Source organism: Cervus elaphus, chromosome 29 (genome assembly GCF_910594005.1).
Source record: "Cervus elaphus chromosome 29, mCerEla1.1, whole genome shotgun sequence".
Lineage (NCBI taxonomy): Eukaryota > Metazoa > Chordata > Mammalia > Artiodactyla > Cervidae > Cervus > Cervus elaphus.
Window position 1 is genome coordinate 6,974,414 of NC_057843.1, and position 72,089 is coordinate 7,046,502.

Consider the following 72,089-nt stretch of genomic DNA (forward strand, 5'->3'; position numbering starts at 1 on the left):
TCTTTGCTTTGTAAGACACCCATTTTCAAATACTCTGCTTCCATAAGTATATTCAGATTTGCCCAAGCTTACTGTTTTTGTTCAGAAAAGGAAATAAATCAGTTACCAAAATACTAAAACATCTTCAAGCTAGGCTTAGTTGTTTCTTTGGCAAAAAATTGTCTAAGTAGCATTTTGGCAAACAGCTCACTTTACCCTTAACTTTATCCTGGTTTGGTGTCTGAGGAAAAGAATCAAATATTGTTCTGAATTCATGGTTTGGGGTCAAGTGATAAGTGAGCAGGAAATATCAAGATGCACCAAAATGGAAGACAGAAGGAATTCAATTCATCTTATATTTTAAATATCTTTGGTACACTAAAAACTGCACAAAGTACTATATGGGATACAAAAACTAGAAATATCCATTTTGTCCTCAGGAAACATACAAGCAATAGGGAGACAAGATATAGGAAAGTAATTACTACACTAGATAGTGTGAAAATGTTAGAAGAAAAGTGCTAAAAACAAACAAACAAACAAGATATAAGTTCTTGAAAATATCCCCTGTTCAGTGATCCCGAAGCTAGGCCATACTTGAGAAATATCTTGAAAGATCTTGATTAAAAAAAAAAAATCCATGTTATTAATAGTACTTTCCCCGACCCACTGAATAAGAGTTTCAGAGTGGGGTGGGGGAAGGTGTAGAAATTAGTAATGCATATTTTTAAAAAATTTCTCTTGATAATTTTGAAGCACAACCATTTGGAAACACTCTCCTGCTATTGGAGATCATGAAATTCTATATAACTATGTGTTTAGCTCTCCTAATGATTTTCACTGACTACGCTAAAGCCTTTGATTGTGTGGCTCACAACAAACTGTAGAAAATTATTAAAGAGATGGGAATATCAGATCACCTGACCTGCCTCCTGAGAAATCTGTATGCAGGTCAAGAAGCAACAGTTAGAACTGGACATGGAACAATGGACTGGTTCCAAATCGGGCAAGGAGTGTGCCAAGGCTGTATATTGTCACCCTGCTTATTTAACTTATATGCAGAGCACATCATGCAAAATGCTGGGCTGGATGAAGCACAAGCTGGAATTAAGATTGCAGGATAAATATCAATAACTTCAGATATGTATATGATAACACCCTTATGGCAGAAAGCAAAGAGGAACTAAAGAGCCTCTTGATGAAAGTGAAAGAGGAGAGTGAAAAAGCTGGCTTAAAACTCAACATTCAGAAATCAAAGATCATGGCATCCAGTCCCATCACTTCATAGCAAATAGATGGGGAAACAATGGAAACAGTGAGAAACTTTATTTTCTTGGGCTCCCAAATCACTGCAGATGGTAGCTGCAGCCATGAAATTAAAAGACACTTGCTCCTTGGAAGAAAAACTCTGACAAACCTAGACAGATTTAAAAAGCAGAGACATTACTGACAAAGGTCCATATACTCAAAGCTATGGTTTTTCCAGTAGTCATGTGTGGCTGTGAGAGTTGGACCATAAGGAAAGCGGAGAGCCGAAAAATTGATGCTTTTGAACTGTGGTGTTGGAGAAGACTCTTGAGAGTCCCTTGGACTGCAAGGAGATCCAACAAGTCTATCCTAAAAGAAATCAGTCCTGAATATTCATTGGAAGGACTGATGCTGAAGTTGAAGCTCCAATACTTTGGCCACCTGATGCGAAGAATGGACTCATTGGAAAAGATCCTGATGCTGGGAAAGATTGAAGGCAGGAGGAGAAGGGGACGGCAGAGGATGAGATGATTGGATGGCATCACCAACTCGATGGACCTGAGTGAGTAAGAACTAAGAATTGGTGATGGGCAATGAAGCCTGGCGTGCTGCAGTCCATGGGGTCTCAAAGAGTTGGACACAACTTAGCAACTAAATCACCACCATACTTGTTAAGCTTTAGGGCTATTTCAGTCAGATTCTTTGAAATGTTAATGCCCTGGGAGAACAATTCCTGACATTTAGCTTAGATTTCCAGGAGAGTGGGAGGTGGGAACACAATGATTAGAGAGAAGACAACTTCCAGATGAGGATGGGGGTGGGGGACCCAAGAATTTAGAAGATGGGGATTATGCATCCTTCTTTCCCATTTAACAGTTTGCAGACCTAACTTCTGAATTCTGATTTTCTAATCTTATTATGGTAGCTTTCAAATCTGTCATTTTACTCTGAGTTTATTTTCTTTCAACACAATATTTATTAAAGTGCAAAGTTCATTTTATTTTAATTTGCTCAGAATATACTATTTCTGCTAAATTGAATAAACTTGAATAAATAACAATAAAGCCAGGAAGCAAAGTTCCCAAGAAAGTGTTAAATGTAAGATATTTTTTCATTAATACATACATATGGCCAAAGCCCAGTGCCAGTTTATGGAAAATGGCAATATTTCATATCTTTGAGGTCATTAAACAAATGGATATAAAAGGATATAAAATGTTTCCGACAGTATTGCTGAGTTCAACCAGCTGGATTGCAGTGAGATAGAGAAACTTTAACCAAGAGCTCTCTGTGGGAAACAATAAATTTATCTCCTTCTTGGGTTAAAAACAATAACAGCAGCAGCAATAGTCCTATGAGCAGGGATGACTGGGGGAGGGAAGAACAGATTCCAACTTAGCTTTAGTGCTTCTTCTATTGAGAACCTTGTGCCGAGGCTGTTCATCCATCCTGGCAAAAAGGACTCCAGTTTTGAGCACTGAAGAATTGATGCTTTTGAACTGTTGTGCTGGAGAAGACTCTTGAGAGTCCCTTGGACTGCAAGGAGATCCAACCAGTCAAGCCTAAAGGAGATCAGTTCTGGGTGTTCATTGGAAGGACTGACGTTGAAGCTGAAAGTCCAATACTTTGGCCACCTGATGCGAAGAGCTGACTCATTGGAAAAGACCCTGATGCTGGGAAAGATTGAGGGCAGGAGGAGAAGGGGACGACAGAGGATGTGATGGTCATGGCCATGGGTTTGGGTAAACTCTGGGAGTTGGTAATGAACAGGGAGGCCTGGCGTGCTGAGGTTCATGCGGTCACAAAGAGTCGGACACAACTGAGCGACTGAACTGAACTGAACTGGGTTAAAAACAATAACAACACCGTGCTTTCAGACCATGCAGACTTCTGACCCAAAACCATTCTATTCCTGGCCCGTAACACAATTTAAAATACCTCTGGATCAAGGCACAGGAAGAAAGTACTTGATATGCAATGAGTATCACATTCTGTAAAAATTCCCCAGCAAAGGAAGGTGCCAATGAGAAGCTGAAACATTAAAATAGTTCAAAAGGTGTGTTGAATGTTGCTGGAATATGTAGTTCAGTCCTCAGTTTCTGTGGATCAACCCTGGAGTGATGACACTGACAACCAAGGAAATAATAATTCAGGCTCTACTGATTTTATTTTGCAGTTATTTTATGTTTTATCCTAAATACTACATGTACAGAAAAAAGTTACTTTATGTATTGACTGACTATAAACTTTTTGTTTGTTTGTTTTGCTTTAGCCCATGTTGAGAAATAACACAGAAAATGTAGACCAGACCAGGAAAAGTATTTAAAGACTTAATAATCATTCAGATTATTATTAAACATTCAACCAACAAGTATTTACTGGGCATTGGCTATATCCAACCCTTTCTGAAAGATTATGAAGTGATATAAATTTAGAAGACACAGTCCTTGTCTTCAAGGAGTTTTCAGTCCCACTGAAAAGATATAGGACATGAAATATATATATATATAACAACAACATATATGTATAACAACAATTGCCTGAGGAGGAAGGTGAGTTGGCTGTTACCTGCCTGCTGGGTTTTGGGGGCACCATAGACTAACAGTCCTTGACCAGCTGGTGTTGGTGACATGAGAAGAACTGGAACCCCATTTCGTTTGAACCTCCCCTCTCACAGCTTTTTTCCTGAAGCAAATCTCTTAGCAATCTCTTACTGCCTATTTGCTCAGCAGAAAATGGAGAAGGTAACTATCACATTCATAGAAATTGGGTGAGAGATTTTAAAAAATGAGATAATAAGTCTAAAAATAAGTTGTATTTTTAATCATGTAGCTTGACTTGGAATCTCATAGCTTATCAAATTGTATGTTGTCTATATCAGAAGAACAGGAAGCATGGTACGAGGGGATGAAGTGTGTGACTTAAGTAGACATGAAGAAGAGATAGATAGAAGAACTGGCTTCACAAGTCCCAGAGACAGGCTCCAAGCAGGGCCCAGTGGATGAGGGAGCAGACCTGGGTGGTAGTCTTGGATTTTGAAAGACCTCTGCTCAGAAATGGAATGAAATGTACCTGAAGAAGATCAATGGATGTGGAAAAGAAATGAGCCTAATATGGCCAAAAACATTTCCTAGCTGACCCTGTGTTGCTTGTTGACACCCAGTTTTGGCTTTGTTATCAATTGGGTAAGGTCAATTACAAAAAAGACAAAGATGAGAAACATAGCAAACAGTAATATCACTTCTTTGGAGTAGACAGAAGCTCTTTAAAATTATTTTTGATTAAAAAAAAAAAAACCCTTTATACCCAGCCAAACAAAAGTCAGATCATGCATCCATATAACATTGGCTTGTGCATAAAAAAGAGACATAGTATTCTATCTGTGTATGTTTGATAAATATTTGTATTTTGAGATCACTGCAATCATAATGGGATTCTAGCAGAGTGATTCATATGAAGTAGGTTAAGTAATAAAGTCACTACCATTAAAACTTGAATGAGTTTCTTTCTAAAAATTCCTAATGTGGGGCATAATTTTGATCTGACATGGACCATAAATGACCTAGATTAAACAGCAAACCCCTTGAGAGAAAAGAATCTCTTTTTAGTTTTATACAATACTTAGTGCATTCAGAGAGTTTAGTTTTTAAAAAAGCACTCACTAGGCTAATGAAAGGTTATTTTTAAAACGTATGTCTAAAAGACATCTCTAATGTACCATGCCCCAAATTACATTCTCAGTCTTCTTGCCAAACCTGTTCCTCCCACGCGTGCTGTGCTGTCTCTTCAGTCATATCGCTCTTTGTGACCCCATGGACTGTAGCCCACCAGGGGTTCTCCAGGCAAGAATACTGGAGTGGGTTGCCATGCCCTCCTCCTAGGGATCTTTCTGACCCAGGGATCGAAACCACATCTCTTGTGTCTCCTGCATTGGTGGGTGGATTCTTTACCACTAGGGCCACCTGGGAAATCCATTCCTCCCGTGCTTTGCTAAATCTCAGTAAAGGGCAACTGCTTTCTACCCAAGGTCAAGTTCAAAGTTTGGAATCATCCTTGCCTCTTCTCTCCTCTCAAATCCACATCTGATCCATCAGCATATCCTATGAGCCTCTATGAGGGTGTAGGCTAAGTTACCCTAATAAAGAGACTGAAAAATAGAGGCTTAAGGACTTTAGAAGTTAGTTCTCTGCCACGTGAAATTTCAAGACAGATAATCATTATTCAGGGCTCTGGGACAGCGGCAGACCTGCCTTGCTCAACACATCCCAAGGTGCTGTGTTTCCAGCACTGTTCCCAGAAAGATTGGAGAAAAGATGAGAGGCAAACGTGGGACTACCATCTTGATGAGGACAGCTAGGAGCTGGCACAGAGCACTTCAACTTCCCATCCACTGGTGAAAGCCTCATCAAGTGGATGCTCTTGTCTGCAAAGGAAGCTTGCAGACGCAGTTTCTAGCTGGGTAGACATATGCCCAGGAAGGAGAGAGGAGATGTGAAAGGATAGCCTGTGATGTCTGCCATGAGCTTTTATTTCCAAAATAAATTTATTACCAATTATCTGTCATCTCTGCTACTATACCACCTCTGCACTACTCCATGGACTCTCCGTCTATCACCCCACTGAACTGGCATTACTGCTTCTGTTTTTATCTCAGTAGGTCCATTCACAATGACTCAGTCCATGGTGGTATTATAGGACATAGGTATACTTATGGCTGATTTATGTTGATGTTTGGCAGAAACTACCACAATATTGTAGAGCAGTTATTCTTCAATTAAAAATAAATAAATCTAATTACAAAGTTTTTTTTTTTTTTTAAGTAAAATAACACATGAAATGTAAAAAGAAAAAAAGCAACACATTGAATTGTGGTATTTTTCTGCCCTTAATCCTGCAGTTGCTTCCCATCTCACACTGAGTAAAACACATGGGCTGGCCTTGCTACTTTCTGAGTTCAGCTCCTACCCACAGAGTGGGCTACCTGGCACCCAGCACAACTTGGGCTCCCATCCTGGGGAAATGGGTCCCTCAGTCCAAAGCTTTCTTCCTCTGGCTCCCCAAGGCTCCCCCTCATCTTCATCTTGATTCAAATGCAGTTCCTGGAGACACCTTGACAGGCCACCCTGTGTAAAGTTGCAGCTCTTCTATCACCTAATACTCCCTATCCTGCTTCCTGTCTTATTTTATCTTCAGCATCTTCTAACTTATTTTGTATTTTACTCATTTACCTTGTTTATTCTCTCTCACCCCCTCCCCAGAAGATAAGCTCAGGAAAATAGATATTTTGTCTGTTATGTTTCTTTACCATGTATGTGCCCTGACCCCATAGTAAATGCTCAATAAATTCCTTGGAGTGAATCACAGGGAAAAACATACAGCCTCAGGCATCTATCTGCCTTTCCATTGCAAGTACTGCCTTCTTATAAATCCTCAGCAGGATATCAATTCTTATAATAAGAATTGATGCTGTGAGGTTTCATGATTAGGAACTAAATATTGAATGAGCTGTGGAAGGAAACAGAAGCTTAAAATTAGGAAATTTTATGTTAATAGCCATTCTGAGACTAACTTACCTATGAAATGAAACAACTGATTTCCTCTCTAGTTGCCTCGTTTCTCAATTCAGTAAGACCTAAATATCTACTTCAGGTTTATAGGGATTTGGAAACAAATATGTGAAGAAGTCAAAGCACTATCTCAAAAGTATTGCATATAATTTGTCTTTAAATTTATGATCTTTATTAAAGTAAAAGAGTACCAAACAATTTGCTGATTTCAAGCAGTACATCTTGGAATTTGTACAGAACAGTCTTTTTCTCTGCTCAGGTAGCACAGTGGTAAAGAATCCACCTGCCAATGCAGGAGACACAGGAGATGCGGGTTCAGTCCCTAGGTCGAGAAGATCCCTTGGAGGAGAAAATGGCAACCCACTGCAGTATTCTTGCCTGGAAAGTCCCATGGACAAAGCAGCTTGTCAGATTATAGTCCATGTGGTCGCAAAGAGTTGGACATAACTGAGTATGCAAGAAAGCACACAAGTATTTTTCTATTTTGTGTTTCAGTCTCTATCCTGAAGTTGTACTAAATCTCAAAGATTCCTTGAATACGTGTAATAAAATATCCATAGTAAGTGACAACTTCTGTATATTACATATTTTTACATATTACATTAAATCCTGATAACAGACCTATGAAGTAGATACTTACAGAGACAGGGAGAATATGATTATCACTGGCTTTAACAATGAAAATAACAATAACATAAATATAATTTTATCATTTGAAACTACTTCAATTTTGGCACTAAAACCCAATTAGCAAAAAAATGTGTAAATATAAAATAAATCTGTTTTTCTAAGATGAGTACTTACTTACAAGCACACCCTTCACTTTTCTTCCACAATTGTTTATTTCCTCAAGTTCAACCAACAAAGAATGTCCAAATAGATTTAAAATGTAAAAAGCAATAGCCTTCAAAATAATTTCCTCTTTTATACTCTGGCAAAGGTCACTCTTCAAATTTCATAGCTCCAGTTTTCTTTTCTAAATTAGAAAAAAAAAAAGAACACAATATTTTCCTACAAATTAGCTACACATAATCACATAAAAACAAGTTTTTTATATTTGTTAAGAGTGACAAACTTAGAAAAAGAAGCAAATCATGAATATAAAGACCGAGTCTGGAATAATCAAGGAAACAACCCAGAGTCTTGCTAATTTAGTTTCAGAAGATGATAATAATGCTTTTTATCTCAAACTTGGCTCAAGCTTTTGGAAAAAATATTTCCCCAGGAAATTTGAGCTCAGTTGAACCAACTGATTTTTACTGACTGTATCCAGGATCCTCATTTTTGAATTTTGGCTACTCCCACGATCGCTCAGTCACATGCATCCAAATGGTTATTCAGAATTGAATCGACAGCTCTGACAGAGTTAATATCTCTGCTGGCCTTTCACATAATGCCCTTGTTACTCCAGAAGATGGACAAGAACCAGAAGAGACATCCCTAGTCTCTTAGCAACAGCAATTTACACAATCAAAAACAGTGCTGGACTAGCCACTGTTTAAGACACCATGGAGGGTGCACACATTTCAAAAAGAACATGGTACAAATCTTCAGGGAATAAAATTTATCATATTCTAAAAAACATCCTTAAAAATGACATCTCAGTAATTGGAAAGCAGAATCAACAGTGTTAAATGACAAATTGATATGAAAAAGAAATAGAAACTATAATTGAAAAAAAAATGGCATCTCAAACTTTTATTATTTTCTGGGCAAGTCTGGACATGCTCACAAAACTTGTTGATTCTATGAAATTCTCAACAGTGGTCACCATAATACAATTCTTGACAGTATTACTCTAAACACAAACAATGGATAAATTCAAATTCATTGAAATAAAACTGAAAAAGCCTTCTGGATATTAAATATACTAGTTTTTGCAAACCTTCTACTTAGATAATTTTATATCGATGATGGGAATTTTAGTATCACCATGACTTTCATTAAGTTTTACAATGATAGCTAAGAAGTCTAGCTAAAAAATTTCCAGAGTGTTCTTGGGTTGAAAGGGTCACTTCCTTAATAGATTGGGGCTGGGTCAAATCTACTTTAAAATGAGATAGCACATATAAAAATACTTTGAAAAGTTAAAAGCATCATATAAATGCAGGACCTTTCATAGATTGAGGCTGTGTTTTGGAAACACTTAACTATAATTACAAATGCTGATAAATGAAAAAAATAGGGCACGAAAAATGTTTTCATTGCCCTTTTCCTGCAGCGCAAATACACTCACCAGTGAAGAGAAATCTGTGTCATGCATTAACCTGGCAAGACCATTTAAATACCAAACATGTAACAAATATTCAAATCTGTGGTCTCCTTTGAGCTAAGCTCCATAATGAACGCTGTCTCTTTCTTATAGCTCTATATAAATGTAAGTTTGTTATAACAATATTTTAAATTATAGTAGTCTAATGAACATAATTATAAAAATTATTTGTCTTTTTAAAAATGCTTCACTCTTTAGAAGCTATAAAACAAATATATTACTTTCAGATCTCTTATTCTCCTCAAAGGGTAGGGATGGTTTTGATTACTTCTTCACTTTTATAGGAAAAGCAATGTACAAAAATTTACTCTCAGGGTAACATTAAGAATTAACCTCATTCAAAAAAAAAAAAATTATTGTGTCCTTGCTCTACCCTATAAAGCTGTGAGGTAGCCCTAGCTCCCTCTACTGGCTGAATCCTCATCCCAGTTTCTGAGTTCTGTTGACCCAAGACTGACATTCCATCACCCCACTCCACCCCCAAAACAAGGATGAAAACCAAGGAGAACGTTTCTGGCCATGTACTGGTCTTTCAGAAGCAGCCCTGGGCCAAACAAGCTTGGGAATTTTCTTTCCGTCTTTAGGAGGGAAAAAAGTGATTATCATGAATAAAGAGCCCTCAGTGGAAGAAAGGGAAGTATTTTCCTTGAAAAAAAAAAAAAAAAATAGTGCCAAGTTGATTTTTGAAGATTAAAGTAAAGATGGACAGCTCTCTGTGCACACAGAGTATGACTTTTCCCCAGGATAAATAAAGAGAGACAAAGCAATTTGGAAAATAAGTCATATGAAATCTCATGGCTGTGAATGTAAAATGTGAAAAATCCTATATTCACATGCTTATAACTGCAAAAAAAAAAAAAAAAAGACTCGCCATTTACACCTGGATTTAGAAAACCAAAATATGACCCAGGTAACAGTACAGACAGAAATGAAAACAACATGTCAGTTTGTTTCATGTTCTAACTTTCCATTTCAGTTAAAAAAAAAATAATACTCTTCTTTCAAAAAAAAATCCAATATTTACCTTCTTGATAAATGGCTCATTAGGACCCTCCTACTAGACAAGGCAGAGCTGGAGGTTAGGTATTTTAAGTGGCATCATACATTTTCTTTAAGTTCAGAGGGTTAAACAGGTAAGTGGTTTCACATGGAGGTCCTTCCTAAAACACGAGGACAAAGATGATGAGCTAGCTACTCTTTTAGAGGTGGAAAAAAAACGGGTTAGAAGCCACAATCTCTGGAGACACAGTCCCGCAGTAAGTGGAACCTCCTGACGGTGGAGGCTGGGCGAGGCAGCAGCTGGCTTCTGTCACCCTGACTGGGGCGGCCTTGTTAGTATAGCGTGACCCCTGGAGGGCTCGCACAGATAATACCGGCACCTCGCCCCTCTCTAATCTTCCACCCGTCTGAGCAATTCAACAGGAGATAGGGCAGTGAGGCCATATTATTCCAAACAACATTTAGCTGAATGGTAGCCGAAGACTGTGACAGCGAAAGACAAATTCTCCCGGTCAAATACTTTCCTTCCCAGAAAGTTTCCTGTTTTAGTACTTTTAAGGCACAAAAATGTCGTTAAAATGAAACTGAAATGGAAATCCCACAGCACCCTTAGTTGAACCCAGGAAGACTTTTAAATCTCAGAATTTGACGAGCTTCCTCTGCTGCCATGGGTTATGATAAACACCGAGATAGTCCAGATAAAGACTAAATCATTCGTTCATAGGTTGGCATATTTTGTTGACATTATGCCACAGCTCCAGATATGTGTGGATGGCCCCGTTTTTACAACATGCCTCAGAATTCTTGGTGGCCTGTAGTGGTTCTAACTGGAATGAGGCAGTGTTATGAGCACATAACCTGGGTCAAAATCCTGAAGACGAAACATTTATGTGATCTGGAGGTCCTTGAGGGAAGGGATATGTGTATACATATAGCTGAGCCACTCTGTGTACAGCAGAGGCTAACACAACGTTGTAAAGAAACTATACCCTAATTTAAAAAAAAAAAACAAAAACCTCTGAAGGCCAGTAACACAGTACTACTTCATTATACAACAGCCCCTATATTTTTGTTGTTCAGTTGCTAGCTCATGTCCAGCTCTTTGCGACCCCACAGACTGCAGCACACCAGACTTCCCTGTCCTTCACTAGCTCCTGGAATCTGCTCAAACTCATGTCCACTGAGTCAGTGATGATATCCAACCATCTTATCCTCTGTTGCCCACTTCTTTTTGCTTTCAGTCTTTCCCAGCGTCAGGTCTTTTAGACATAATCAAATGTGCTTTCCAAACGCCCACATGAGCAAAAGTAAAAACTTTCTTAAATCCTTAGAGTTAGTTTTCAGGACTACAGCTGTACCTTGACATTATTTCCTATTTCAAAGTAGGAATCTAAGCAAAGTAATATTTAACTTGTGTAAGGAGAATTAAGAGGCACCCCTCTGTTGTTTTTTTTCTATTTCTGTTGTTTTTCCTTTCAAAATATACAGCCCCAGGATTTTGCAGTGATGTTCTAATAATCCAATTTGGGTTTTAAATTCTGGCAATGGGACTTATGGGAAAAAAAATAAATTCTCTCTCCGGTAATCTGCAATGCCTGGTGCTCTCAAATAAGATCAGACAGTGATTGGAGATGATGCCTTCCTGTGACAGGGTGCTGTGTTTTGGGAAAGACTGATTATTCCTTTCATTTTGCCTGCACCAAACATGACCTGCCTTACATGCTAAAGTTTGACTGAATGCTATAGCCAGTGTCTCTCACACCTTTGAGATTCACAATAGTTACTAATTATGAGGGATGTTAATCATTTAAAAAAATCTCCTTTCAGAAAAAATATGCATTTTATACACTTCAGAGGAGGTTGTCGTTGTTTAGTTGCAAAGTCATGTATGACTCTTTGCAACCCGGTGGACTGTAACCCACCAGGCTACTCTGTCCAAAGGATTTCCTAGGCAAGAATACTGGAGTGGGTTACCATCTCCGTCTCCAAGGTCAGAGAAGGTTAATATATCAATAAAAAGGTTTTTTTCTACATCATTCTTTTAAACAGTATTGACAGACTTGTTGAATGATAAGGATTAGATTTTCTTTATTGAATAGCATATTATATAGCTTTGAAATTCACTGTTCATCTGAGAAAAGTCTATTTCCTGCTTGTCAACAGAGATTGTTTCATTTGATGTTGCTACATTGCTCAAAGAATGTAAGCTCATTCTCTGTGTATGTGCGTGTGCATGTGTGTGTGTAAAGAAGGGAAATGATGGTGAGCAGTGGAGGTGGTTATTCACTCTTATACACCAAAGTAATTCATTTGTTCAATCTGCCCATAAGTCTTAAGAGATTATGAAACAGGCATGAATTAACTCATTCGCATTAGAACAGTTTTGCCAGTTTGTTAAGAGCCATCTCTTTATGTTCTGGTCACAAAGACAAAAGGAGAATTTATTAAGATAAACACGCTCACAATTTCAACGTAAGAAGCATGTCACTCCACACTAGAACTTGGTAATATTCAAGTCAATTCCTTTATTTACAGCTTTGGAAACAGAAAAAAAAAGATAAAATAATTCTTTTACATTCACCTAACAGGATTTGCATCAGCAGTCCCATGGTTAAGTCTCCACCGTCCAATTCAGGAAGTGTAGGTTTGATCCCTGGTTGGAGAATTGAGATACTAAATGATGCTTCAGTTCAGTCGCTCAGTCATGTCCAACTCTTTGTGACCCCATGAACCGCAGCATGCCAGGCCTCCCTGTCCATCAGCGACTCCCGGAGTTTATCCAAGCTCATGTCCCTTGAGTCAGTGATGCCATCCAACCATCTCATCCTCTGTTGTCCCCTTCTCCTCCTGCCCTCAATCTTTCCCAGGATCAGGGTCTTTTCAAATGAGTCTGTTCTTCGCATCAGGTGGTCAAAGTATTGGAGCTTCAGCTTCAACATCAGTCCTTCCAATGAACACCCAGAACTGATCTCCTTTAGGATGGACTGGTTGGATCGCCTTGCTGTCCAAGGGACTCTCAAATGTCTTCTCCAACACCACAGTTCAAAAGCATCAATTCTTTGGCGCTTTCTTTATAGTCCAACTGTCACATCCATACATGACCACTGGAAAAACCATAGCCTTGACTAGAAGGACCTTTGTTGGCAAAGTAATGTCTCTGCTTTTTAATATACTGTTTATATTGGTCATAACTTTCCTTCTAAGGAGTAAGTGTCTTTTAATTTTATGGCTGCAATCACCATCTGCAGTGATTTTGGAACCCCCAAAAATACAATCAGCCACTATTTCCCCATCTATTTCCTATTAGGTGATGGGACCAGATGCCATGATGTTAGCTTTTTGAATGTTGAGCTTTAAGCCAACTTTTTCACTCTCCTCTTTCACTTTCATTGAGAGGCTCTTTAGTTATTCCTCATTTTCTGCCATAACGGTGGTGTCATCTGCATATCTGAGGTTATTGATCTTTCTCCCGGCAATCTTGATTCCAGCTTGTGCTTCTTCTAGCCCAGCATTTCTCATGATGTACTCTGCATATAAGTTAAATAAGCAGGGTGACAATATACAGCCTTGACGTACTCCTTTTCCTATTTGGAACGAGTCTGTTGTTCCATGTCCAGTTCTAACTGAGGCCCCAAAAAATAAATAAATAAATAGAACTTTTTATAGCAAAAAAAAATTGTTTAAAATAATTTAAATTCATGTAACTGGTTGTCAGAAGAATTTATAATGAAACCAAGACTGCTGAATGAGTCTGTTTGCAATCCCCTCCAACTTGCTGTACTGGACAATTTTTAAACTATTCATTATGTCAGCTAGTAGATAAATGGAGAAGTAGAAGCATGAGCATCATTATATAGTTAAAATATATCCAAGTAGGATCATAGAAAGAACCAGATTTTTAAAAATAGGCAAACCAGGCAATCTATATAAATCGCTGCAATAAATTAGAATGCTGATGCCCAGAAACAAGGGTTTCTGCAGAACACTTTGTACATAACTGATAAACGGTAACTTGGTCCTGCTGTTGGTGAAAATAAAAGCATTCCTCACCCACATGGGCCTATCTCTGAGTATTAATTTTGGCTGTGATGCACAAATTGGCAGGAAGTGCCACGGATAGTTAGCTAAAGTTCATAACAAGTAATATTATACAAGGCTTTACCAGAACAGTGAATTATTATCAAAAATGTCTATCCCAGAAAATTGAAAATTCAAACTGAAAAATGCAGATAAATGAGAAAATTTTTACAGACATGAAAGCCAGGAGAAAACAAACATTCACATTATTTGTAACTAGACTTTATAACTGCATCTATGCACAGTATAGATTCCTGTGGTTAGCATTGGAGAAACTTAGAAAAAAGAGAATTTCCAGACTCTTAAAATGTTATCTTTTTAATGGATAAGAAAATCCCATTTATGATAGCAACAGCAAAAAACATTTAGAAATAAATTTAACAAGAAATACTCCAATACTACATAAGCAAACCTATAAAATATAACTGAAAACAAGGTATTCTTGAAGATATGAGAGACATTCCATGTTCTAGGATTGGTTGTCTCAATATTAATATGTCTCTTCTCTGTTAGTTTTAAAATTTAGTGTGACTCTAATAAAAATACCAATAGCCTTTTTTCTAAACAAAGTTAGAAGAATTTGTACTTAAGTTCACGTGAAACAATACAAAAGACTAGCTAGCAAAACACTGAAAAGAAGGGGGAGGACTAATGATAATAGAACATACAGCAAAGCATCTATGATTAAAGCAGTATGATATTGGCATGTGAATAGATAGAAAACCAAAGGAGCAAAATTTAAAATCCAGAAATAATTGTGCTATGTACAGAAGTTCAGTGGCTGGTACAAGTGCTTCTGCATTTATTGGAACAAAGGTTTTGCTTTGTTTTTAATAAATGTATTGGGATAACTGGATGGCCATTTGAGAAAAGATAAAATTAAATCCACTGCTTGCATCATATATAAGAATAAACAAATTTATCATAGGTCTGGAAGCAAACATGACTACAGGGACCAAAAGAGAATGTGGTTAAATTCTTCTTTAATCTGAGTGAAAGGAAGGGCATTCTTACTATGAACAAAAGTCCAGATTCCACAAAACAGAATGATAAGTTTACATTAAGTTGCATAAAATTAAAAATTGTATGGCAAGACCCTCCCAAAACAAAAAGCAAAGTCCAAACATCATAAACAAACCTAAAAAACATAAGACAAACTAGGAAAAAATATTTGCAAAATTAGTACAGAGAGACATAATTTCCCTAACATACAAAACAGTTTTATAATTGAAGAAAAGAGGAAAAATGTCACAGAAAAAAAAATCAAATGACAGGAACAGACAAGTCACAAGAAGATATTAAAATAACCTTTGTGCATATGAAAAGATGTCTTAACAATTCAAGTTAGAGAAAGTCAAATAAAATCACACAAAAACATTATTTCTCACCCATTAGACTGGCAAAAAATATCAAACCTTGACAATGCACTCTGATGATGATGATGTTGAAAAACTAACATTCTCATACATTGCTGGTAGAAATGCAAAATGCCAAAATACTTATAAAGTGGAATTAGCCAATATCTAACATTTAACATTCTAAGAATTACTGTAAATACACCTCCAACTATAGGAATAGAAAATATATACATGCACAAGATTGTTCACTATAATTAACTACATACACAAATATAGTTATGTATATAGTTAAAGCTCAACATTCAGAAAACTAAGATCATGGTATCTGGTCGCATCACTTCATGGCAAATAGATGGGGAAACAGTAGAAACAATGGCTGACTTTATTTTTCTGGGCTCCAAAATCACTGCAGATGGTGATTGCAGCCATGAAATTAAAAGATGCTTACTCCTTGGAAGAAAGTTATGACCAACCTAGACAGCATATTAAAAAGCAGAGACATTACTTTGCCAACAAAGGTCCTTCTAGTCAAGGCTATGGTTTTTCCAGTGGTCATGTATGGATGTGACAGTTGGACTATAAAGAAAGCGCCAAAGAATTGATGCTTTTGAACTGTGGTGTTGGAGAAGACACTTGAGAGTCCCATGGACTGCAAGCAGATCCAACCAGTCAAGCCTAAAGGAGATCAGTCCTGAGTGTTCATTGGAAGGACTGATGTTGAAGCTGAAGCTCCAATACTTTGGCCACCTGATACAAAGAACGGACTCATTTGAAAAGACCCTGATCCTGGGAAAGATTGAGGGCAGGAGGAGAAGGGGACGACAGAGGATGAGATGGTTGGATGGCATCACCAACTCAATGGACATGGGTTTGGGTAGACTCTGGCAGTTGGTGATGGACAGGGAGGCCTGGCATGCTGCGCTTCATGGGATCACAAAGAGTTGGGCACAACTGAGCGAATGAACTGAACTGAATATAGTTAAACATAAAACTATATAAACACAAATTATATCCAATACTTTGCAATTATATTATTTTATTGGATATAATTTGTGTCTAAACATATGAGGTGGTTTAATTAACCATATCACAAATACTCAAAGGAGTACTATGCAGTTATTAACATACACACTCTGCTATATATAAAATAAATAAACAGTAAGAACCTAATGTATAGTACAAGGAATTATATTTAACATCTTTTAATACCCTATATTAAGAAGACGTGGCAAGAATACACAGAAGAACTGTACCAAAAATATCTTCATGACCCAGATAATCATGACGGTGTGATCACTCACCTACAGTCAGACATTTTGGAATGTGATGTCAAGTGAGGCTTAGAAAACATCATTACGAACAAAGCTAGTGGAGGTGATGGAATTCCAGCTGAGCTATTTCAAATCCTAAAAGATGATGCTGTGAAAGTACTGCACTCAATATGCCAGCAAATCTAGAAAACTCAGCAGTGGCCACAGGACTGGAAAAGGTCAGTTTTCATTCCAATCCCAAAGAAAAGCAATGCCAAAGAATGCTCAAACTACCACACAATTGCACTTCTCACAAGCTAGCAAAGTAATGCTCAAAATCCTCCAAGCCAGGCTTCAATAGTACATGAACCGTGAACTTATAGATGTTAACTTAAAGCTGGTTTTAGAAAAGGCAGAGGAACCAGAGATCAAATTGCTAACATCCATTGTATCATGGAAAAAGCAAGATAGTTCCAGAAAAACATCTACTTCTGCTTTATTGACTATGCCAAAGCCTTGACTATATCGATCACCACAAACTGTGGAAACTTATGAAAGAGATGGGAATACCAGACCCCCTGACCTGCCTCTTGAGAAACCTGTATGCAGGTCAGGAAGCAACAGTTAGAAATGGACATGGAACAACAGACTCGTTCCAAATAGGAAAAGGAGTATGTCAAGGCTGTATATTGTTACTCTGCTTTTTTTAACTTATATGCAGAGTACATCATGAGAACCGCTGGGCTGGAAGAAGCACAAGCTGGAATCAAGATTGCTGGGAGAAATATCAATAACCTCAGATATGCAGATGACACCACCCTTATGGCAGAAAGTGAAGTAGAACTAAAGAGCCTCTTGATGAATGTGAAAGAGAGAGTGAAGAAGTTGGCTTAAAGCTCAACATTCAGAAAACTAAGATCATGGCATCCGGTTCCATCACTACATGGCAAGTAGATGGGGAAACAGTGGAAACAGTGGTTGACTTTATTTTGGGGGGGCTCCAAAAATCACTTCAGATGGTGACTGAAGCCATGAAATTAAAAGATGCATACTCCTTGGAAGAAATATACGACCAACCAAAACAGCGTGTTAAAAAGCAGAGACATTACTTTTCCAACTAAGATCCATCTAGTCAAGGCTATGGTTTTTCCAGTGGTAATGTATGGATGTGAGAGTTGGAGTATAAAGAGCACCGAAGAATTGATACTTTTGAACTGTGGTGTTGGAGAAGACTCTTGTGAGTCCCTTGGACTGCAAGGAGATCCAACCAGTCAAGCCTAAAGGAAATCAGTCCTAGGTGTTCATTGGAAGGACTGGTGTTGAAGCTGAAACTCCAATACTTTGGCCACCATATGCGAGAGCTGACTCATTTGAAAAGACCCTATTGCTGTTAAAGATTGAACGCAGGAGAAGGGGGCAACAGAGGATGAAGTGGTTGGATGGCATCACTGACTCATTGGACATGAATTTGAGTAAACTCGAAGTTGGTGATGGACAGGGAGGCCTGGTGTGCTGCAGTCCATGGGGTTCACAGAGTCAGACACAGCTGAGCCACTGAACTGAGCTGAACACCCTATAATGGAAAAAAATTTGAAAGGATATATATGGATAACAATCACTTAGTTGTACACCTAAAACTAACATAGCATTTTAAATTAACTATACTTCACATTTTTATTTTTTTTCTCCCCAACAAGATTATTTTATTTAATTTTTTTCCATTTATTTTTATTAGTTGGAGGCTAATTATGAACTGAACTGAATACCCTATAATAGAAAAAAATTTAAAAAGGATATATATGGATGACAATCACTTAGCTGTATACCTAAAACTAACACAGCATTTTAAATTAACTATACTTCACATTTTTTAAAAAAATGAAAAGAAAATAAAGATTTTTGTGAATGCATAAGCAGTGATTTCTAGATGTTGTGAAGTGAAAAATGCAAATGCAAAGCAGCATAGATAGTACACTACTTTTGTTCAAGAAAAAAGAGAAAGTAAGAAAGCATGCATACTACTTATTTCTACATTTTAAAAAAGCTTACCCACTCAGGAAGGGTAAACTAGCAGAGAATGAGGTTGATTACCTACAAAGCGTGGAGGGAACTGAGGCAGAGGAGCTGCAAAAAGGAGTGACAGTTCTCTGAGTTTTTGTAAATTTTGGCTTTCTGGAAGCATATTCAGGTTGTTAGTAATTGAAATGTCAATTTAAATCAGTAATGGTAATAAAGTAGTTCCTAATATCAGAGAAAATAGAAATAAATGAACAAGGATCTTTTTCAAATAAATAACACAGTCCCACTGGAAAAGGGAAGAGAGCTAATCTAAGTTATTAATGAACATGGTATCTGATATATGTCCTGTCTTGGGAAGAGAAAGAGGTCAGGTGAAAAAGAAAGCTGTGAACAAATTCTGAACCCTCTCTAGTAGATTTGTTTATTGTAAGGATATAAGCGAAGCCATTCTATTAGGTATATTACAAGATTGAGCAAGTTATCAAACATGTTTATGTGACTGTGATCTCAAGTAAGAGAAGGGACACACAAACAAGTAATAGGGTGGCAACCCCATAGGAACTCATGATTTCTAACACACATGTGTGTGTCTGTGTGTGTATTGGAGTGTGTGTGTATACACATGTACACATACATTTGTGTGTATATATGTATGTATGTGTAATTATTGTTCTTGTTCAGTCACCAAGTCGTGTCTGACCATCTGCGACCACATGAACTGAAGCACACCAGGCTTCCCTGTCCTTCACTATCTCCCTGAGTTTGCTCAAACTCATGTCCATTGAATCAGCAATGCCATCCAACCATCTTGTCCTCTGTTGTCCCCTTCTCCTCTTGCCCTTGATATTTCCCAGTATACATATGTGTATGTATCAAGTCAAGTCAAATGAAGTTGCTCAGTTGTGTCCGACTCTTTGCGACCCCATGGACTGTAGGGTACCAGGCTCCTCCATCCATGGGATTCTCCAGGCAAGAATACTGGAGTGGGTTGCCATTTCCTTCTCCAGGGGATCTTCCCGACCCAGGGATTGAACCCGGGTCCTCCGCATTGCAGGCAGACGCTTTAACCTCTGAGCCACCAGGGAAGCCCATGTGTATATATATGTCTATATAAATACATATGCTTTTTAGTTTTCCTAGAAGCAAAGACACCCAGAAGCAATCAGTTGACCTAGTGCCCAGATATATTGGAGTCTAGTGCTTCCCTGAGAAATGTTTGATTCTAGAATGAGACAGAAGGGATAAGTGAGAAACAGGGAGAACCATATTCCAGAAAGTAAGAAAGCACTCCAAAATTGAGGAGGCATGTCATGAGAACACAGGACCCAACACGAAGTGGCTTCAACTAGAAAAACCTTTAAATATAGGAGCAACACAATAACAAAGGAAAAGTAGTTGGTTACAGACAGTTCAAAAGTAAAAAGCCATGAGTCCATAACAATAAGTAGGTAACAAAGTAAAGGAAGGAAGGACGCAGTGGAGGAGGGAGGGAGGAAGGATGGAAGAAGGAAGAAAGGAGGAGAGGAAAGAGGGAGGCAGGAAGGAAGGAAAGAAGGAGGGAGGGAGAAAGGGAGGAAAGAAAAGTCAAAGGAGAGCTCTCACTTATAGAATATTGGGAGTCAATTGGTAAATGTAGATAGTATGATTAAGAATTAGAAAATCATCATTTTGCAGCCAACATAGCAAAGACAAATTCAGGCAAAAACCTCAATGGGAGTTAAATCAAGAGGGGAAAATTCATAGTGGGTATTTGCATGGATTTGAAAATTTTTCCTACAGATTGATATTACTTGCAAGGGAAGAAAAAAGATAATAACTCTTCAATGGAGAACTCAGACAACACACTGATAGAATCATCAAATTTAACACCACCAATGAAAGGCATTTGGACATAACATCTTGAGAAGGGTATAGCATCCTCTATGAGACATTTCAACTGAGATTGTATAACTTCAATCTAATAGTGAAGAAATAATAGATAAATAAAAAATGAAGGGTGGCTCTATTTTTTAAATGGGGAATTATACTTCAAAAATATCAGTGTTGTTAAAAGATAAAGAAAAGCTGTAGAAATGTTTCAGATCAAAGGAGGCTAAAGAAACATGACAACTAAATGCTATACTAGATCCTAGAGTGATCCTGTGCTGGAGGAAAAGTAATGTTATACGGGAAACTATTAGATCAGTTGACAGACTGGAATACAGATGAGGAACTGAACAACAGTTAAATATATTACAGGCTTACCTGGTGGCTCAGATGGTAAAGCATCTGCCTACAATGTGGGAGACCCAGGTTTGATCCTGGATCGGGAAGATTCTCTGGAGAAGGAAATGGCAACCCACTCCAGTGTTCTTGCCTGGAAAATCCCATGGACGGAGGAGCCTGGTAGCTACAGTCCATGGGGTTGCAAAGAATTGGACACTACTGAGTGACTTCACTTTCACTTTAAATATTTTACAATATGGGGTTACATAAATGAGGCTCCTTGTACTTAAAAAAAATACACCTAAAGTATTAGGGATAAGAGGTCATAGTGTATGAAATTTGCTCTCAAAGGGTTCAGGAAAGTATTATGTAATTAGATGGATGGATAGATTAGATTGGCAGATTAGATGCGTTAGGTGATAGATAATACATAGATTAAAAGATAACAAATAATAAAGCAAATGGTGCTAAATGTTAAGAAAAGGTGAAGTTGGGTAGAGACTGTCCAGGCATTCTATGTATGATTCTTTTTCTTGCAACTCTTAAGTTTGAAATTATTTCCAAATTAAAAGTTTAATAAAACAGCTTATAGATGGCACATTTAATACATAATTTTGAATATAAGATCCAGGCATTTTAATTCACATAAAGTCAAGTTATTCATCCCATCCACCCCATCCCCAACCAAATAAATATTGAACAAATATTGAGCAAATGTTATTTGAAGGATACCAAACATGGGCCTGCTTGGAATCCATATCTCAGTGTAGCTCTCAATATTAATGAACTTGTAAGGTAAGCTAAGTTGTTTTGGTGTCATTTATATCTCCTGGAAATTAGAACATAAAAACCAATGGAAGCAAACTTCTGCAGCAATTCTTACCAATAAGAAAATCGTGCTTAGTTATCAAAACAGAAATGCTAAAATCTCAGGAAAACAAAAAGCAGCAGTAAGGTCATATTTATTTTGGGGGCTCCAAAATCACTGGAGGTGGTGACTGAAGCCATGCAATTAAAAGATGCTTGTTCCTTGGGAGAAAAGCTATGACCAACCTGTGAAAGTGAAAGTGAAGTCACTCAGTCGTGTCCGACTCTTTGGGACCCCATGGACTGCAGCCTACCAGGCTCCTCCATCCGTGGGATTTTCCAGGCAAGAGTACTGGAGTAGGTTGCCATTTCCTTCTCCAGGGGGATCTTCCTGACCCAGGGATCAAACCCGGGTCTCCCGCATTGTAGCCAGACGCTTTACCATCAGAAACACCAGGGAGGCCTAGACAGCTTATTAAAAAGCAGAAACATTACTTTGCCAACAAAGTTCCATCTAGTCAAAGCTATGGTTTTTCCAGTGGTCATGTATGGATGTGAAAGTTGAACTATAAAGAAAGCTGAGCACTGTAGAATTGATGCTTTTGAACCGTGGTGTTGGAGAGGACTCTTGAGAGTCCCTTGGACTGCAAGGAGATCCAACCAGTCAATTCTAAAGGAAATCAGTCCTGAATATTCATTGGAAGGACTGATGCTGAAGCTGAAGCTCCAATACTTTGGCCACATGATCCAAAGAACTGCCTCATTGGAAAAGACCCTGATGCTGGAAAAGATTGAAGGCAGGAGGAGAAGGGGACGACAGAGGCTGAGATGGTTGGATGGCATCACTGATTCAATGGACATGAGTTTGAGCAAGCTTTGAAATTGGTGATGGACAGAGAAGCCTGGTGTGTTGCAGTTCATGGGATGGCAAAGAGTCAGACACAACTGAGTGACTGAACTGACTGAACTGAAGGTCATCTTAGAGTCCTTGATAATCAGCAAGTGAACATATGGAGGTATTACACTTGATACCCCAAATGTTAGAAGAACAGAATGCAAAAATATTCAGAGAAAAAATAAATTTGACCCCCAAACATGAATTTGTGAAAGAGTCTACAATAAACGACCACCAAACATGAATTTCTGAAAGAGTCTCATATGTTTAAGAAGTTATGAAGCCCTCATAAATTCAATTCTAATAGACAAGACTAAAAATGGAGGTACAAATGGATTGGATTGCAATGTGTGATAACATAAGACCTCAAAAAATTTTAATATAAGCACAAAGGTTAAAAAAAAACAAGGCATGCAGCAAAGAATGTATGAAAAGGGTGATGAGGAAATATAAAATTACCGTCAGGAAGACTAATTCTCCAGTGAATTTGAGGTGCTCACCCCACCCCTGCAACAGTGCAAAAGAAAACAAAAAGTTTTCTGCTGCTATAGTTGAAGCAAAAAAATAAAGAAACAGAGGGCATTTTGCTAAGCCTGAAGGGTCATGGATGAGACATTGCTTGGGCTGAATTTTGCAAGAAAAGTTTAAGAAATAAGAGAGTCAATCAAGCTTCCAGCCCGGGGCCATGGGTTCCACCCCTAGTTGGGGAACTAAGATTCACACATACTAAGATTCACCACATTCCTTGCGGTGCTGCCAAAAAAAAAAAAAAAATTAAAAAAAAAAGAAATAAGGGAATAAAGGGGGCTTTCTATGCAGAGGATAACTACAAAGAATGCCACAAAGGTATGTTGTTGAGAAGGAGTCATAAGTCTTCTATTAAGAGAGTCTGAGGATGATCAGATGTCTGAGACACAGCCAGGTCACAAGAGCCTAACGTATCACACCATGGATTTGGGAATTCATGCTACAGTTGAGAGATATGGAGATCTTTGAAAAATTTTAATATTAGCATTTAGTATTACATAGTTCCTCTAAGCACTACTTTAGCCCCATCTCCCAGTTTTGATATGACACATTTTTCTTATCATCTTGTTCAAAATGTATAAAGTTTTTTACCTTGTGATATACTTTTGCTCCTGGGGTTCCCAGGTGGTGCTAGTGGTAACGAACCCCCCTACCAATGCAGGAGACCTAAGAGACTTGGGTTCAATCCCTTGGTTGGGAAGATCCCCTGGGGAAGGGCAAAGCAACCCACTCAAGTATTCTTGCCTGGAGATTCCTGTGGACAGAGGAGCCTGGTGGGTTACAGTCCATAAGGTTGCACAGAGTCAGAGATGACTGACGCAGCTTAACACAGCACACAGCATGTATTTTTGACCCATAAATTAATTAGAAGTGGGCCACTTAATTTGTGAATATTTTATGTTTATCTAGGTAGGGTGTTGTTACTGCTTTCTAAGTGAATTCTTGTATCATCAGGGGACATACTTTGCAAATATCCATCTTTTAAAATCAATTTGGGAATTATTTCATTGCCCGGGATGTGACCTAACTTGGTAAATATTTCATGTTCATTTGAAAAAACTTTGTATTCTTTAGTCATTAGGTGTGATGTTCTATGCCTGTCAATTTGGTGAAGATCGATCATTTACTTTCTTTTACTTTATTTTTAAATTAATTTTTCTTGGCGTATTGTTGCTTTATAATGTTATGTTAGTTTCTGCTGAACAGCAAAGTGAATAATCAGCTATACGTGTGTACATTCATCTCCTCTTTTCTGGATTTCCTTTCCATTTAGGTCACCACAGAGCTGAGTGGAGTTCCCCATGCCATACAGGAGGTTCTCGTTGGTTATCTATTTTATACACAGTACTCTTTATATGTCAATCCCTATCTTCCAGTTCATCCCCTTGTGGTGTCCATATGTTTGTTCTCTATATCTGTGTCTCTATTTCTGCTTTGCAAATAAGATCTATACCATTTTTCTAGATTCCACATATATGCATTAATACACAATATCTGTTTTCTCTTTCTGACTTACCTTACTCTGTATGACAGTCTCTAGAGCCATCCAAGGTCAGTCCTTTAGATCTTCTACATCCTTACTAATTTTTTATAGGGTTGTTCTATCAACTACTAAGAGAGGAACATGAAAATTTTCAATTATAATTGTAGATTTAACTATTTATTCCTTTTTTTCTTTCTTGATATATTTTAAAGCTGTTCTATAACTGTAATACATTAGTAATATGTGTGTGTTTGTGTGTGTGTGTATGTACTCAGTTGTGTTCGACTCTTTGCAACCCCATGGACTATATAGCCTGCCAGGCTCCTCTCTCCATGGGATTTCCCAGGCAAGAATACTGGAAGGGGTTGACATTTCCTCCTCCAGGGGATCTTCCCAAAACAGGGATTGAACCCACATCTCTTGTATTTCTTGCAGTGGCAGGCAGATTCTTTATGACTGCACCATCTGGGAAGCCCGTATTAGTAACATATTGGCACCTATCATCATGAAATGTCTCATTTTGTGAATAGCAATCTCCTGTCTTGAAGTCTGAAGGAGCCACAAGCTCACAGTTTCGCCCAGTGGACTCTGTTTTCTGAGACAGACTCCTCTCTCATTTCTGTCTGCAGTTTCCCAAGCCCCAAGCAATAATCCTCACACATGTGTAGCTGCAGTTATCCAGGGATTTGGAGGGAGTTTATGTTAAGACTCTGTGAGTCATTCCTCCCGCAACTTTCTCATTTCCAGGATTTCTCTCCTAAATTTCCAGCTGCTTTGTCAACCCTAAACAATGTCTTTTTGACAGCGAGCCGCTAGGATATAGTCTAGAGGGTCATCATGAAGACTTTAGATACTGTTCTAAATGCGATGGGATGCATTGAAGATTTTGAAAGAGGAGCATGATGTGATGCAAACTTGATAGCAGTTAGATGATTCTCAATGCTCTAAGGAGTCTGTTGTTGAGTAGCAAGAGTGAATGTTGGGAGAGGCCAGCTCGGGTGTGACTACAGTAGTCCAGATGTGTCCTCTGAGCTTCATCGTGGACCGGCTATCTGCAGTGATAAACACACTCTGGGAAACTGAAAGTAACATTTTTCACAAGGAATCAATCTTTGTAAATGTCTATGTTTCTGGGTATGTTAGGGCCTGATTCACTATATTTTGGCTTATGAAGTGTAAGCAAATGAACAGTCCCTTTAATAAAGAAAAAAGTTGACAACCTCATATTTCATTTAACAAATATTAACTGAGGGACTGTCAAGTGACTGGTGGGCTCTGACCTAAGGTGGGGACATACTAGGCAAAGTCCCTAGCTTCAGAGAGGTTATAGTCTAAAGGGGTAGATGATAGTAGATTAATGGATGTGGCTTTGACAGGTGGAGGTAAGTGTGCTGCAAAATATGAGGAGAAGATTTATCGAAAATGAACTGTAACTTCAGAGTGTTCAAGTAAGTCTTCTCCAAGGAGATCACATCTCAACAGTGACCTCAATGAGGAAAGGATAGAGTCATGTGCAAATCCAGCAACATCAGACATCCAGATGGGAGAGTGTTTTGGAGTCATGTATTGCAAGAACAGAATGCTGGCATTTGGGCTTCCCAGGTGATGCTAGTGGTAAGGAAATTAGCTGCAACGCAGGAGTCACAGGAGACACGGGTTTGATCCCTGGGTCAGGAAGATCCCCTAGAGAAGGAAGTAGCACCCCACTCCAGTATTCTTGCCGGCAGAATCCCATGGACAGAGGAGTCTTGTGGGCTACATTCCATAGGGTCACAAAGAGTCAGAAGCGATTAAAGCGACTTAGCACACACAATGCTGACATTCAGAAAGATGCTGTCTGAGACACAGCCAGGGCCAGCGACTGTCAGGTCTCAAGGGCCATTGTTAGGAGTTTAATTTTATTCTGAAACATGACTGGTAGTCACTGGACTAGGAAAGTAACATGAGCTGATTTATATTTTGAAAGTATCACAACAATGTGTTTATTAGAGCAATTCTTCTTAATCACTTCCTTTTGAAGAGAAAATGCTCTGTGATTTCTTGCATTTCTGTATATCTTGAGAGCAGAAGTACTTGCTACCTTGGCAACAGATTATCTTTCTAAGGATGTCTGGGTTAGAGACAGTGCCTTCCTCAGGAGCACATACGCTAAGCATGCATTCCACCCCTGTAATGCAGCCCACCGCGTATATCTCATAGGCTTCCCAGGTGGCGCTAGTGATAAAGAACCCACCAACCAATGCAGGAGACGTAAGAGATGTGGGTTTGGTCCCTGGGTCAGGAAGATCCCATGGAGGAGGGCATGGCAACCCACTCCAGTATTCTTGTCTGGAGAATCCCCATGGACAGAGGAGCCTGGTGGGTTACAGTCAATAAGGTTGCAAAGAGTTGGACATGACTGAGCGACTTAGCATGCACATGCATGTATCTCCTAGCTCTCTTTGAGACACCCCAGAGGACTTGGAGCTCAGGAAACAGGAGCAAACATTGATTTTCTGGCTCTTTCTTTTCCCTTGAGCAATGAAGTCTTTTGTCTCTGACTCAGAATTGTGTCTTTTTCCAGCATCCATGAAACTGTAGCAGCCTAACTTATTAGTTTGTAAGTCTGATAAAAGCTCATATCCTGCATTTCTTGACCATTTTGGTAAGGAGGATGAGATGCTGACAGACACAGCACATTCTGGAAAAGGCAGGAGGATACCCTCACAGGCCAGGAATGGGGAGAGAGAAGTCTGTGGGAATCAGAAATGAAAAGTATCAAATCCAATAGTCCATTTGGCAATAGATGGTGTCCTTCTCTTCACTGCTTTTTAATGAGGGGAGATTGGAGAGGTGGTGGCAGGCTAAGCGCAGGGAACTGGGCTTAAAGACAGAATACAATCCCCACTTCCTCTTCATTAAAAAACTGTGACAAGAAAGATAGCATTTATTGCCAAGTTGACTGTATGATTGGGGAAGGGAGGTAATCAGGAAAGCAGAGCTTTTCTCCCATCTGATTGTTTGTCGCAGTTCAGTTCAGTTCAGTCGCTCAGTCGTGTCCGACTCTTTGCGACCCCATGAATTGCAGCACCCAAATGTGCAAGCTAGGACCAAGATTCATCTTGGGTGGGTGAAGTTTCTGTTCACTGGCAGATAACAGCTACAACAATACTCACTTACATTTAATGTGAAAGGGGGAAGATTTGCATGTAGTTTGAGCAGAAACCTGGCAAATAGTAGAGGTGTGGCTGGTTCAGCAGAAGGCGAGGAGTGGCAGTGTGAGGCTCGAGGAAGAAGGGCGCCATCCACGCCGTTGTATGGCCCCACCATTTTTCAGTCTACCTGGAGAGCCTTGAAAGCCTCTCAGAAAGGACATTAAAAAAATCTCAAGAGGTTGTTTTCCATAAAGTCTTAGCTGCTATAGGAGAGTTTTGGTCACATGTGTATGCATGTGTGCTAAGCTGCTTCAGTTGGGTCCGACTCTGCGACCCCATGGACTGTAGCCTGCCAGGCTCCTCTGTCCATGGGAATTCTCTAGGCAAAAATACTGGAGTGAGTTGCCATGCCATCCTCTAGGGGATCTTCCTGACCCAGGGATCAAACCTGTGTTTCCTGTGGCTCCTGCATTGCAGGTGGATTCTTTACTGCTAAGCCACTGGGAAACCCTTTGGCCACATGGAAGACACCAAACTCCAGTGAGAAGCCATAGATGAGGCATCAGCTAACATTTGGATCCACTGTGGCTATAGACCTTTTGTTTTCAGGAAGATATCTATCAAGGATTTATTGAAGTAAAACTTCATGGTAAACCCTTCAAAGTAAGGTAGTTGTGAAATATACCCCTAGATAACTGAATGAGTCTCTAAATAACAGTTTCCTATGAGTCACGTATGAGGTCCTCATCCTTCTTCTTCCCCAAATCCAGGTCTCTGTCAAGATCCCATCTGCATCACCAAAGTCACAGGCTGCACAACACTATTTCTTAGAGATGCCAGTGAGAGACCAATTAAATGTTGGGGTGCATCTAAGAAAAATTATGACTCTGACTTTAAAAGAGTCAATCAAGAAGTTTGCTTTCATAGAGAATTTTCATAGAAATTTCATAGAGAAACCTCTAAAAATGGAGGAAGCTTTTGAGACTAACCTTTTGAGGTTAGTCCTAGTTTATTATGGCGCTTCCCAGTTGGCACAATGGTAAAGAATCTGCCTGTCAATGCAGGAGACTTGCAGGAGACGCAGTTTCTAACCCTTGGTAGGGAAGATCCCCTGGAGAAGGAAATGGCAACCACTTCAGTGTTTTTTTTTTTTTTGGCCTGGGAAATCCCATGGACAGAGGAGCCTGGCAGGTTACAGTTCATGGGATAGCAGAGTCAGACACGTTAGTTTATTACAATGCAATCATATCATATATTTTCCTGTACACTATGGTGGAATGTGAGAAAACAGGCATTGATACAGTGTTTGTTCTTGATTTCTTCTCCGTTTAACCCTCAACTGAGGTAATACATATGTCTGGCTAATGGATTATGGGAGGGAAGAAGACTGATTGATCACTGAAGTCTGCAGTCTTTGGGTTCCTGTGATGTAGACCAAGTAAGAAAACTTCAGGCCTACCTGCCACATAGTTTTTGTGAAGCTCTTAAGGATAAAAGGCAAATCTTCCAAGCTTCCACACAGAGAAGAGTTTATCAATAATGAGTCAGAATCAGGAGAGATATTCCCACTGCAATCAGGAAGCTGCAACAGAGCAAAAAAAATGTTTATGGTTTTATGGAATTTGAAGATACTACTTGCAGCCAAGATATAACACAGGGGTGAGAGAGAGAATGTAAAACTTATCTCACAAAATTGAATAATTAACTCAACAAAATGATAGATGCATATAAAGACTTGAAGAATACAAGGTGATTTATGAAGAGTCTACTTATTAAAAACTCAGGAAAGTAATTTTTTTTTATGTCCATGGAATATCGTTTTTAATGGATATGTATTTGGTCACAGAGTAAATCTTAACTGATTCCAGCAATGCACATTTTATGGCAACACCTTTGAACTGAAATTAAATAAAAGAAAAATGTAAAATTTCTGATTATTTGGAGATATTAGTAATAAACATAAGAATAACCTATATGAAAACCTACAGGATATAGCTAAAGGAAAATCCACAGCTTTAATAGAGTTGACTATTAAATAAGAAAGATTTAAAACAAGTGGAATAGCCATTCAATTTAAGAAAGAGGAAAAATACAGGAGCTGGAAATTAATAAAGATAAAAGCAGAAATTACTGATTTAGGAAATGATAATAATAGTTAACATCTATAGAGCATTTGCCATGTACCAATTACTAAGTGCTTTGTAAGCATTGTGTTATTTAATCTTCATAATAACTCTAAGAGATAATATTCTTCATGAAAATTAACAGTCATAGATCTTTATGAGACAAATAACTATATCAGACTCTACAAAGAAAAATAGAATTACAATTGTATCAGAGGTCTTTTAAAGAACTCCTTCAGCCTTTGATGAGTTTAGAAAATAAAAGGCCAACATTCCCTGCAAAATTAACAAAATAAAAACAAAGCTCAGAGAATTTGAATAATTAAACAAGGTAGAGTACATGTATATTTATATTTTTCTCTTACAAACCTGTTACATGCTTAGAATTAATAAACATAACAAATATTAAGACACCAATGACAATTAAATCTGAAAAGCTGGATCTCATACAGGTCATTGTCTTTGTCTAGAGTTTAATACATCAAAGAATTAACAAGCATTTCCAAGGAGAAAAATCATGAAATTTTAAATGTATCTTCATCTGAAATTAAATAACAAATGATGATTTTATTTTCAAAATTTATGAGATGAAGCCAAATCTACACATACAACCAAATTAGCAGCCTGGAAAATTTTGAAAACAAGAGAAAATAAAAATAAATAATTATTGAACTAAGAAAGTTCAGATATGTAAAAACTAATGAAAACCAGCAAGAAAGGACTTCTGAAAATGAAGTATTAATTAAAAAACTATTTTAAAAGACAAAGAAGAAGACATTAAATCTTTTTGCTCTTACTTTCAATTTCTTTTTTCTATTCTAATTCTAGGAATCAGCAAACTAAAATGGACTGGAATGGGTGAATTTAACTCAAATGACCATTATATCTACTACTGTGGGCAGGAATCCCTTAGAAGAAATGGAGTAGCCATCATGGTCAACAAAAGAGTCCGAAATGCAGTACTTGGATGCAATCTCAAAAACGACAGAATGATCTCTGTTGGTTTCCAAGGAAAACCATTCTATATCACGATAATCCAAGCCTATGCCCCAACCAGTAATGCTGAAGAAGCTGAGGTTGAATAGTTCTATGAAAACCTACAAGACCTTTTAGAACTAACACCCAAAAAAGATGTCCTTTTCATTATAGGGGACTGGAATGCAAAAGTAGGAAGTCAAGAAACACCTGGAGTAACAGACAAATTTGTCCTTGGAGTATGGAATGAAGCAGGGCAAAGGCTAATAGAGTTTTGCCAAGAGAACACACTGGTCATAGCAAACACCCTCTTCCAACAAAACAAGAGAAGACTCTACACATGGACATCACCAGATGGTCAACACCGAAATCAGATTGATTATATTCTTTGCACCCAAAGACGGAGAAGCTCTATACAGTCAGCAAAAACAAGACTGGGAGCTGACTGTGGTTCAGATCATGAACTCCTTATTGCTAAATTGAGACTTAAACTGAAGAAAGTAGGGAAAACCACTAGACCATTCAGGTATGACCTAAATCAAATCCCTTATGACTATACAGTGGAAGTGAGAAATAGATTTAAGGGACTAGATCTGATAGACAGAGTGCCTGATGAACTATGGATGAAGATTTGTGACATTGTACAGGAGACAGGGATCAAGACCATCCCCATGGAAAAGAAATGCAAAAAGGCAAAATGGTTGTCTGAGGAGGCCTTACAAATAGCTGTGAAAAGAAGAGAAGCAAAAAGCAAAGGAGAAAAGGAAAGATATTCCCATTTGAATGCAGAGTTCCAAAGAATAGCCAGGAGAGATAAGAAAGCCTTCCTCACCAATCAATGCAAAAAATAGAGGAAAACAATAGAATGGAAAAGAATGGAAAGAAAACAAAAGAATGGGAAATTTTCTTCAAGAAAATTAGAGATACCAAGGGAATATTTCATGCAAAGATGTGTTCGATAAAGGACAGAAATGGTATGGACCTAACAGAAGCAGAAGAAGAAGGTAGCGAGAATATACAGAAGAACTGTACAAAAAAGATCTTCATGACCCAGATAATCATGATGGCGTGACCACTCACCTAGAGCCAGACATCCTGGAATGTGAAGTCAAGTGGGCCTTAGAAAGCATCACTATGAACAAAGCTAGTGGAGGTGATGGAATTCCAGTTGAGCTATTTCAAATCCTGAAAGACGATGCTCTGAAAGTACTGTACTCAATATGCCAGCAAATATGGAAAACTCAGCAGTGGCCACTGGACTGGAAAAGGTCAGTTTTCATTCCAATCCCAAAGAAAGACAATGCCAAAGAATGCTCAAACTACTGCACAATTGCACTCATCTCACACGCTAGTAAAGTAATGCTCAAAATTCTCCAAGCCAGGCTTTAATACGTGAACCGTGAACTTCCAGATGTTCAAGCTGGTTTTAGAAAAGGCAGAAGAACCAGAGATCACATTGCCAACATCCGATGGATCATCAAAAATGCAAGAGAGTTCCAGAAAAACATCTATTTCTGCTTTATTGACTATGCCAAAGCCTTTGACTGTGTGGATCACAATCAACTGTGGAAAATTCTGAAAGAGATGGGAATACCAGACCACTTGACCTGCCTCTTGAGAAACCTATATGCAGGTCAGGAAACAGCAGTTAGAACTGGAAATGGAACAACAGACTGGTTCCAAATAGGAAAAGGAGCATGTCAAGGCTGTATATTGTCACCTTGCTTATTTAACTTATATGCAGAGTACATCATGAGAAACGCTGGGCTGGAAGAAGCACAAGCTGGAATCAAGATTGCTGGAAGAAATATCAATAACCTCAGATATGCAGATGACACCACCCTTATGGCAGAGAGTGAAGAGGAAGTAAACAGCCTCTCGATGAAAGTGAAAGAGGAGAGTGAAAAAGTTGGCTTAAAGCTCAACATTCAGAAAACTAAGATCATGGCATCTGGTCCCATCACTTCATGGGAAATGGATGGGGAAACAGTGGAAACAGTGTCAGACTTTGTTTTTTTTGGTTTCCAGGATCACTGCAGATGGTGATTGCAGCCATGAAATTAAAAGATGCTTGCTTCTTGGAAGGAAAATTATGACCAACCTAGATAGCATATTAAAAACAGAGACATTACTTTGCCAACAAAGGTCCGTCTGGTCAAGGCTACGGTTTTTCCAGTGGTCATGTATGGATGTGAGAGTTGGAATGTGATGAAAGCTGAGCACTGAAAAATTGATGCTTTTGAATTGTAGTGTTGGAGAAGACTCTTGAGAGTCCCTGGACTGCAAGGAGATCCAACCAGTTCATCCTAAAGGAGATCAGTCCTGGGTGTTCATTGGAAGGACTGATGCTGAAGCTGAAACTCCAATACTTTGGCCACCTCATGCAGATGTGACTCATTAGAAAAGACCCTGATGCTGGGAGGGATTGGGGTCAGGAGGAGAAGGGGACAACAGAGGATGAGATGGCTGGATGGCCTCACCAACTCGATGGACATGAGTTTGAGTAAACTCCAGGTGTTGGTGATGGACAGGGAGGCCTGGCGTGCTGTGATTCATGGGGTCGCAGAGTCGGACATGACTGAACAACTGAACTGAAGTGATTCTAATTCATTCTGAGCAAACTCAAATTTGGGTCATAGCTGTATTTTTTTCTCAGCCTCATTCTTCTGCAAACTGTTTCTAAAGTTGTATTTAGTGATGGAATTCCTTTCTGTTCTCTCCGGATCTCATTCATCTACCTTTTCATTCATACTTTCTCATCATCTTTCCTGGAATCTTTTGTATCACAGGCCTATTCCATTTTTTTTTTTCAGATCTGAAAATGTGTTTATTTTTTAGAAAATGGATTCCAGGAAGGTTAAAAAGCAATACCAGAGGATATATAGGTGCAGAACTGGATGTAGTCATTCAAAGCATCGAATTAAGAATATGACATTCCTTAAAAAACTGGAAATAGAACTACCATATGACCCAGCAATCCCACTCCTGGGCATACATACCGAGGAAACCAGATCTGAAAGAGACACGTGCACCCCAGTGTTCATCGCAGCACTGGTTATAATAGCCAGGACATGGAAGCAACCTAGATGCCCATCAGCAGACGAATGGATAAGGAAGCTGTGGTACATATACACCATGGAATATTACTCAGCCGTTAAAAAGAATTCATTTGAATCAGTTCTAATGAGATGGATGAAACTGGAGCCCATTATACAGAGTGAAGTAAGCCAGAAAGATAAAGACCAATATAGTATACTAATACATATATATGGAATTTAAAAAGATGGTAGCAATAACCCTATATGCAAAACAGAAAAAGAGACACAGATGTACAGAACAGACTTTTAGACTCTGTGGGAGAAGGCAAGGGTGGGATGTCCTGAGAGAATAGCGTTGAAACAAGTATACTATCAAGGATGAAACAGATCACCAGCCCAGGTTGGATGCATGAGACAAGTGCTCAGGGCTGGTGCACTGGGAAGACCCAGAGGCGTGGGATGGAGACGGAGGCGGGAGGGAGGATCGGGAAGGGGAACACATGTGGATCCACGGCTGATTCATGTCAATGTATGGCAAAAACCACTACAATATTGTAAAGTAATTAGCCTCCAACTAATAAAAATAAATGGCAAAAAAAAAAGAAGGAAAGGACAAAAAAAAAAAAAAAAGAATATGGCAATATAAATATCTGAAAAGCATCTCTTAGGTGTTTGAAACAAAATGTATAAGTCATTCCTAACTATTTGGAGCTTTACAGACAGAAAATAGTTAACATTTCAAAGTCCTGGAAGCTTTTTCCTTGGTTAATAACATTAATGGTTTGCCTTTGATCAAATTCCTTCCTTTTTAAACATGGATAAAAGTATTACATAGGTCCACTGTTAAGACAACATGCTGCAAATTAAATCTGGTATAATGTATTCCAACAAAGCTTAGAAAATAAAAGGTGTTGTGGTGGCTTTGGACCAAGTTTAATAGTCGTCTCCTTGGCTGACAACTTCTTTACATGTTGGATGCAAAAGTATGGTGTGTTCAAACTGTGCTATATATGATCGTTTAATGTCACATAATGGTGGATATGGGTCTACAATGCCCAAGTCACACAGATTCTTCAGAGCCATCAAGTATTTACTTTCTCCCAAATGATCCGGCCATCTGCGGCAGAAGGCAAGAGTGCCAAGTTTTCATTGATGATATTTAACAAGTGTTTTGTCCTTGGAAGCCTTGTTGGCACATGTCCAACATTAAAATTTTTCATGTAATGTGAACATTCCATATCATCATGAACCACACCTTTTCCTGTGCTACCAAAGGTCAATGGCATATACTTCTCCTTCCTCCATTCTTGTTGCCTCTCCTCCTTTCACAATGGGTACTGTTTTCCCAGCATGTATTCTATATGGCCCAATTGAATGTCCATTTAGATTACAGATTGGTTTCACTTGATATGTCTTCCCATCTATTTCAACTTCATAGGATTCCATAACTTCTTGGATAGCCTCACCAACATCACAGAGATGAACATCAATTCCGGCACACTTTATTCCAGTGTTAGTGGCATCTTTTACAGCTTTTAATAATGTATCATATTTGGGATTAAAAGTGACAGTAAAAGCACAATTGATAATCCTACCACTTACATGTGTTCCAAAGTCTATCTTACAGATGTCATCATACTGCAATACTGTTGTGTCACCAGCATTGGGAGTATAATGGGCAGCACAGTTATTCAGAGAACACCCAGTAGGAAATGCCAGGCCTGCGTTTAATCCATTCTCTTTTATTAATGTTCGTGAACAGTCTTCCAACTTCTCACAGATTTCTATCATTGTCATCCCAGGCTTGATTCAGCTCATAACATATTTTCTAACTTGTCGATGTGCTTCTGCAGCTTCTCGAAAATCATTCCAAATCTCTTCACTAGCTTGATCTAATGCTTTCTTTTCTTCACTTGTAGTTCTCCAAGCAGCTGTTCGCCCATCTTGTGTGGGTGGGTATTCGCGTTCTTGTCCTTTGGGAAATACACCATTAGGATACAGGTCACATATTGGAACTGAGGGAGGGTATGTTTGAATTTTTGGTCCTCTCTTCTTCTTCTTTCCAGCTGCTCCATCTCCATCTCCATCTCCATCTTCACCGTCATCATCTCTTTCTTTCTCTTCCAATGCTTGTTTTTCCAATTGTCTTGCCACCTCATCAACTGAGGCTCCTGCTTCTTTATCAGGTTCCTGTTGCCCGGGGGCAGCCCCTTTACTCTTCTTCTTCTTCCGTCTTTTATTCCTGGCCGCCTCCTCAGCCGTAGAGGCAGCTCCCTCCTCCCTGTCGTCTGGATCCAGGTGGCCATTCAGGTGGCTCCCGCAGGACGCTGCCTCCTCCACACCCGCCATGTTGCCCAAGAGAGCACCAGGCACTGAAACAGAAGAGCGAGGGCAGCTCCTTCTTCACCCACCTACACCAGCGACTCCGGAAGTTGCTCTCCAAGCCTATTCCTTTCCATTAATTACTTATTCCTTCACTAGGCATTGTCTGGTTTGTGGAGGACAAAAGGCGGGAAATATCAGTCGTTTTCCCCTTGAGGGTAAGAGATCAGTTAGGCTGTCTCTGGGTCCTTGGACCTTTAAACTGTGAACCCTGCATGTGTTTCTGTCAGCCTTCCATGCCTCATGGATTGGTCCATATGCATTGCGAGCAGAATGAAGTGGATGCAAGGGGATTGGGGACAGGGGGCAGTTGGGGTTGGGGTCAGGAGTGGAAGGACGAGAGCTGCAGTCTTCACAGAGCTAATCCGAGGTCTTCTTCCTGCTCAGCTCCATCCCAGACCCGGTATTCCCAAGCTGCGCCAGTATCTCTATTAACTCTATTTCTAGTTGATTGGTATCAAAAGAATTCTTTCTCAACATATTATCTTTTCTTGCCTTTCCTATTTTGTTTTTAGTCATTCTTTTCAGTGACTTTACTTAAAATATCAAGCTGATTCTTTAAATACCTGCTCCAGCTTTCTTTAGTCAATCGCCTCATCTTTCTATTAATAAGTCCCAGGGAGGTGCTTTTTTTAAATTTTCAAATTATGTATTTTTGAAGGAAAGATCTGTTTAAGTGTGAGTGGACTCTCTTTGATTCTTCCTACTGAAGGGCTGTTTGGTGTACACTTTCTTAGTCAACTATCTGAAGGTTTATACTCCCTTCTCTCTGTGATTTTGCTGACTGCTGTAGGAATCTCTCAGACCCTGTCCTCTAGGAGGTAGAGGTCACTTCTGGTTGTTCTGCAGCAGCCCTCCATCTTCTCCTGCCAGAATTAGCAGATGAAGACCCATAATCCCTACATGAGCCACTCTCAGCTCTTTCAGGCTCAGTTTGTTCTGCGGCTGATTTCATATCTTAGAATGTCAAGTGCTACTCCCTCTCCAGTCTGCCTCTGGGTTCAGTGCACTGCTGGCAGTTCTTTATCCTCCCTCTAGTCCTGGAGGATAATGGCTCATGTCAAGCTGTGCTTGTTTGTAACACAGTGATATACTTTGCCAAAACCACTGGTTCTATGTGTCAGAGACTGCAGATATGAAAACAGGCAGTTCCAAATACAGAGATTGCATAGTATGGAAACTATATAGTGTTAGAAAAGTGGAGAACTTGTATAAACAGAATAAACTGCCCTATGGAGACTACATCTGTGGGTCCCTGTGTATCTCAGGGTTAGTATACTTTTAGGGACATAATTGTTAAAGGGGTTAGAAATTGATTGAGGAAAGCAGATAAAAGGCTATGTTCCTATTTATGTGTGAGGTCTCTTTGTTACTGTCACCCTCTGTAATCATGTCTTTTTAAACTTTTGTTTTTTTTTAAACTGTGGTAAAAATCACATAACATAAGCTTACTATTTTAATCATATTTAACCATACAGTTCAGGGGCTCTGAGTACATTCACATTGTTGTGCAACACTCACCATCATCCATCTCTTGAATCTTTCACCTTCCTAAACTGAAACTCTTACCTGCTCAGTCGAATCTGACTCTCTGCAGCCCCATAGACTGTAGCCCACCAGGCTTCTCTGTCCAAGGGATTTTTCAGGCAAGAGCATTGGAGTGGGTTGCCATTTCCCCCTCCAGGGGATCTTCCAGAGGCTGGGTTTGAACTCACGTTACCAGCATATCCTGCACTGGCAGGTGAATTTGTTACCACTGAAACCACCTAAATTGAAACTCTGTTCCCATTAAACTCTAAGTCCCCATTACCCCCCAGCCCCTGGCATCTACCAACTGTGCTCATGCTTTTTGTAGGACATTATAAAGTTGAGCATAAATCACAATATCAGAGATGCAAAAGTTAAAATGTATTAATGTATGGTTAACTAAAAGAATAACATATGGTAAAATTAGAAGATTCAACATTGTTTTAAAAAGTCACTATTTAACATAAGATAATTTAACTACAATGCAAAAAAAAAATCAAAGGCTTTAAATATTTTTAAAAAAGATTAACAGTATAAAGATTATTTCCATCAGCACTTCAGCATGAAATAAATGGGATTCTCCAAATGTTTAACTGAAAGACTTGTAAAGAAAAATCAATGACAGAGAAATGGGGAGAGTCCAGAGAACCAGAGGGACTGGTCAAAAGTGGGACCATGACCACTTCTGGACTTGAAAGGGGAGGAGGTATCTTTAAAATTTGGTCTCCTAAACCCCTGAGGGCCACCCTCCACAGAGGGAGTCAGCCCAGGAAAGGAACAGCATGGCCAGGTAAAGAGGAGCTTCTCTTCTCCACTCCCCAATCTTCTTTCTCTTGGGGCACAAATAACAGGCAGAAGAGAGCAGAGAATGAATGTGGAGAGACAGAGAAAACCAACCTGAAAGAAAGGTATTTAGGGCTTTCCTTTGGATAGGCTCACTCTCATGCCTCAAGGGTGTATTATCCTTTGTTTACTGAATAAAACTCTGAGCTGTAACCAAGCTGTAACACTGGTCCGCCATTTCAAATTTTTGTTGCAGCAAGACAGAACCAAGGAAATTACACATTCTCCCAACATATGCTGTGACTTGGATCTAACCTGGCTGAAGTAACTTTGGCTCAGCCCCAGAAAGGTGGAGGCCAAGCACAGCAGAAACCCAAGTTGGCAAAAGCTCACGTGGTGGGCTTCCCTGGTAGCTCAGAAGGCTTCCCCAGGGGCTCAGAAGGTAAAGAATCTGCCTGCAATGCGGGAGATCTGGATTTGATCCCTTAGGTGCTGAGCACCTAAGCACAGCACAAGGCTAGGAAATGATGACAGACATAAAAACATAAAGGCAAAGGGAGAGTGGATACTGATCCATTTAAAGCTCATTAAGTAAAGACTAAAAGAGAGTAATCCTAGTGGGATTATAGATTAAGAGCAAGAATTAGGGACTAGAAAACTGAGCAAAAATATGAAATTGTTTTAGAAAATGAAACCAAGGAAGGAAGTTTGAACATTAGAAAAAGATGATTAAAGTAGAATAAAACAATGAAAATAAAATCCACATAAATCAAGGCAAAGAAAAGAAAGAAAGTGAAGTCGCTCAGTCGTGTCCGACTCTTTGCAACCCCGTGGACTGTAGCCTACCAGGCTCCTCCGTCCATGGGATTCTCCAGGCAGGAATACTGGAGTGGGTTACCATTTCCTTCTCCAGGGGATCTTCCTGACCCAGGGACTGAACCCTGGTCTCCCGCAGTGGAAGCAGACGCTTTAACCTCTGAGCCACCAGGGAAGCCCAAGGCAAACAAATATGCAAAAAGGTAACCCAACAATGGACATTAGCACAATTGCTTTCATTCGTTTTATTTTTATATGTTATATATTTTCAGATTTTTGAAATAATAAATATGCCTTATTTATATAACAAAAGAGGGCAAAGTATTTAGACCATAAAGACACACACATACAAACACAGCCCAGCTAGCCAGTTGAATGGAAAGAATATATTACAGAGGAGGAAACGGTTCAGAATTAAGTAATTTGCCTGAAATCACACCAATAGTGAGTTTTCAGTTGTTTATGTGTATGAGTAAGACTTCAAAGAAAAAAAAGTAATGAAGAAATAAATTTTTTCTGCTCTGCTGTATCCATGCTCAGCTACATTTAAAACTCATTTACAATAGTTCTCTCTCAAGGTTTCTGCCACATTTATTTTGTCTTTTTCCCCCTCAAGTAGAGAAAAGGCAAGGACTTCCCTGGTGGTCTAATGGTTAAAACTCCACATTTCTAATGCAGGGGGTGTGGGCTGGATCCCTGGTTGAGGATACTAAGATTCCATGTGCTACATGGTGTGGCAGAAAAAAAGAATAGAGAAGAGGCAAGTATATCTTTTGTTATATGTCATTTCAAATAATATAGGTAAGCAGACCCAGTACATTTGATAAACCCCTAGTGTGAATGTTCTAACATTCAAGCACAAATATAAGAATAGCATTGTATTACTTTTCCAAGGCAACCAGTTGTACGATATCAGCATTGAAAGAAAAGAGGGAATTTGACGGAGATAAGTATGTTCCTGGTTCCCCTTCTGCCTCCTGTGGAGTGGTACCCTCAGCTCCACAAGTGCCCTCACATCCCACTCTCTTGAAATTCTTACATTTCTCCCACCACCCACCTTATCCACCATGGAAGACATGCCTGTTCAGAATCACTGCATTTTTTGTTTTTCACACTTTCCTTTCAGTAGTTTAAATGATAACATCAAACATTTTTGTCTTCCTTCTAATATAATAAACATGGATTCCATATTTTTAGAATCTGCCAGTTTCACAGCCTGAAAGTTACAGGAAATTCTCCTAGCTGAGAAAAGCACCGCCTCTGCTGAACTTTCCTGTCACTGTCATTTCCACCAAAGCACCCTGGAGAATCCACAGTCAGTACCTTTATTTCTTATGGAAGCAAAGGGTGTTTTGCACCTTTGCCCTTTGCCCACTGCCTAGCACTTCTGCTCCTGGCATTTTACATTAGGAGAAAGTCCAGACATCAAAAAGAAATACAAGGGGAAATCTGAAAACTGAATATGAATAAATAAAGCCAGACCTGACTAATGGGGAGTTGTTGATGGTACTATAATGGTCCTTGCAACTTTATGGAACAGATGGGATTCCTAAAAGATCTTAGGAAATGATAGATAACTGGAGGGTGGCCTATGTTATCTAACTTATATTCTGAACACAAGAAGAGTTCTGCGGGAAAATAACTAAATTAGTAGCATGTAAAACAAATGTGTTTATTGTTTTTTATTATTTATGGCCCTCTGGATAGCTGATAGCTTATTTGACTCTACTTCTGCCTAAACCAATTTAAATTAATCTAGCTGGTAAATTGAATAATATTATATCAACTGCTTTGCTGCAATCAAGATATATTGCATCTAACTCAACTCTCTTAATCTAGTAACCATATTTTCCAGTGTTGATGGATAATTGCCTTTAAGTGCATCTCTGTCCTCCCTGCTTTTAGGTCTGGCAGACAGGACCATTACTGGAAGTGGTGTGTTCCCAGAACCATTTTGAGAAAGCAATTTGGCTTAACTCTCCCATCAGTAATATCAGTATAATCTGAGAGTTCTAAAGGTTATTAGCTTTCTGTAATGGTCTTTGACTCCCTTAAATAATGACCCAAAAGGATCTAACAGACAAGAGGAAACAAACTTCAACTTTCAACTCCTAATATTTTCTCCATTTCAGGATGAATGTTCACCGTAGTTCAGAAGTCTGTGAAAAATAATAAAGTGAAAGCATTAGTTGCTCAGTCATGTCTGACTCTTTGAGGCCCCATGAACTGTAGCCCACCAAGCTCCTCTGTCAATGGAATTCTCCAGGCAAGAATACTGGAGAGGGTTATCATTCCCCTTCTTCAGGCGATCTTCCCAACCCAGGGATCAAATCCAGGACTCCTGAATTGCAGGCAGATTCTTTACCATCTGAACCACCAGGAAAAGAATACCTGTATAAAGATGTATGTGCTGTATCATTGAATACAGACTATCCAGCTAATCAAATCTATAATTTCCAAAACTAAATTTGTCACTTGTCAATCTGTTTCCAGTTATACTTTCCTTTGACATTTGTACTATGGCACATCAGGAAGTTATGAAGAAACAAAATGCTGATGAGTCTTGTAGACCAGTAATAACAATTGAACTACAACCATTTCAGTAATGCACAAAATCCTAAGTCTCTTTGACCAATAGGGCAGGCTCAGAATTATGAGTCATTTGCACTTCCTGTTTCCTTTGAAACAGTTGGTGGATATTAAGTTTGGCTTTGAAATCTCAGCTCACATGTGCTTCTGTTTCAGCCAGGAAATCTCTTTTAGATTTTGTCAATGATTGCTTAGTCCTTTAATGTTCAACGTTAGAGCTGTGACTTTGTGAATTTAGCTTCACAAAGCTAAATGTTGTCTTCACTTTTTAAGATTTGTTGCTCTTCTTAGTTGCTCAATCGTGTCTGACTCTTTGCCACCCCATGGATTGCAGCACACCAGGTTTCCCTGTCCATCACCAAATCCCGGAGCTTGCTCAAACTCATGTCCTTTGAGTCAATGATGCCATCCAAACATCTCGTCCTTTGTTGTCTCCTTCTCCTCCTGCCTTCAGTCTTTCCCAGCATCAGGTTCTCTTCCAAAGAGTTGGCTCTTCACATCAGGTGGTCAAATTATTGGAGCTTCAGCTTCAGCATCAGTCCTTCCAATGAATATTCAGGATTGATTTCCTTTAGGCTTGACTGGTTTGATCTCCTTGCAGTCCAAGGGACTCTCAAGAGTCTTCTCCAACACCACAGTTCAAAAGCATCAATTCTTCCACGCTCAGCTTTTTTTATGGTCCAACTCTCTTGACTACTGGAAAAACCATAGCTTTGACTAGAAGAACTTTGTCAGCAAAGTAATGTCTCTGCTTTTTAGTATGCTGTCTAGGTTTGTTACAGTTTTTCTTTCAAGGAGCAAGCGTCTTTTAATTTCATGGCTGCAGTCACCATCTGCCATGATTTTGGAGCCCAAGAAAATAGTCTGTTACTGTTTCCATTGTTTCCCCACCTACTTGCCATGAAGTATTGGGACCAGAAGCTATGATGATCACTTTTTGAATATTGAGTTTTAAGCCAGCTTTTTCACTCTCCTCTTTCACCTTCATCAAGAGGCTCTTTAGCTCCTCTTCACTTTCTGCCTTAGTGGTGCTGTCATCTGCATATCTGAGGTTACTGATATTTCTCTCAGCAATCTTGATCCCAGTTTGTGCTTCATCCAGTCCAGCATTTCACATGATGTACTCTGCATATAAGTTAAATAAGCAGGGTGACAATATACAGCCTTGACGGACTCCTTTCCCAATTTGAAACCAATCTGTAGTTCCATGTCCGGTTTTGTTTCTAAGATCTCCCGTGATCATGATTATTGGTGACTGCTGTTAACTATCACGATTATTCTTAAACTCGAAGAAAGATAGCCATGTTCCCCACTATGGGGCACGAGCTTGTAAGGGGTTTTCCAAGTGAGAGCACAGGTAACTATGGATCCACATTTGTCATTGCTTCCTCTTACGAACAGCGAACCCAAATTTTAATGTAGCATTTAGTTCTGGCAATGTCATTCTAGATAAGACAAGAGGGGCTGCCTGTTTTCTATCATAGTGAAAACCTGATATTTCCAAAAACTGTTGTTCTTTTCAGCTGAAGACTAAAGAAGACCCACAAATCCTTGGGGATTAAACATTAGGAAGATGACCACTAAATGATCATGCCTCGAACCTCTAATGCTAAGGGAAAAACAAAACATGTAAATAGAAAAATAATAAATGCTTCTGTTTGTTATATTTCATCAAATGAGACTTAATATGTAAGTATTTTCTGTTTTATCTTGAGTTGACATAAATGTGTAATCTAGTACATGCATACAGAATAGAAATATATTTATATCTGTTTGGACCAAAGTCAAAATGAGATCATATTTGGGAAAGTACTTTATGCTTTATGATACATTTAAAATATAAGATTTACTACACATAGATTTAGGTAGGCCTTAGAAGCAAGATGCTCCTTCAGCACTATCACACTGACTTATCAAATTGGAAGTAGGTTATCTGATTCTTCACTGACATTTTTAGGTAATCACTTGAGCATCATATAATTTTCCAACCCAAATCGTTCCTTAAATGGACAACAGTAAATCATAAAATATTTCCAGAGGAGCCAAGATGACTGTCTCAAATCTTTGGTTTTCAGATACGTGTGTTAGGCAATATTTCAAAAGGCATAAATATGTATAAATGTGCTACAAAAATCTGCTTGAGTTATTCTTATATCTCTAAGATATCTTATATCTCTAACTCTTATATCTCTAATTTCTCTATACATACACACATACTCACATATCCATACATTCACATATATATGAGTTTTTAAAAGATAAAATTATTATCGGCTTTGTACATTAGCCAGTTTTCATATCTTACCCAAAAAAATCATTTTAAGAAACAAAGACATTTTGCATTAATTTTTCAACAAGTGTTTTTCACTCTCAATTATATGTTTTAAACCTATAAAGCACAAATAAATTCACCTGTATGAACTTTGGGTTCAAAAATTATGTCTTTTGCTCCTTGCATAATTTTACTACAGATTTTAGGATACTGTTAAATCCAAAGTGGATACTTAATAATTGTTTGGATCACTGTAAAATATCTTTCTAATATACTCCTACATAGAATTCTGTATTTGACTTCTAGGTTTTCAATCACCATAATGATAATGAGATATGCTTACAGCATACAGAATACCAAGAATCGCTGATACAAAAAAGCAGGTGTGCTCAGCAGTGTCTGACTCCTTGCAACCCCGTGAAGTCCCATGGGATGTCCATGGGATTTTCCTGGCAAAAATACTGGAGTGGGTTTGCCATTTCCTCTTCCAGGGGATCTTCCTGACCCAGGGATCGAACCTGCGTCTCTTGTGTCTCCTGCATTGCAAGCAGATGTTTTACCACTGAGCTGCCAGGGAAGGCCCAATAAAAGAAGCCAAGCTCTAAAATCACCAAGGATCATCCAACCATATGCAGTCTGAATAAATCAGAGTGATGGAGAAGCACCTTCTCTTTTCCTAAAAGAGAGTTGGGTTGTAAATGATGCCTGTTTATCCAGGTCACCCTTGTTTTATTTCAGTGTGTGCAGGCACTTTCTCTTCCCCACTGCTGCCAGACATGACTAGCGTGTGATAGTGACAAATCAGTTACACAATGTCTGAAGTAACAAGGCACTCTTGTCAAGTAGATCTTATGAGTCTGGAATGTTCCATGTGTGGAGCCATGATATTAATCCAGTAAATGCTCTAGTTAGACTCCAGTCAGCAGATTTTTAGACAGGGATTCTTATGTATTTAGCATTTTGATAAGGAGTTCTAAGGAGTTTCTATCCCTGGGGATTTGATCTTATTGGAAGGACAAAGTGATAGACAAAAACAACAACAACAACGACAGAGCAAACCAATGATATGACCCAGTATAAAATGAATGCTACAGATTATAAGTGTTTGAGAAATAAAGAAATCAATATGATCAGCTGTGTTCTGAGGTAGGTTTGCGAGGAGTGTGGGTCTTGGGAAAAGAACCAGATTTGAGTTGGTGGTAAGGATGGTAGAGATTTGAGGGAGGAGTATGGCTCATGCAAAGTCGTAAATATGGAGTGTGAGCATCTGAGTGTCTATACTGCATCGGGATCAGAGCAGGAGCTCTGTAGGCAGATTTTCTGCTCATTTCAAAGCCTGTCCCTGTGTTTCCTAAACTGATTTTATTTCAATATTTTTACCTGTAAAATGGAGAAGATAGTAGCATGTGTGTGTGTATGTATATATATATATATCATATATATATGTATGTATATATACACTATCATATATATATAAAAGTATATATACTGTTTATATGTGTATATAAAAAATTTATACTGAGTATATTATATCAATAATATATATAATTTTATGGGTTCTAGATCTTTATCTCTCTGAGGATTTTATTTTATTTTTTAAACACTACATCATTACCTTTTAATAAACAACCAAAATAAAAAACACCATAGTAAATTGATAGCAATTTGGCCTTTTTGTTTTTCTTTGGCCTTTTTGTTAAAACTAAATAAATTAAATCTTCCTTATTACTATTAGAGTTCAAACTTTGACTCACAAAGAGCAGAGTTTACCCTTATTTCATAATCTTAATATATACCAATGACCAATATATGTTTCTAATTATAAACATTTATTTTAAAAATTATTTTTCTATCCTCCAACTTTAAGTGTTTGCATTCCTGCACAATACATTGTTTCTTTCTATATGAGTGAGTGAAGTGGCTCAGTTGTGCCCAGCTCTATGCCACCCCATGAACTGTAGCCTACCAGGCTCCACAGTCCATGGAATTTTCCAAGCAAGAGTACTGGAGTGGGTTGCCATTTCCTTCTCCAGGGGATCTTTCTGACCCAGGGATCGAACCTGGGTCTCCTGCATTGCAGGCAGATGCTTTACCATCTGAGTCACCAGGGAAGCCCAGTCCAATGTTCCAAGTCCAGTTCTAACGGTTGCTTCTTGACCTACATACAGATTTCTAAGGAAACAGTTTAAGATGGTCTGGTATTTCCATCTCTTTAAGAATTTTCCAGTTTGTTGTGATCCACACAGTCAAAGGCTTTGGCATAGTCAATAAAGCAGAATAGATGTTTTTCTGAAACTCTCTTGCTTTTGGGTCTGAAAATATTGGAAGAGAAGCCCCTTCTTTCTATATAGCATTCACTAAAATCTTGGCTGAGTAAGCAGTATGTCCAGGGCACCCTTTTCAGCAATGTGTAAAATAGAAAACAAGGTTTTTCAACAATGAAACCTAACATGGCCTATCTCCTTGTAGAGAGAAGGTGACATTCTAGATGGAGAAGTGGGGCATAGGAAAATACTTAACAACAAAGTAGGACAGAAATGGTGTGGAAATTATTATAAGGCAGTAAAGGAGATGAAACATGATGATATAACGAATGTTGGCAATTTGATCTCTGGTTCCTCTGCCTTTTCTAAATCCAGCTTGAACATCTGGAAGTTCTTGTTGCATGTACTGTTGAAGCCTAGCTTGGAGAATTTTGAGCATTACTTTGCTAGCATGTGAGATGAGTGCAATTGTGTGGTAGTTTGAACATTCTTTGGCATTGCCTTTCTTTGGGATTGGAATGAAAACTGATCTTTTCCAGTCCTGTGGCCTCTGGTGAGTTTTCTAAATTTGCTGGTATATTGAGTGCAGCACTTTAACTGCATCATCTTTTAGGATTTGAAATAGCTCAACTGGAATTCCATCACCTCCACTAGCTTTGTTTGTAGTGATGTTTCCTAAGGCCCACTTGACTTTGCACTCCAGGTTGTCTGGCTCTAGGTGAGTGATCACACCATCGTGGTTATCTGGATCATGAAGCTCTTTTTTGCATTGTTCTTCTGTGTATTCTTGCTACTTCTTCTTAATGTCTTCTGCTTCTGTTAGGTCCATAATGTTTCTGTTCTTTATTGTGCCCATCTCTGCATGAAATATTCCCTTGGTATCTCTAGTTTTGTTGAAGAGGTCTCTAGTCTTTCCCATTCTATTGTTTTCCTCTATTTCTTTGCATTGATCACTTAGGAATGCTTTGTTCCTTTTCTAACTCTATAGTGTGGTCATTAATTCCCCTGCGTGTGGAGTCAGAAAGAGCTGAAGCGTCACTCTGCTATTATTAGCTGTACAGCCCTTGGGTGAGTTACTTAAACCACACAGGCTCCAAATACCTTGTCCTTTAATTGTCAGAATATTACTTAACTTTTTCAGTGATGCTTGTATGTCCACCTTAAGCCCTGGGATTATAGTGGGGATTCAGACAGGTTTGGACTCAGCCCTCGTTAGAAAATAATCAAGGAGTCAAAATTGTCATAAGTCTTCTGAAAGGGAGATATGAGAATGCAGCGAACCCTAAAAGAACCCTAAAAGAATTTGGTTATTTCTGTTACATATAACATTTTAAGATAATAGCTACAATGATGACCAACAATATAATAGGACATTTCAAATTTTAGGTACTTTATATAATTTCTACAACTTTTATATTAATATTTTCCTACAAAAATAGTGTTAGAAGATTTTTTATTACTGTTTTGACAGTGTTTCCCATGTAATTTAATGTACCATATGTGCAGTCCCTCAGTTGTGTCTGACTCTTTGGGACCCCGTGGACTGTAGCCTGCCAGGCAGGCTCTTCTGTCCATGGAATTCTCCAGGCAAGAATACTGAAGTGGGGTGCCACTCTCTTCTCTGGGGGATCTTCCTGACTCAGGTATCAAACCCCTGTGTCCTGTGTCTCCTGCATTGGCTGGGGGATTCCTTACCACTAGTGCTAAGTGAGAAGCCCTGTAGGGGAAGTAGTACTAATTTATATCTCACTCATTATATAAGAAGCTTAGTGGTAGGAACTTTAAGTTAGCAACTAACCTCTTTCTGATTCCTTCTAGGCAGCCATAGAGAAATATTCCCCAGAGAGTTGTCCAGATGATCCACATCTTCATCCAATTTTCAAAGGAATCAATTTAAAACACTATTTTAAAATAAGTATACAATGTTTGGAAAATACATAAGACCTACCCCACTCCTTCCCGCTCTTGGAACAGTATTCATTTTTCTCTGGTAAAAGGAGACCTTGATGGGGAAGCTTTACAAGCTCCAATGGCATAAACTCTTTATAAGTGGCAGTGTTATTATTATTTAAAGGAAAGACAGAGAAGATATTGTTAGAGGCCTTGAAGACCCTGGGGAGATGGAACTAGGGTTTGCAGGAGGCAGAGGATGGATGAATGGAGAGAAATGTGTTCCATGCTGAGGACTCACTGTGAGTGAAAGAAAATTTGTAGCATCAGTTCACATTCAGTAAGTTGGAGGGATGATCCATGGAGTAATCTGGATGGTAGAGTCAAGGTCTGGGTCAGGGGGTTGGGGAAGGGCTGGAGAATCCAGTGAGATGCAGAGAGAGGCAAATTAAGCTGCATGCATGTGCATGCTCATTCATGTTCGACTCTCTGCAAGCCCATGGACGGTAGCCCACTTGGCTCCTCTGTCATGGGATTATCTCAGGGAGATACTGGAGTGGGTTGCCATTTCCTCCACTAGCAGATCTTCCCAACCCAAGAATCAAACCCTCATTCCCTGTGTCTCCTGCATTGGCAGATGAATTCTTTACCCCTGAGTCACCTGGGGAGTCCAGAATAGGCTACAGTGTGATAAACTATTCCAGGGTAAAAAACAAACAAACAAAAACTATGATTTTTAAATCATTAACCTCTCACACTTTCTAAGATACAAAATAAATTTTTCCAAAGTTGTATAGATGAAAAAGTAGACTCAAGGGAATTTTCTCGCAGTCCAGTGGCTAGGACTCTGTGCTTTCACTGCTGAGGGCCCTGGTTCAATCCATGGTTGGGGAACTAAGATCACACAAGTCTCAGAGTGTGGGAAAAAAAGAAGGAAAACAAGGTAGGCTCAGAAATACAATAAAATCACTAAGTAAAATAAATGCATTTCCCCTCAACAGTTAATTAGTACAGATGAATGCTATTGCCTACTAAACCATCTTCCACTTGACCAAATGGAAAAAATGATACTGGATTGAGATCCTTTCAAATGAAAATGCATGGTTGTGAGCATCTTCATTTTTTGTTGTTGTTAGAATTTACTTTTTATTTATTTATTTGTTTTTTCTTTTTATTTTAATTGGAGGCTAATTACTTTACAATATTGTGGTGGTTTTGCCATACATTCACATGAATCAGCCATGGGTGTACACATGTTCCCCATCCTGACCCTCCCTCCCCCCTCCCTCCCCATCCCATCCCTCAGGGTCATCCCAGTGCACCAGCCCTGAGCACGATGTCTCATGCATAGAACCTCGACAGGCAATCTATTTCACATATGTTAATATATATGTTTCAATGCTATTCTCTCAAATCATCCCACCCTCGCCTTCTCCCACAGAGTCCGTCTGTTCTCTACTTCTGTGTCTCTTTTGCTGTCTCGCATAGAGGTTCATCATTACCATCTTTCTAAATTCCATATATATGCGTTAATATACTATATTGGTGTTTTTCTTTCTGGCTTACTTCATTCTGAATAATAGGCTCCAGTTTCATCCACCTCATTAGAACTGATTCAAATGCATTCTTTTTAATAGCTGTGAGCATCTTCATAAGAAGAGGAGAGGGAAGAATACATTGAGTAATTATACTGTATGGTACATTAATTCATATAATTCATATACTATAAAAATAAAGTAATCAATTATGCAGTGGTTTGTTATTTGTAGAGTATTAAGTCAGTCTGAAAGAATCTCAGATGATCATAAAATTAAAATAATGATACTAGGAAAAAAACTTTTAAATAAGTACATTAAAAGAAGACTTACCAGTGATCTTTTAATAGAAAACTAAATATGTTGAATAGACTCAACAAAACTAGCACGAAACTAGTTCAGTGTTAGAGTGCCACTTATCTACTTTTGTTCTGGCTTCAAAACTGATGCTGGGAAAGATACAGAGCAGGAAGGGAAGGGGGCTACAGAAGACGAGATGGTCAGATACCATCACCAGCTCAATGAACATGAGTTTGAGCAAACTCCGGGAGATAGTGAAGGACAAGGAAACTGGGCAAACTGCAGTCCATGGGGTACCAAAAAGTTGGACACAACTTAGTGACTGAACAACAACAGTAAGTGGTATCATATGATATTGTCTTTGTCTGACTTATTTCACAAGAATAATGTGTGATAAAGAGAAGGTTTTCTAAAGGTTTGTTTTGGGCTGATTTATTTGGGAAAGGCCAAAAACATTTTAAAGACTTCCTCAATATATGAAGATAATATGTGAAAAATGAACATTCATAGTAATTTTTCCAAAAGCAAATACACAGTTTCATTTTTGGTATGGAGGTAACAAGAAATAAATATTGGAGGTTCTAAGGTAAAATCTAACATAAAGTAGTGGATTCTGAGGTAAAATCTGACAGGAAGTAGAGGGTTCTAAGGTGAAACGTGGCAGATATTAGGGGATTTTGAGGTAAAATCTTGCAGAAAGTAGGGGATTCTGAAGTAAAATCTGACAGAAACTAGGGGGTTCTGAGGTAAAATCAGACAGAAACCAGGATTTTCTGAGGTAAAATCTGACAGAAACTAGAACATACTAAGGTAAAATTTGACAGCAACCAGAGAAAGTAGGAGGCTTTGAGGTAAAATCTGACAAAAAGTAGAGGGTTCTGAGGTAAAAATCTGATAAATAATAGAGTTCTGAGGTAAATCTGACAGAAACTAGAGGGTTCTGAGATAAAACATGAAAGAGAATAGGGTTCTGAGGTGAAATCTGACAGAAACTAGAGGGTTATGAGGTAAAATCTGACAGAAACCCAGGATTATGAGATAAAATCTGACAGAAACCAGAGGATCCTAAGGTAAAATCTGAAAGAAACTAAGGCATTCTGAGGTAAAATCTGACAGAAAGTAGGGGATCCTGAGGTAAAATCTGACAGAATCTGGGGGTGCTAAGATAAAATATGGCAGAAACTAGATGGTTCTGAGGTAAAAATCTAACGAATTTAGGGGATTCTAAGGCAAAATAGAAACTAGGTGATTCCTAGTTAAAATCTGAAAAAAACTGAAGGGTTCTGAGATATAAAATCTGCTGAAATCAATGGATATAAGGTAAAATCTGACAGAAACTAGGGGGACTGTGGTTAAAATCTGACAGAAACTAGCAGGTCTGAGGTAAAATCTGACAGAAATTTGGATTACTGACATAAAAATGAAAGAAACCAGGAGGTATCTGAAGTTTAAGGAGAAAGCATTTTTCTTATACTATTTATAGTTTATAGATCTCTGAGAAAGCCAGTGAAAAGAAAGACATCAGAGCTATTAGGAGATTTTTCTACATATTTATTGCCTTTTAATGAATGAGATACTTGCATGTTGCAAAGGAAATGATGACTTGTAGGGACTGTGAAGTTTAAAAGAACCTGTACCTCAGCTATAAATTCCATAATGTGGATACAATTCCCTTTGTTTAGATCTCTTAACTTTTCTCTAAGCAATGCATCACCCATTTGGGACTTGTTCACATGTTTAAGCTGTATTTATGTATCAGAATTGTGTTTTGGTGAAGCAGGTGATAAAGACATGGAGTTCTTCCAGAATGTAAAGTGTTAGTCCCTCAGTCGTTTCTGACTCTGCAATCCCATGGACTCTAGCTTGCCATGCTCCTCTGTCCATGGGATTCTCCAGGCAAGAATACTGTTGTGGGTTGTCATTTCCTTCTCCAAGGAATCTTCCTGACTCAGGGCTCAAACCTGGGTCTCCCGCATTGCTGGCAGATTCTTTACTGCCTGAGCCACCAGGGAAGCTCAGAATGTAAAGAGAAAACATAAATTTATGGGAGTCAAAAACTAACCTGAGCTTCTAAAATATTCATTCATATTCAGACAGGGACAGCACACAAAATGCTGAGCACATTCATCTTGAAAAAATTTTGTAGTTTTGAGAATAAAGAGGAAAATTCTATAAGCTTCCTGAAGGGGTGGGGGGAGAGGGAGAGACAGAGAGTCTACAAAGAAACAAGAATCCTACTGCATTAGATTTTTATGTGTCAGATGCTAGATAACAATGAAGAAACTTTCTCAGATATTTAGATTTCTATGGGAAATGTTTTGAATCTGGAATTGAAAATTATATATAGTGCATATATACATATATATGTGTGCAGTTTTATTTTTGAAGATGTCCATATGGTGCAATAATCAATATAATATAAATATATATAACTTACATAGTTGCTTTACATTGTTTGTTAGTTTCTGCTATACAACACAGTGAATCATATATGTTCACATATATCCCCTCCCTCTTAGGCCTCCCTCTCACCACCACCCCCAGATATATGTGTATATAACTTACCAAAGAGAAGACTCCCACCTCTCTACCCTCCCTCTCTCTCAACGATTTCATTTGTTGTTTGTGAATGCTTTTAATATTTCTTTGTAAATATATAAGCAAATGCTAATAAATATGTTGCTCCCTTTCTTATACAATTTATAGTTTACTAAAACTGCTGCTCTATTGCTTTTTAATCACAACATAAAATGTTGGAAGTCTCACCATTTTGGTACCAAAATTTTGGTCACGTCACTGTTCTTAATAGCTTCCTAGGCCTGTGCTGTGTAGATACACCAGAGTTCGTGCTTCCAGTCCCCTATTGCTGGACTTGAATGGTTTCCGCACTTGTATGTGTTATAAACAGTCCCACAATTAATAATATTTGTGCAAATGTTTTTAAATATTTCTTAAATATCCATATGTATCTGTATGATTACTTTATAGCAGTATTACTAGATAAGGTTAAATGCACTTAGGTAAATAATATCAAATTTCCTTCCTAAAATGTCATTCCATCTTGAAATCCAGAAAACAATGTATAAGAACACTTGTCTTCCTATAATTTTGCTAGAAGAATATGTCAACTGTTAGGATTTTTGTCAACAAAAAAATGTAAAACATCTGTTATCTCAGTCTACACTGAAACATGCATTTCTCATACTTCCACTGTTGAAGTATAGCTTCCTTTCCTATGTTTGAGGACACATAGGTATTTATCTGTGAATAATCTTAACTGCATTTTGTTGGGGTTGTTAGCCTGTTTTATCTCAGTATCTAAGAGTGATTTATATATTAGGGAATTAGCCTTTGTTAATGAATGAGTTACAATCCCCACCTTCCAATCATCACCCATTTCTCATTTATCTTTGAGTTTTTCTATGGCATATTTTACACTCCATGAAAACATTCTTGACTTTTCTCTGGCCAAAATTGTCATTCTTATCTTTAATTTTGCATTATATTAATAAAGAACTTCCCCATTTCAAGGATATTTCAAGGATATTGATGTTTTCTTGTAGCTTTTTATAGCTTCATTTTCAAAATTTCAACTATCCATTCATTCAGAATTTGTCTAGTGTAAGATTTGCAATGTTAACTGACTCAAGATGGCAAGGTGATCCATCTAACACTGTTGATCAAAAGTTTGTGTTTTTTTAGTTAATGGAAAAGTTTTGACTACACCAAAGCCTTTGACTGTGTGGATCATAACAAACTGGAAAATTCTTAAAGAGATGGGAATACCAGACCACCTTAACTGTCTCCAGAGAAATCTGTATGCACGTCAAGAAGCAACAGCTAGAACTAGACATGGAACAACAGACTGGTTGCAAATTAGGAAAGGAGAATGTCAAGGCTGTATGTTGTCACTCTACTTATTTAACTTATATGCAGAGTACATCATGTGAAATACTGGGCTGATTGAACCACAAGCTGGAACCACAAGCTGGAATATAGATTGCCAGGAGAAATACCAATAACCTCAGATACGCAAATGACACAACCCTTATGGCAGAAACCAAAGAGGAACTAAAGAGCCTCTTGATGAAAGTGAAAGAGGAGAGTGAATAAGTTGGTTTAAAACTTAACATTCAGAAAACTAAGATCATTGCATCTGGTACCATCACTTCATAGCAAATAGATGGGGAAACAATGGAAACAGTGACAGACTTAATTTTCTTGGGCTCCAAAATCACTGCAGATGGTGACTGCAGCCATGAAATTAAAAGACGAAATTTAAATTTAAAATTAAAAGCCATGAAATTTTGCTCCTTGGAAAAAAAGCTATGAACAACTTAGACAACATATTAAAAAGCAGAGATACTTTGCTGACAAAGGTCCGTCTAGTCAAAGCTATGGTTTTTCCAGTAGTTGTGTATGGATGTGAGGATTGGACCATAAAGAAAGCTGAGTGCTGAAGAATTGATGCTTTTTTTGTTTGGTTTGTTGTGTTCTTTTTCTAATTTATTTTCTTATTGAAGGATAATTGCTTAACAGAATTTTATTGCTTTCTGTCAAACCTCAAGATGAATCAGCCACTGGTATACATATATCCCCTTCCTTTTGAACATCCCTTGCATCCCCCTCCCCCTCCCACCCCTATAGGTTGATACAGAGCCCCTGTTTGAGTTTCCTGAGCCATACGGCAAATTCCCTTTGGCTATCTATTTTACATATAGTAATGTAAGTTTCCATGTTTTCTTTCCATACATCTCACCCTCTCCTCCCCTTCCCCCATGTTCATAAGTCTATTCTCTATGTCTCTTTCTCCGTTGCTGCCCTGTAAATAAGTTCTTCAGTACTGTTCTTCTAGATTCCATATGTGTGTGTTAGAATATGATATTTGTCTTCTTTCTGACTCATTTCACTATGTATATTAGGTTCTAGGTTCATCCACCTCATCAGAACTGACTCAAATGCATTCCTTTTTATGGGTGAGTAATATTCCACTGTGTATATGTACCACAACTTCTTTATCCATTCATCTGTTGATGGACATCTAGGTTGCTTCCATGTTCTAGTTATTGTAAATAGTGTTGCAATGAACAATGGATACATGTGTCTTTTTCAATTTTGGTTTCCTGAGGGTATATGCCTAGGAGTGGCATTGCTGGGTCATATGGTGGTTTTACTCCTAGTTTTTTAAGGAATCTTCATAAAATCTTCCATAGTGGCTGTTTCAATTTACATTTCCACCAACAGTGCAAGAGCATTCCCTTTTCTCCACACCCTCTCCAGCATTTATTGTTTGTAGACTTTTTGAGGATGGACATTCTGACTGATGTGAGGTGACATATCATTGTAGTTTTGACTTGCATTTCTCTAATAATGAACGATGTTGACTATCTTTTCATGTGTCTGTTAGCCATCTGTGTGTCTTCTTTGGGGAAATGCTGTTTAGGTCTTTTTCCCACTTTTTTGATTGGTTTCTTTTTTTTTTTTTTCTTCTTTCTGGCATTGAGTTGTATGAGCTGGTTGTATATTTTGGAAATTAATCCTTTGTCAGTTGCTTCATTTGCTATTATTTTCTCACTTTCTGAGGGTTTTCTTTTCACCTTGCTTATAGTTTCCTTTGATGTGCAAAAGCTTTTAAGTTTAATAAGGTCCCACTTGTTTACTTTTGCTTTATTTCTATTGCTTTATGAGGTGGGTCATAGAGGATCTTGCTTTGATTTATGTCTTCGAGTGTTCTGCCTATGTTTTCCTCTAAGAGTTTTATACTTCCTGGTCTTACACGTAGGTTTTTAATCCATTTTGAGTTTATCTTTGTGTATGGTGTTAGAAAGTGTTCTAATTTCATTCTTTTACATGTAGCTAATGGAGAAGAAAATGGCAACCCACTCCAGTATTCTTGCCTGGGAAATCCTGTGGACAGAGGACCCTGGTGAGCTACAGTCTGTGGGGTTGCAAAAGAGTTGGACACAACTTAGCAACTAAACTAAACGACAGCATGTAACTGTCCAGTTTTCCTAGCACTGTTTATTGAAGAGGCTGTCTTTGCCCCATTGTATGTTCTTGCCTCCTTTGTCAAAAATAAGTTACCCAGAGTGCATAGGTTTATTTCCAGGCTTTCTATCTTGTTCCATCGGTCTATATTTCTGTTTGTGCCAGTATCATACTGTCTTGCTGACTATAGCTTTGAAGTATAATCTGAAGTCAGAAAGGCTGATTCTTCCAACTCCATTCTTCTTTCTCAAGACTGCTTTGGCTATTCAGGATCTTTTGGGTTCCCATGTGAATTGTGAAATTTTTTGTTTTAATTCTGTGAGAAATGCCATTGGTAATTTGATAGGGATCACATTAAATCTGTAGACTGTGTTTGGTAGTATAGTCATTTTCACAATATTGATTATTCCTACCCAGGAATGTCTATGCATCTGTTTATGTCATCTTTGATTTCTTTCATCAGTGTCTTTTAATTTTCTGCAGTTAGTTATTTTGTCTCCTTAGGTAAGTTTATCCCTAGATATTTAATTCTTTTTCTTTCAAGGGTTAATGGGATTGATTCCTTAATTTCTCTTTCTGATTTTTCATTGCTAGTATATAGAAATACAAGTGATTTCTGTGTATTGATTTTGTATCCTGCAACTTTGCTAAATTCACTGGTTAGTTCTAGTAATTTTCTGATGCTATCCTTAGGGGTTTCTATGTACAGTATAACATCATCTGCAAACAGTGAGAGCTTAACTTCTTTTCTGATCTGAATTCCTTTTATTTCTTTTTTCTTCTCTGATGGCTGTAGCTAGGACTTTCAAAACTATGTTGAATAATAGTGGCAAAAATGGACACCCTTGTCTTGTTCCTAATCTTAGGGGGAATGCTTTCAGTTTTTTGCCATTGAAAATGATGTTTTCTGTAGACTCATCATATATTGCCTTTACTATGTTGAGGTAGGTTCCTTCTATGCCCATTTTTTTAAGTGTTTTAATCATAAATGGGTGCTAAATTTTGTCAGAGCCTTTTCGTTCATCCATTGAGACTATCATATGGTTTTTATCTTTCAATTTGTTAATGTGGTGTATCATGTTAATTGATTTATATATATTAAAGAATCCTTGCATTCCTGGAATAAACCCAACTTGATCATGGTATATGAACTTTTTGATGTTTTGCTGAATTCTGTTTGCTAAAATTTTGTTGAGGATTTTTGCATCTATGTTCATCAGTGATATTGGCCTGTAGTTTTCTTTTTTGTGTGTTGTCATTGTCTGGTCTTGGTATCGGAGTGAAGGTGACCTCATAGAATGAGTTTGGAAGTGTTCCTTCCTTGGCAATTTTTTGTAAGAGTTTTAGAAGGATAGGCATTAGCTCTTCTCTAAATGTTTGATAAAATTCTCCTGTGAAGCCATCTGGTCCTGGGCTTTTGTTTTCTGAAAGATTTTTGATCACAGCTTCAATTTCAGTGCTTATAATTGGGCTGTTCATAATTTCTATTTCTTCCTGGTTCAGTCTTGGAAGATTGAACTTTTATGAGAACTTTTCCCAGGTTATCCATTTTATTGCCATATATTTGTTCATAATAGTCTGTTATTATCCTTTGTGTTTCTGCATTGTCTGTGGCAACCTCTCCTTTTTCATTTCTAATTTTGTTGATTTGATCCTCCTTGCTTTTAATCTTGATGAGTCTAGATAGAGGTTTGTCAATGTTGTTTATCTTTTCAAAGAACCAGCTTTTAGTTTTATTAATCTTTACTATTCTTTCATTTCTTTTTCATTTATTTCTGCTTGGATCTTTATGATTTCTTTCCTTCTACTAACTTTGGGGACTTTTTGTTCTTTTTCTAGTTGTTTTATGTGTAAAGTTAGGTTGTCTATTTGATGTTTTTCTTGTTTCTTGAGGTAGGATTGTATTGCTATAAACTTCCTTCTTAGAACTGCTTTTGCTGCATCCCATAGGTTTTGAGTTGTCATGTTTTCATTGTCTTCTGTTTCTAGAAACTTTTTTATTTCCTTTTTGGTTTCTTCAGTAACCTGTTGGTTACTTAGAAACATGTTGTTTAATCTCAGTGTGTTTGTGTTTTTTACAGTTTTTTTTCTTTAGTTGATATCTAGTCTCATAGTGTTGTGATCAGAGAAGATGCTTGATACAATTTCAATTTTCTTAAATTTACTGAGGTTTGATTTGTGACCCAAGATGTGGTCTATCCTGGAGACTGTTCCATATGCATTTGAGAAAAAGGTGTATTCTTTATTCTTCTGATTTGATTGGAGTGTCCTGATGATATCAATGAGATACATCTCATCTAATGTATCATTTAAGACATGTGTTTTCCTATTAATTTTCTGTTTTGATAATCTGTCCATTGGTGTCAGTGAGGTGTTAAAGTCTCCTACTATTATTGTGTTATTGTTAATTTCTCCTTTTATGTCTGTTAGTGCTTGTCTTATGTATTGAGGTGCTCCTATGGTGGGTGTATAAATATTTACAATTGCTATGTCTTCCTCTTGAATGATCCCACAATCATTATGTAGTGCCCTTCCTTACTTCTTCTAAACTTTATTTTAAGGACTATTATGTCTGATATGAGGATTGCTACTCCAGCTTTCTTTTTTTTTTTTTTTTTACTCCAGCTTTCTTTTGCTTCCCATTTGCATGGAATTTGAAATATATTTTTCCATCCTGTCACTTTCAGTCTATATGTGTCTTGAGGTCTGAAGTGGGTTTCTTGTAGACAGCATACATATGGGTCTTCTTTTTGTATCCATTCAGCCAGTCTGTGTCTTTTGGTTGAAGCATTTAAACCATTTACATTTAAAGTAATTATTGATATATATGTTCCTATTGCCATTTTCTGAATAGTTTGGGATTGATTTTGTAAATTTTCTTTTCTTGTATTTCTTGACTGTATAAGTCTATTTAACATTTGTTGTATAGCTGGTTTGGTGGTATTGAATTCTCTTAACTCTTGCTTGTCTGAAAAGCTTTTTATTTCTTCATCAATTTTGAATGAGATCCTTGCTGGGTACAGTAATCTTGGTTGTAGATGTTTCCCTTTAAGTACTTTAAACATATACTGGCATTCCCTTCTTTCCTGCAGAATTTCTGCTGAAAGGTCAGCTGTTAAGCGTATGGGGTTTCCCTTGTATGTTACTTGTTACTTCTCTTTTGCTGCTTTTAATATTCTTTCTTTGTGTTTAGTCTTTGTTGATTTGACTAGTATGTGTCTTGGCATGTTTCTCCTTGAGTTTATCCTGTATGGGACTCTTTGTGCATCTTGGACTTGATCGACTATTTCCTTTTCTGTTTTGGGAAAATTCCCAACTATAATCTCTTCAAAAATTTTCTCATATCCTTTCTTTTTCTCTTCTTCTTCTGTGACCCCTATAATTCGAATGCTGGCACATTTGATATTGTTCCCAGAGGTCTCTGAGACTGTCGTCAGTTCTTTTCATTCTTTTTACTTTATTCTGCTATTCAGAAGTTATTTCCACCATTTTACCTTCCAGCTCACTGATTCATTCTTCTGCTTCAGATATTCTGTTATTGATTCCTTCTAGAGTAGTTCTAATTTTGTCACTGCATGTTTATTCTTTAATTCTTCTAGGTCTTTCTTAATTGATTCTTGCATTTTTCTTCATTTTGTTTTCAACATTTTTGATCATCTTTACTATCATTATTCTTAATTCTTTTTCTGGTAGTTTGCCTATTTCCTCTTCATTTATTTGGACTTCTGTGTTTTTAGTTTGTTCCTTCATTTGTTTATTATTTCTCTGCCTTTTCATTATTTTTTTTTTTTTGACTTATTGTGTTTGAAATCTCCTTTTCCCAGGCTTCAAGGTTGACTCTTTTATTCCTTTTGGTTACTGCCTTCCTATTGTTGGTCCAGGGGTTTGTGTAAGCTTTGTATAGGGTGAGATTTGTGCCGAGTTTTTGTTTGTTTGATTTTCCTCTGATGGGCAAGGCTGAATGAGGTGGTTGTCCTGTCTGCTGATGATTGGGTTTGTATTTTTGTTTTGTTTGTCGTTTAGATGAGGCATCCTGCACAGGGTGCTACTGGTGTTTGGGTGATCCTGGGTCTTGTATTCAAGTGGTTTCCTTTGTGTGAGTTCTCACTATTTGATACTCCCTAAGGTTATAGATGGGGAGACAGTGTAAACAGTGTCAGACTTTATTTTTTGGGGCTCCAAAATCACTGCAGATGGTGACTGCAGCCATGAAATTAAAAGACACTTACTCCTTGGAAGGAAAGTTATGACCAACCTAGATAGCATATTAAAAAGCAGAGACATTACTTTGCCAACAAAGGTCTGTCTGGTCAAGGCTATGGTTTTTCCAGTGGTCATGTATGGATGTGAGAATTGGACTGTGAAGAAAGCTGAGCACCAAAAAAATTGATGCTTTTGAACTGTGGTGCTGAAGAAAACTCTTGAGAGTCCCTTGGACTGCAAGGACATCCAACTAGTCTATCCTAAAGGAGATCAGTCCTGGGTGTTCATTGGAAGGACTGATGCTGAAGTTGAAACTGCAATACTTTGGCCACCTCATGCGAAGAGTTGACTCATTGGAAAAGACCCTGATGCTGGGAGGGATTGGGGGCAGGAAGAGAAGGGGATGACAGAGGATGAGATGGCTGGATGGCATCACTGACTCGATGGACATGAGTTTGAGTCAACTCCGGGAGTTTGCGATGGACAGGGAGACCTGGCGTCCTGCGATTCATGGGGTTGCACAAAGTCGGACACGACTGAGCAACTGAACTAAACTGAACTGAACTGAGGGTTATTTCTCTGGTAGTCTAGCATCTTGGAGTCAGTGCTCCCACTCCAAAGTCTCAACAAGTGGTTTGTTATGGCATTAAAACAAATATCCAAAAACAAGAAACCAAAGATGAACCCCAGAGAAATGGCAGTTACAAAATCAGGCAAATAATGATTAAAATAATGGAATATACATATACACTCATGAACAAAGTCAAAACAGTCCAACAAAAATAAAATATGGTAGATTGACCTGGCAAACGAAGGAAATCAAAAATATATTTACCAGTGAAGAACAAAACTAACTAAAGAACAAACTAGAAAACAAAGCTAAGCAAGGTGCCAAGTGGGAAATAAAGCAATGAAAACAAAACTAGCAAATATGTTGAGAGGAAAGAAGAGAAAGAAAAGAAAGAAAGAATAGTTATGCAAAGTTAAATAGAGGTAGACAAAGAAGATTTATATACATTAAAGACCAAATGCAAGGGGAAAAGAACAGTAAGACACAGAAACAAAGGAATAAATGTAGAAAAAATAATAATAATTTATAAAATTTAAGAGTTAAAATTATAAAAAAGAGAAAAGAAAAAAAGGGAAGAAGAAAGAAAAAAGAAAGAAAAAAAAAGGAAAATCCCACAGAACTGCAAAAACCCAACACAGAGACAGAGGTTTATAACAGTAAAAAGTGTGATTGAATATACACATATACATGTACATCCATAAGAAAAATCAAAATAATCCAAAAAAAAAAATAAAGTACAATAGATTGACCTGGCAAACAAAGGAACCAAAAATTATATCTACCAGAAGAAAACTAACTAAAGCATAAACTGGAAAATAAAACTAAAGCAAGACACCAGTTGGACATTAAAGCAATGAAAATAAAACTAACAAATATGTTAACAGGAAAGAAAAGAAAGAAAATAGATATGCAAAGTTAAATAGAGGTAGATAAAGAAGATTTATATACATTAAAGATTAACTTCAAGGGGAAAAGAACAGTAAGAAAAGCAAACAAAGGAATAAATGTAGAAAAAATAATAATAGGCTTAAAAATTAAAATTTAAAAAAGCAAAAAAAAAAAAAAAGGAAAAAAGGAAAATTCCACAGAACTGCAAAAGCCCAATGTAGAGGCAGAGTTTTATAGCAACAATAAAAAATGTGACTGGGGGAAAAAAAGAAAGCTCAAAAGCTTAATTGGATTTCATAGTGCCAATAAAGTCAACAACTACAACAGAGGGGGGAAAAAGAAAATAATACAAAAGAATCTACAGAACAAGTCAAAACATAAGAATAATAAATACTTTTCTTGAGTCAGTGCTGTCAGAGTCCTTTCCCTTGCTGGGTGTCACAGTCCACCTCACCTCCCTAGGGTGCGCTCCTACATGCTTCTGATCTCTGGACCTTCTGTGGGGGCAGCTCAGATTCTAATCTGGTCCTACTCCTGTTGTTCTTGCCTCCAATGTTCACAGCTATCAGAACTAGTGCGTTTTTTTGTTTGTTTGTTTTTTTGTGGGAGCTCTCAATGACCTTTTATATATTCCATAGACACAGAGTCTGCCTATTTAATCATGTGGATTTAATCTGAGCTTGTACAGCTGGTGGGAACATTTTGGGTCTTCTTCCTTAGCCACACTGCCCCTGGGTTTCAATTGTGGCTTTATTTCCACCTCTGCATGTGGGTCATCCACTGGGGTTTGCTCCTGAGGCTGCTCTCGAGGATTCGGGTTTGCCCCTGTGAGGGCCAGGTGTGGAGGTGGTGCAGCTGCTTGGGTCGCAGGGGCTCTGGCAGCACCAGGTACTCAGGGGAAGTTGGCAGCTAGGGCAGCAGGAAATAAAGTGCTCTAGAAGGGTATGGCAACCAGTATTGGCCAATGCTCTCCAGTATTCTTGCCTGGAGAACCCCCCTCCCTGACAGAGAAGCCTGGCAGGCCACAGTCTACAGGGTCGCAAAGATTTGGACACTACTGAAGCGACCCTGCATGCATAGATACAAGGCTTTTTTTGCCTGTGGCAGCTCTGCCCCAGTGAGTGTTGAGCATGAAGGTGGCGCAGCTGCTTGGCTTGTGGGGACCCTGGCGGTGCCAAGTCTGCAGAGACATGGACTGTCTCCACCGCAGGAGTGATGGCCCCATCAGAGTCTGTTTTCAAGCCTCTTGTAGCTGGCAATCAGAAGGCCTCTTTGGCCAGTCTTTTTCCATAGGTCCACCCATTCAGGCTCCTTTGCCTGGGGTCCTTCTCTGTTGCTCAGCGCCTCAGGCACATAGAGAGGCCCCCCTGGCTAGGACCCTACGCCATACATCAGTGCGTCAGGGACTTAAAGGGGCGCCCTGGGTGGGGCCCTACTCCGTAGATCAGTGCGTCAGGGACTTAAAGGGGCCCCCTGGGTGGGGTCCTACTCTGTAGATCAGTTTGTCAGGCGCTTGATGGGCCAGCCTCTATTTTGCTGAGCTGCTGATGCTGGTGTGTGGGGAGAGAGAGGCTATGGTGATGGCTCCACCCCGGATGCATGACTCAGTAGTATTGCGTTACTTCCATGGCTGCCCGGCTTTCCTCCAAAGGCATTTTCCACCACAATCTCTTCCCTCAGCTCCTCTTAGATCGATCTGTCTCTCCAAAGTCAACAGCAACCCTCGCCCTGGGATTTCTCCACAATCCCTATTCTCCAGTTCCCAGCTGCTCTGCCTTCCAGGGGACCTGCATCCCTGTCCAGAGTACATATGGCAAGGACCATCTGATTCTCATTCTGTTTAGGCTGCCGCAGATCAGCTGTTTCACCCTCAGCCTTAAATGTTTCTCCTCTGACTCAGACAATTGCCCCAATGTGGGGATCGGACCCCTGCTTCAGTGCCTCCACTGGCTGAGGGCAGGTCCAGCTTTATTAACACTCCTGTTTTCCCCCCTAGTTCCTTTGTCCTACCAAGTTTTGTGTGGTTCTTTATATTCTTTTCCACTGTTCAGGTACTCCTGTCCGCTCTCAGCTGGTATTCTGCATGCACTTCTGTGTCTGCAGGTGTATTCCTGGTGTACCTGTGGAGAGAGATGTACTCTGCATCCACCTACTCCTGTACCATCTTGTTCTCCCAGAATTGATGCTTTTGAACTGTGGTTTTGGAGAAGACTCTTGAGTGTCCCTTGGACTGCAAGAAGATCAAATCAGTGAATCCTAAAAGAAATCAGTCCTGAACATTCATTGGAAAGACTAATGCTGAAGCTGAAACTCCAGTGCTTTGGCCACCTGATGGAAAGAACTGACTCACTAGAAAAGACCCTGAAGCTGGGAAAGATTGAAGGCAGGAGGAGAAACGGACGACTGAGGATGAGATGGTTGGATGGCATCACCAACTCAATGGAGATGAGTTTGAGGAAGCTCCAGGCTTTGGTGATGGACAGGGAAGCCTGACGTGATGCGATCCATGGGGTTGCAAACAGTTGGACATGACTGAGTGACTGAACTGAGCTGAATTAACAGAAACTATGGATTAATGTTTATTTATAATTTCATATTGGGGAAGGCTTTTCTAACCATAATATAAAATCCAGCAATCATGGAAAGATAAGACTGATACTTCAGGATGCATGAAATTGGGAAGCTTCATTTTTACTCACTGTTTTCCAATGACACCTTTATCACATATTAAAATCCTGTATATATTTTTATTTTTGATATTACTATTTTGGATTGTGTCTCCTCATGTGTAAGCATCACACTATTCTACCTACTGAGGTTTATAATATACTTCATGTCTGTTATAACTCATTTCTGCTCTTTGTTCTTTGTCTAAGTTTATTTAGCTAAACTGCCCAATTTTTATGTGAACTGTAGAATCATTTTATCTGGTCCCAGTACCATTTAAGATCACATTACATTAAAGCAAAAGAATTTAGGAAAAATAGATACCATTGATATTGACTCTTTCTGACTGTGATATGTTTTTCTATTAGTTTAAGTTTACTTTTATGTACTATAGGAGTGGTTTGAAGTTTCTTTTCATATAGAGTTTGCACATACCATGCTACGTTTAGGCATGTGGCTTTATTTTTTACATTGCTAATAAGAATGAGGTCTTCCATTATATCTTTGAACTGATAGTTCCATGTTTGATGGTTTGGTTGCTAAGTCGTGTCTGACTCTTGCGAGCCCAAGGACTATAGCATGCTAGGCTCCATGGGATTTCCCAGGCAAGAATACAGGAGTGGGTTGCCATTTCCTTCTCCGGAGGATTTTCCTGAACCAGGATCAAACCCACATCTCCTGAATTGCAGTTTTATGTTTAGATAAATTCTATTTATGTTAATTTATATTCCAGCAAGTCACTGTATTATCTCATACTTGCAGGTTTTTGCTTTCTTACTTAATATCTTAGTGTTTTCCATGAAAAACACTATGTTAACTGCAAATAGTTTTACCTTCTCCTTCCCAGTATTTATACCTCTAATTTTCTTCTCTTGTCTGATTTATAGGTTCATCTCTTTCAGACAATATTAAATTGTCATAATGATAGTGGATATTCATGCTTGTCCTTGACTTTGGTGAGAGAATCTATAGTATTTCCCCATTAGGATGATGCTGACTTTTTGACCTTTAGCTATATGTCTATGTATAGATAATCAAGTTAAGAAAGAAAGGATAAAATGATTCCTGTATTGTCAATGTTTTCAATAAAAATGAATGCTTATTTTGTCAAATTCCCTCTCAGAATCCAGGCAGGTAATAATATAATCTATATGAATAGCTTGATAGTATTGAATCAGAGGATATATGGTTCTTGCTACTATCTGCTCAATGTTCTGTAAACCTAAAACTACTATAAAGTCTATTAATTAGAAAGTTGGCTTGTATACATATTTAAAGAAAGGGTGGCATAAATTTCAAGATATGATATCAACTGAGAATGACTGATGAGTGAAGGAAAATGTTTAGAAAGAGAAAGAGAACTTGTTAGCCTTGACCTTATTAAAGTTGCTACAGAATCACAAAGATTCAATAGAAGTACATTTCTTTCTATATAAATTCAATATCTTTTAGAGGTTTTCAATTTTCTGAGTTAACTTGTACAGAGCTACCTAAACTTGATTAAAGTCAGAGACTATAAATCAATGTTACAACTTTAATAATGTAAAAGCTATAATGTAACAACAAAAACTGGAAAGTAGAGGTGAATAAAAAAGGGGTGAGAGGTTGAATGCATGGTTTAAATATTTTTTAAAATGTTAAGATATTGACTAAAATTGACAAAGAAATAGATGCATATTTTAATAACATGAAAACAGTTTTAAGAATGAAAATCATATAATAAAAGTTAAAAGTCAATAGAAAGGGGAGATGATATTTTCTATGTGTTAATTCCACACACAAAGGAGAATAAATCCACTGAAACTGATTAATTTCCTTGGGATACACTGTACCCCTTGAAATGGAACCCACTATGAATCTAACTATGAATCTAGAATAAATTCCATTTGGAAAATGTATCAATCTCCCTTAAGTCCAACCAGGATATTTCCTAAGTGTTTGGGATTTTGTTTCTTTTTAGATTTGTGATTTTTTAAAAAATAAAAAGTGATGTATATGCTGGATAGAGAGAAAGAATATTTCTCAAACATTTTAGAAGTGAAAGGATCCTCAACCTCATTTCACACTCTGAGGTGTTTGGTATGTAACCTTATAGACTTTTCTATGTGTAGATACGTATGCACACACACACACAAATATAGTTCTACCCAAACATAATATGCCACAAATGTTTATGATCTCAAAGTGTCATCTACAATAATATGGTGGAAATGAAATCCAAGAGAGTTATCAACTGAGCACAGTGGGAAGTACTGATTTATTAGAGATCATATTTGCTGTAAATATTGCCAAAGAGTTTTGAACCTGTAAATAAGAGGTTTTGTTTAAAATACAACTCTACATGACATTAAGGATTTATGGTAAGACTCCTTGCAAGTGGGGCCTAAAAAGATGACATGGTCAAAAATAGGAATTCAAATATTAAAAAAAGTAAGCTCTTCCTCGGTGGCTCAGTGGTACAGAATCTGCCTGCCAGTGCAGAGACACAGGTTCAATCCTTGAGCTGGGAAGATCCCACATGCTGTGGAGCAACAAAGCCCTTGGGCCACAACTACTGAGCCCATGCTTTATAGTTCGGGAGCCGCAACTACTGAAGCCTTTGTTCCCTAGAACCCAAGCTCCACAACAAGAAAAGCCGCTGCAGTGAGAAGACCATGCATCATAACTAGAGTAGCCTCTAACCCCACAACTAGAGAAAAGCCTGTGCAGCAACTAAGACTCAGCACAGCTAAAAAGTAAAAATAAAATAAATAAATAAAATTATGAAAAAAGAAAAATAAGGAGAAAATAAAAATAAAATATGTTGCATTGTGTCAGGAACATAGATGCTTAAATGAACCCAAACACGCACAAATGCACACACCTAAAAACACACACAACTAAAGAAGGAAGGGGTCTAAGAGGAGGAATAGATGAAGGAAAAGGAAGATGAGAAAGACGAAGAGGAGGGAGGAGGTTACGTAGAAGGAGGGAAGGAAGGGGAAGTTGAACCAGCTATTATACATCAAATAAATTAGTTCTTTCTCTCTCCAGGGATTTGAGAGATGATCTGTTATCAAGCAGTGAGAATCTGAAAATAAAAGGGATAAGGTCAGCATTGGCTATATTAAAAATTAAAATGGATCCAGCTCGAAAGGAATACAATTATAGGCAAAAAGTATTCTATGCAAGAAGTTCTTGAACCAGATCACTCAAAGGTAAATAGACATCGAACGCAGATGCTGCAAAGTATATATTAGCCTCCATGTTCTCTCAAAACAGCAGGTTTATGACAGTCACTAAGTAAATAAATAGAACAATGGAGACCATAAAATAAGTGATCCCGGGGGAATGGTCTGTAAACTGGAGCTTTGTCTACAATAAATGCACCATGGCTGAAGTAGAGAGACTCTTTTTAGAGAGATGAACTAAATACATGAAATGCAACATTTAAACTACTGTGACATAAGTAATACAGAAATGAGAAAATTTTAATAAAGTATGCTTTAAAAGCCTCTATGCTTATTGTTTAGTGAAAGTGCACAAAGCAACAGCCTTCACTCCACTGAACTTACATACACTTCTCCCTTTAACAAAGCACCTCTGGGAAAATAACTATGAAGATGTGATTTTAAACTAAAATTTGAAATAGTGAAACAAATTCTTTTCAAAATTGAGAGTATAAGACTTAGGTTGAACCAAGAAGGAAAATGGAGGGTAAATGTCAGCCAGTTTTTGATACTTTTTGCTTGTTCCCTGTTCATTTCTTACTCTTAGCCACTGGAATCTTATTCTGCCTGTGATGATGATTACAACAAAGGGCTGCATCTCCCAAAGATGTCTTTGAACAAGTTAATCTTGCTGAATTGCTAATGTGCCTATAAAAAAATTTTTTTAAATCCTTAATGCAAACATTTACCAAACATTCAGCAGAATTCTAAAAACCTTACATGTGTTCATTCATTTAATTCTCCCAGCACTCATATGAGATGGATACTCTCATCAGCCATGTTTGACAAATGAAAAGTTGAGAGGACTGAGCTACCAGGAAATGAAATAACTTGCCCAGTGTATGCTGCCAGGAGGAAAGAGAGAGCCAACTTTTAAACCCATAATGCCTTTCCACTTCCAAGCAAAACAGCTAACTGCTGATGTGCTTGCATGACTAGAAAAATGAGACACACCAATTGTCTTTCATAAACAAGACTGAGCTTAGAGACTTGACTTGGGGGAATCATGAAGGAATAAAGACCCTCAGAAGGAGGAGAACGTTGATTCTTAGAAGAGAGATGCAATGTATAGAATATATGGGAGGCTCCTGGCTGTGTGGGAGCTTGTTGTCACGTCACTTCTCATCAGATGTGTGACTTTCAACACTCCTTTGCTTCTGGCCACAGGTGAAGCAAGGGGAGAAATAGTATTGAAAATGAAAAATAAATTTTGAGATGACAGATGGTCATTTGGGGGCACAATTATTACACAGATTAATTAAGATAAACCTAGACCACCTGGAAAAATAAAAGCTAAAAAATATTCTAATATTTCTTACTAGAATTAAATTTTGGAGGATAAAAAATCCCATTCTAGAACACCTGTATACTATGCTTTAATGCAGCTGTGATATATGCAGTACTTTGATTTTTTCCAAAATGTTTTATATCTAATAAATTTTGAAATTACCAAAGAGGGTAACCAATTCAATGGACATGAGTTTGAGCAAACTCTGGGAGATAGTGAAGGATAGGGAAGTCTGGCATATTGCAGTCCATGGGATCACAAAGAGTTGGACACAACTTAGTGATTGAACAAAAACAAAAGAGGCTAACAATAATTTCTTTCTCATTTTACAATTTTGTAAATTACTCCTTGTTTTATAAAATTGTAATGATCCAAAAATAACAATTTTATCTGCAACTTTTTTATCTGCAATTTTATCAACAATTTTATCTGCAACTAAATTAAAACCCTTGTATTATTTTTTCATTGATTTCCCAGTTATCAGATTTGCTAAATGTAGCATTTATTTATATTATATACCTTATATAGATATTTTTTTACCTAGTAATATTCTCAAGATACACAAAGGAAGGTATCTATAAGGTCCGAAATTGTTTACCCCATAAAAAACAAACTGATAAAATAATAGACTAATCAGCCAATATTTGGTTGGTTGTTAAGTGGACACCTTATAAATATTCATTGAACATTTTCTATATGCTAGATATAGGTTGGAGTAACAAGATTACAGAAAGCATGCTTGCCTATGCTTTCCGGAAAAGGTCAATAATGTTCGTCATGGGAGGAGTATTGAGAAGACCTCAGTAATAGTATAGGATAGCTCAAAGAATAGGGAGGAAATCTTTTGTGCTGGTGGGCAAAAATAAATGACAATAAAACAACAAAAAAACTGAAACATGAAGACAATATGGGAAATAAAACTAAGGAATAGAGGAGGCAAAATAAATAAATTTTCCTGATTTGCTGAACTATAGATTATTATTTGGGAAAAATGGAAGCATAAAGAAAAATCTAACTTGCATCAAGGCAGTAAAGGACATAGAAGGCCAGTCTAGAGATATTTGTATTATATAGATAAAACATCTGGATGACTGATCTTTTCATCCAGATACTTGGCATTATTCCAGCACTTGACTCAGAATTTTCAAATTAAAAAAAAAAAAAAATCAAGAGAACATAATCCTTGGGTAAAGGTCAAGGAATATCTGAATTTTATTTTGGAATTTGTTTCCAAAGGGAATAGTCTTACTACTGTCCCTTGAGACTTGAAACAAAAAGAGATAAAGGTTAAGAAAATAAATCTTGACAAAACGGTGAAAAAATCAGATGGTCTATAACATGAAATGGGTCTACTCCAATTCTCACTGATATAATTTTATAGGCGTGAATATTTTAAACAGTCTGTAAAGTGGTATTGTACCTTCAGCCTACACACAACCAAGGTGCAAGGTCATTGCATTGGCTATTCCTGGATCAGTATTTTAAATTTTAAAATGCACATTGGTGTCCACTGAATTTACTTTGAGGTTCAGGAGTCTTTATTTATTAGTGCATGCCCTTAAATCTGTAAGCTGGAAAGTCATGAGTTCAATCATAAATTTAGAAGTCATGAATTTGTAGGCAGTCTAGAGTTCAATCATAAATTCTGGAGTCATGAATTTGGCATTGGCTTCAGTCTTACCAAAATGTATCTTCCTAACTCTAATCCAGTGACATCACTGTGGCCTCCAAACTTTAATCCCTAAGTAGGCACAACTCCAAATATAAACACTGGGAGTTTTTCACATATCAAACTGTAAACCCCATATAACCAAGAGTTTGGTTGTGATGTTCGATGTATATAAAACTCAGATTTTAATCCCTATAAGCATAAAATAAAAATAAAAATTCTTCAAGAACATATTTTATCAAAGAAGAGTGTGTCTTTCTCTTTCTTAAATGGGGCATGAGTTAAGGATAATCTGTCACCATAACTTTGAACTACTTGATCTCCGTATGCTTTCCTGGTCTAGTTTTAATGTTTCTTAAACCCAATTTCTTTTGTCTCCTTTAAAATGGACTAATCTCCAATCATCATGGAAATAAGTCAAGTAAATGAAAAATCATAAATTACATGGGGACTCACTAATTCAGTTTATTTGGAAACAAATGCCTGGGGCTTCAAAGAGAACCAACTGCCTTAGCTCCAATTCATCGTAGTCATTGGCCAATTTAACTTGCCAGGGAAATGATAGATGATTTAACAAAGTGAGTGGTCAGTGTGACTTTCTGTTCCATCTACAGAAGTATCGGGGGTGGGAAGGAGGTAGAGGTTGGGGGATAGAAAAAGTCTGCAACGTTCATTCTAAATCACGGTTTTTATGAAACACTCGGGTTAGTTACATTACCCCCGCCCCAAGGAAATATCATAAAATAACCCCAACATTTTCAAAGTTAAATGCTTTCAATTCAATTCTCCTTTAATTATACATATTACAAAACATTTTTAGGAAGGTATGAATGCTGCCCAGAAGCTAAGAAATATCAAATTAGATATGTGCCAATCAGAAATTAATTGAACTCCATTACAGTTTAAGTTACATCATTAGAAATGAAAACCAGAGGATATCAAGGAGAACACAAAATGAATTTGAGATATAAATGACATTTATCTTACAGTAATATTGTGGTTTCTAGGTATAAATGCATGTCTGTATTATGACTTAGTTATTTGAGATATGAGAGAGACTTTATTGTTCCCATTTATCAGGAAAAAACAACTGACAAAAGGAAAGATTTAAGTATATATTCAAGAACACACAGTTAACAAATAGAAGAAAACAGATATCTATAATCTTTCCAACTTTCCACTATAATTCACTAATTATTAAAATACAAGTGAGGGAAAAGAGGTATAGACAATCAATAAAATAGCTTGCAGAATCCAATATAATATTTATTCATTTGTTTAAAAATTATTT

The 72,089-nt window shown here is 38.0% G+C and overlaps 1 pseudogene; it reads right to left on the reverse strand.

Moving 5' to 3' along the window:
* Nucleotides 1–34,723: 34,723 nt before the first annotated feature.
* On the reverse strand, nucleotides 34,724–36,306 carry LOC122685980 (annotated as a pseudogene).
* Between the last annotated feature and the right edge of the window lie 35,783 nt (nucleotides 36,307–72,089).